General features: G+C 40.6%; 1 protein-coding gene across 2 annotated transcripts; it reads left to right on the forward strand.

Moving 5' to 3' along the window:
• The first annotated feature begins 6,821 nt into the window (after positions 1–6,821).
• On the forward strand, positions 6,822–20,441 carry LOC119733132. Of its 2 annotated transcripts, XM_038206708.1 has the most exons (7): positions 6,822–7,228; positions 10,695–10,809; positions 10,998–11,139; positions 12,746–12,935; positions 14,403–18,573; positions 19,262–19,351; positions 19,663–20,441. In XM_038206708.1, exons 2-7 carry the CDS (start codon positions 10,701–10,703, stop codon positions 19,911–19,913), a joined length of 4,953 nt encoding a protein of 1,650 aa, XP_038062636.1. In that variant the 5' UTR covers positions 6,822–7,228; positions 10,695–10,700; the 3' UTR covers positions 19,914–20,441. The 2 variants fall into 2 exon arrangements, with proteins under 2 accessions (XP_038062636.1, XP_038062637.1); XM_038206709.1 differs by lacking the exon at positions 6,822–7,228 and having other exon boundaries at positions 9,824–10,809.
• Positions 20,442–72,089: the final 51,648 nt, after the last annotated feature.

Consider the following 72,089-nt stretch of genomic DNA (forward strand, 5'->3'; position numbering starts at 1 on the left):
TCAAAAAATCGATTATTTTTTTTATACTTTGTGGGATGAAAGGACTTTGGGAACAAGTAACCAAAATAAACGTTTCAATCAGATGTTTTTCCCGTTGCTATGGTTACGGGCCATTGTCTGTTTTGGCCATTTTGGGGCAATTTTTAGGCCGCAAACATTATTTTTTGTGCGTTATTTTCAAAGGTCATCAAGCCAAACTGCAAAGTAATGTCAAAAAAGTAACTATATCAAGACAAAGTATCATCCTTACCCTTACAAGAAAAACATTAAAACACTTCTGAAAAATCTTCTTTATATTATTTTTAGGGCCTATAATACAGCATGTTTTTACAACTAGCAAAAACTGCATTTTTTACCCCATTTTTATCCCTCCAAAATGGCACTTGCCAGGGTACTCAGAATAATTTCCCTCCGGCTATAGTTAGTTCAAACATTGGTCTTTTCATATCTGGCGAGAAAATTTTGGGTTATTGTACAGTCTTTGTGCAGTAGCCCTGCAAAAATGATCAATTTCACAAAAACCTTAAAACTGTATATTCAGTGTTTTCCTCTTTTTGGGTAATAAACTTGTATAATTGGTATTGTTTATGAATCTAGCACATTTTCACAAACAGAATCAGACTGTTAATCGTTTTTAGACCATTGGATGAATTGTAGGAAGTGTACTCCCCCCCCCCCCCCCTCCCCTACACACACCTGGCTGGGCCCCGCCCGCTTCCCCTGTGCCACCGAATTTTGAACGTGTATGTTGCATAACAAAACAAATGTAAATAAATAATATGCAAGTGAACACTCTAGACCATTGGATGAATTGTAGGAAGTGTACTCCCCCCCTCCCCTACACACACCAGTGTTGTAGTCGAGACCTGGAAGTCCGAGACCGAGACCGAGACCGAGACCTTGAGGTCCGAGACCGAGACCGAGACCTGAAGGTCCGAGACCGAGACCGAGACATCGAGACCACATGTGTAAATTACATACATGTAATAAAATTAGACACATAGTAATTGAAATGAAAGTCTTTTATTGATGTAAAACAAACTGAGTATGTCTTGTGCTGTTAGATAATTACTGTTAAATCCTTTGTGTACTTGTTTAACAATAATACTGTACTTGATAATACAATAGTTATTAACAAACATTTGTTCTGTCGGATTCTGGAATGTGCCAGAAAAGTGTTTTTTTTTTGTATAGGTACAGGTCCCTTTCACAGAATATCTTCATTGCACTTCAGAAACATCAACATGGACAGCATCTCTGCTGACAAACGTGCACGATGTGGGCGCATGATGATCCCTCCCCTGCTGGAGATTCTCTCCACAGGGGCAGATGATGCTGACACTGAGAGAACTTTACATGCCAGCTTGTACAGGGTTGGAAGCTTTTTGGCCATGTCCTGCCAAAACTGTAGGGCACTCAGGATAGATTGAGATTCGCTGACCACCTGGAGATACTTCACAAGTTGCCGCCTAGTTGTGTCCTCTTGTGAAGGCCCCCCACTTCTGTGTCTACACAACTTTGGTGGGAATTTAATACATGTTATAATTCAGCCCTATCTTAACATTAGAGACACACTCTCGGAAAAAATGGTTCGGATAACATTGTTAACTTATTTCTTATGATGGGACTGCGGTTTGGCCGAAGTCAATTGAGCGTGATCGGCTGACTGATAAGGTTTACGTACAAAACCCCAAGACAACGAGGGTTTTGTATAGAAAGCTGCTGGACCACATTTTGCGAGAGTGTGTCCGTAATGGGCCTGCCGGTAATGCTGAGCCTGCATACTGCCAAAGTTACCGGTGGCATCCCTACATGATTTTCTCGTGCAAATAGGACCCATTTTGGACCCTAATTTTATCAAATCTGCTATTAGATAATAGCCCAAAAGCTAGGGAGATGATCCTCGGCTATATTCGCACGATTCCACCGATTTTTAAACTAGACGGTCTCGTTTTTTCCAAAAAACTGTGGGGGCACTTTTTATGCAAATTAACGACGCGGACGCGTAGAAATTTTGAAACCCTAATCAGATTTATTGCGCCCGCTGTTGGTCTTATTGCGCCATTCTGATATATCTTCTGTTTAGCCCAGCCCACCCCCCCCCCACAGCCACCCCCCCCACCACCACCACACCGAAAAATAATGGTAATTAAATACTGTTAAAAATGTGCTCGTTTATTCAGAAATTCATGAAGCATATTCAAACTGATTGGATGTTTCCAAAGTGTCTTTCCCATATGCAAAAGTTCTTTTTAAAAGCCCATCAACCATTAGAGACACACTCTCGGAAAAAAATGGTTCGGATAACATTGTTAACTTATTTCTTATGATGGGACTGCGGTTTGGCCGAAGTCAATTGAGCGTGATCGGCTGACTGATAAGGTTTACGTACAAAACCCCAAGACAACGAGGTTTTTGTATAGAAAGCTGCTGGACCACATTTTGCGAGAGTGTGTCCGTAATGAAAGAGTACAGCGCCCCCCTGTTGATATGGATTGCCGCCGGCAAACCTTTAGTAAACGTTAGTTTGCCGGCGTTACCTCCGGCAAAATATCCACTACCTTATTAATAACATAAGTTGACATCATGATTCAGATTTAATAATTGATTGGGTTCAAATTATTTTGATGGTGAATCTGGTCCTTGCTCTATGACTATGGTCATGCATTGTTATTGGGGGTGTTCTTAATCATAATAATGAAAATTTAAATAATGTTAATTTGTGTTACTTACTTGGCTTTATGGGCACTTGTCCCCGATCTCTCCGTGATTCGATTTGTGGTTGAGCAGAAAATGCAAACTGCAGAATATTTCTTGTTACCTGCTTTGGCGTCCATGATCTCTTTATGGTCCTTAAACCAAATCTTATCACAGCAGAATTACTGGACATCTTGCGTAAATTGTAAAAAAAAAACAGCGAAAACTTTATTTTATCGTGCTACTCTAGCGAACTCGTACTGTAGTGAATGCTCCTGTTTGCACCACGCGCCATGCACCTGTTTACCATTCACAACGAGTAGTTCGTGTTTTGGTCGTAGCTAGGAACTCGCTCCCAATTTTTATTGAACTCATGGTGCGCGCATGAAGCCGATGGCACAAGCACACACAAGATCGCTGCGTGCAAGCTCACACAACCAAAAGCGAGGTTTTCTCCACGTACTGCAAGTTTTCTAAAACTATTTGCTATCTGTTTATCGTGATAAATGATCTCGAACGAATACGGTTAATCGAATAAATTTGTGCAATGTATATATTGTACACAATGGGAAATATTTGCCGGTCTCGATGTCGAGACCAGCAAAATATCGAGACCGCCGTGGTCCGAGACCGAGACCGAGACCGAGACCACAGGGTACCGAGACCGAGACCGAGACCGAGACCAGCAAAAAGTGGTCTCGAGACCGGTCTCGAGACCGAGACCGGTCTCGAGACCTACAACACTGACACACACCTGGCTGGGCCCCGCCCGCTTCCCCTGTGCCACCGAATTTTGAACGTGTATGTTGCATAACAAAACAAATGTAAATAAATAATATGCAAGTGAACACTTTAGAAATAACATAGAGTTCCTTTTCACAGCCTCCCCTTCCCCCGCCCCGGGGCATTGCTTGGGGTTGAGGGTTGGGTGTGACCACCAACCAATAACTTAGCATTGTCGGTACAATCATTGTCACATGGGCAAAACTCATGTGATTGCAAGCCGCAATGAATAATGGCCATATCCATTGTCCTCTGATTGAAGTGCACAATTATTCAAATGATGTCTAGTCCTCCCCTACCAGCTAGGCCCCGCCCCTTCCTTTGCCATCAAATTCAGATTTAGATATTTGCATGTATTTGCCTAAATTAAATTGTAAATAATAGATATCAATTTGAAAGTGAACCTTTTACGATTTACACCAACAGCCGTCTCACAGATAGCCCTTTCCCCTGCCACCCCCTCTCTAAAAGCTCAAAGAGAACCACGCCCTCCCCCCAACAAATCAACAATTTTGTTCATCACATACATGCATATGGCCTTGGGGAAAGTCTGAATTATGTAAGGTGGCTTTTTTACAGCACGGGGCAGCTTGAAATATCCAAAAAGCGAGGAGGAGAAGGGGTGTGTAAGTCTCAGGGGTGGGTGGGGGTGGGAAGGGTGATCTGGACACATGCATGTATGCAGTTCACATGTGTTTATATTGCAAGTTACTTTGGAATTACAGTAAAAGGTGTGGTTAATAAAATGTATTTTATTATTTTCAAAACGGAAAAGATAAAAAAAAACGCTTATATGTTTATATTGAAATACACGTACTTTAAAACAACGATCACTCCAGTAAAAGCTCCGAGAGAACACAGCATCAATTTTATTGCATGAATTTCACTCTGACTTAACTTGGCTATATACATGTAGTTTATTGTCTGAAGTATTTTTTTAGTGGAAGTGTCCTCCAAATTTGTATTTGTCTGATCAACATGCAATTGTGTGGCACCAAATACACTTCTGTAGTGTGCTTATTATTACCATGGCAACCGTTGTAAAGACATCGGTGCTCATAAACTTAAGTCAAAAATGCTTCCATTTTCAAAGCTTATCACGGAAGTATTATTCTGTGACTGAATTTTATGGCTTTTTAATTAACAACAATTCATGCTCAGTTTGTAATGTGGCCGCCATTGGTGCGAGAAGCGCATGTAATTTTCACCTTTCAATCTGTACCACGTTTCTGTATACGTTTGTATACGTATCTGTATACGTTTCTGATAGTTATTACATGAATCAATTGCAGAGCATATTTTTCCAAACTCTTGTTCAAGCAATACAATTGCTTGACTGGGATGGATGTTTACACACAAATACAGAAATTATGCCCAAAATGTTATCTAGACAAGAGTTTGGAAAAATATATATAAAACACCTCTAGTGGTAACAGCAATAGAACCAAGAATGTCATATTATAGAGTAATGGTCAACCAATATTTTCCTGCCAAATCGGTTGTAGGAAAATCGGTCAAAGTATATGCAAATCAACATGGGATCACAGTGTGCTGTACCCCTCCCTTTCAGAAAAAAAACAAATACCCGCCAGAAAGGGTTAAAATCTGTAAGCACTTGTGGTTCGGTGGGGAAGTTGATTTTTTTTAATTAACACATTATCAAACATCCCCTGTTTGTATACAAAAAACCCTGTAATTTATAAGCACCAATACATTTAGATTGCTTGCCATGTAACAATGTATGCACCACAGAAGTGTGGCCATGTTGACTGCTGATGACAGTTTGGAAAAGACTCAAAATGTCATGCTGAATACGAAATTACGATTTTGGAGGGCATAGCAGCACCCATAATGGTACTATATTTGACTTTATATGTGCTTGATCTGACCATATTTACACGTTCAATTCAATCAATCAGAATAGAGGCCATTTTGAGTTTTCACTAGAGTGATAGTTGTTTTAAAGTACATATATTTTAATAAAAAAGTATGAGTTATATACTCTCGTAATCGCCATATCACTTCTCTGTATTGAAAATATTAAAATAAATGCAATTTTGATTAAAAAAAATCAGCATTATGTACATGTACCATGTACATGTATCCATATTGCAACCCCCCCTGCGCTTTCCAGATATTCCAAACCACTCCCACTATGACAAAAAAATGCCAAACCTACATAGTGCATGTAAATATGTGGAATTTCCGCAAGGCATTATATAACCTTAACAATAATACATATTCAGTACAATTATTTGGGAGGGGGGGGTATAGTTGCTCATGATGAGCACTTGAGTAGGAGAGGGATGGCAGGGGTTGGGCTGTGAGATAGGTACGCCTGTTGGTGTAGATTATGAAAGCTTCACTTGTAAATTGATATCTATTTACAATAGTAATTTAGGTGAATACATGCAGAAATCAAAATCTGAATTTGGTGGCAAGGGAAGGGGCGCGGCCTAGCTGGGAGGGGAGGACTGGACATCATTGGAATGATGGTGCACTTCAATCAGAGTACAATGGATATGGCCATTATTCATTGCGGCTTGCAAACACATGAGTTTTGCCCATGTGACAATGATTGTACCGACAATGCCAAGTTATTGGTGGGTGGTCACGCCCCACCCTCAACCCCAAGCGATGCCACCGGGGTGGGGGAAGGGGAGGCTGTGAAAAGGAGCTCTATGTTGTTTCTGAAGTGTTCACCTGCATATTATTTATTTACATTTGTTTTGTTATGCAACATACAAGTTCAAAATTCGGTGGCACAGGGGAGTGGGCTGGCTCTTACATATTGGTACTTATGGGGTACCGGGAACAAAGGGTAAAAATAGGGACAATGGTACCTCGCAAGTCTGTCTTTAGAAATTGAAGTACCCCATAGCCGTAACGCTATGTATTTTGCGATTTCTAAGGAGATAAAGGAGAACAAAAGAAGGGGATTAGGGTCAAACAAAAGAGGTACCCCATAAACCCCATATGCTAAGTTTGGGTGGCCTAGCCAGGTGTGTGTGTGTGGGCGTACAGGCATTACATTCACTGTGTGGACTTCCGAACAAAAGATGTCCACATAAACCAGGTAGAGGAGACTCTGTGCGGACTTGGGCAAGTCCACACAGTGTTTCCCCATTTCTGGAAAACAGGTTTAGAGGCATTTTTGGGTTAGGTTTATCCGTAGCAGAATGAAGAGAAACACTAAAGGGAATCATAGAAAAACAATTGGGTTGAAAGAGTTTTCACAGTTTGAGAAAAATGAGTTTTTTTCACTGGTTTTTCTTAACTACACGAAAGCAATGGAAAGTCCACACTTGGTATGTAACGTAAACTTGGGTGTGTGTGTGGGGGTGCGTGTGTAACAGCCTTCAATTGTGGACCCTCACCGGAATTCACACCGTCTACCGTGGACGCATCGCTATCGTGGACGTCCACGGTTGTAAATGATGGATTTTTGGCAAATATACAGTCACAAGAGGGCGCTCTATCAATCTCTTGAATATCCGGCCGTCGTCCACGATTTGATAGTACTGACCGGAATTTATTTGTGTAACAATACACCCCGTATCCTCCGTGTGACAAATTTGTATACGGGGAATGAAGCACAATTCAAGCACGCCCTCTCGTGGCAGCGAATTGCCACTAAGCGCGCGTAAACTGCATGGCTGCCATGTAACGGATCACCGCCGTCCGCGTTTGGTCGACTGAATTCGGATGGAAAACATCGGTGTGGCATCCTAGTTTTCATTTTTTCCAGGTATGAAACTATCCATTTTGTGTTTATGTAATTGCAAACCATTTTTTTGATAATGACCTGTACCATCGAGACAATTTAATAACCTCTGCCAGTACTGACAATGACATGTTAAACCGAATGTAAAAAACGCTCATGTTGTCCGTTCACGCCCTAACGTTAACGTTGCACATGTACATGTACATCATACATGTAGGCCTACTACTTGTACCATGCCTCCATGTTTATACTTAGCACGTGCTTATCTGCTGTCTCCTTTCTATTTCTGTTAAAAGTTTGAAATGGCTGACACTGTAATGTATTGTTATCCCAACTATCGGGAGAAGATACTTGCGCTTGAAAAATCCATACGGAAATTAGTTATTGCTGTTATTGTCCTTTTTATTTTGGTGGCGTTTCTTATTGTGTTTTCAATTCTGGCCGCATTCATGTAAAATTGTAAACGTCAGTCATTCAGTGATCCTGACACAAAGTGACAGTAATTGCGGTGAGTTTTCAGTGAATTCTTTCTGTTCATAAGAACATTATTATTACTCTTGAGCCTTAGTCCGAGTAACTTTGACCCAACTTATCGCCTTTTTTTAACATTTGGACATGGTCTGGCGATAGTGGGGTCCAAGCTAATACCGCGACCTGGACAACACCGTCATGACCATCCCAAAAACCAACATTTTCCAACAAAAAACATCAGATTTCACCTTCAAAATGGCCTCCAAATTACTAGATATGCCACCTGAAGTACAAGTAGACATCGATAATTAAGATGGTTGTACTGAAGTTTACTTACGATCCGGAAAAAAAGTGAAATTTTCCGTTCATTTCGGAGAGCTCCCCTTGCGATCTTGAACACGTTAAATTCCCGATCGTGTTTAATGTTTGAACGACGCGATTTCTTCTACATGCCCAGCGTACATTCGATGGTCCCCGTATCCCGAGTGCGATTCCGTTACCGAGCGCGCGCGATGCATCGATTATGATAATGAGTAGACTGGATCACATTTGTTAACACATGTGCATTTCAAAGGATAATAGGGGGTCGGGAACTAGCACAGCTTTTATGGCGGATACCAGTTCAAGCTGGTTCCCGATTCCCTTTTACAGTTCGAAATGCACATGTATGTGTTTACAAACGTGACTCATTATCATAATCGATGCATCGCGCGCGCTCGGTAACGGAATCGCACTCGGGATACGGGGACCATCGAATGTACGCTGGGCATGTAGAAGAAATCGCGTCGTTCAAACATTAAACACGATCGGGAATTTAACGTGTTCAAGATCGCGAGGGGAGCTCTCCGAAATGAACGGAAAATTTCACTTTTTTTCCGGATCGTAAGTTAACTTCAGTACAACCATCTTAATTATCGATGTCTACTTGTACCTCAGGTGGCATATCTAGTAATTTGGAGGCCGTTTTGAAGGTGAAATCTGATGTTTTTTGTTGGAAAATGTTGGTTTTTGGGACGGTCATGACGGTGTTGTCCAGGTCGCGGTATTAGCGTGGACCCCACTATAGCCAGACCATGTCCAAATGTTAAAAAAAGGCGATAAGTTGGGTCCAAGTTACTCGGACTACTTGAGCCTGAGGTTACTTCAATGATCAATCATAATTTATGTGAATTGTGAATTTATTTGTTCACGTTACCCCCTTCGTCTGGAATTCTATGATTGTTTGGTTCATTAATGTTTATTGTTATGCACATATCAATACTAGTCCCGGCCCTGGGACTTTGTAGCCGGGACATACCCCTAGAACTATGGGTATTAACGTAATACCCATAGATAGGCATATCAAATTTAGCATGCTGTATACGACACGAATTACGCCAGCATGTTGTCCTCTGAGTTTTGGATCGACCGCAGTATATTTGTACCCCAAGACAAGCCCCACTAGTGTGGCCGTCGGTATGTTGCGCTGAACCCAAGGCCACACACCGTGGTCCGCGCACTACTGAGGACGTTTTCATAAAATTTGCAGGGAATTTCTTACATATGGTTTTATTCTACGATGTCCCATCTATCACTTCTGGGATGCTTGGGTGTAATGATGTTCAATTTTCTGAGATATTCTTGAATCCTTCTGGAGCCCATATGCACTCGTGAAACGTCTGGTGATGGCAGCCATTTTGAATGTGACAAGAGATGACCTCAAGCTGTGACGTCACGTTTATGCAAATTGCTTGTCGAGCGAGGGCGCGAGTTGCAAATGCGACGGCTGTTTCCTGTGCCGTAGATCCTGAATAGAGATCAGTGCACGGGGCCCCCCAGACGATAAATGCATGGTACAGGAAACAGCCGTTGCATTTGCAACTCGCGCCCTCGCGCGCTCAACAAGCAATTTGCATAAACGAGACGTCACAGCTTGAGGTCATCTCTTGTCACATTCAAAATGGCTGCCATCACCGGACTTTTCACGAGTGCATATGGGCTCCAGAAAGATTCAAGAATATCTCGGAAAATTGAACATCATTACACCTAAGCATCCCAGAAGTGATAGATGGGACATCGTAGAATACAACCATATGTAAGAAATTCCCTGCAAATTTTATGAAAACGTCCTCAGTAGTGCGCGGACCACGGTGTGTGGCCTTGGGTTCAGCGCAGCATACCGACGGCCACACTAGTGGGGCTACCCCAAGACCTATGCCCAGTTCTTCTTGACATACTCACGTTCAAATCGCTAACAAGTATAAGGGTTGAATCGATCCCGATGGTGCCAAAAATGATGAAAACGGTCCCCGTTCCGATCTGTACCGAAGCTACAGTTTGAGTTTTAACAAACGAATCGTTGTTTACATGTGACGTCAGAATAGTCGGAGTCTGACGCTGCCCTCGATATGCACTGCAGACTGTGGTTCCCAGACTGTGGTTCCCAGACCAAAAGACTCTGACTATTCTGACGTCCCGTGTAAACAACGATTCGTTCGTTAAAACTCAAGCTGTAGCTTCGTTACGGAACGGGGACCGTTTTAAGTAATTACTGCAACCTGACTATTTTTTAATGATAATGTATAACTATAATTTGCTAACTTTTGAGATTTGACTAAGCACTTATGATTACGACTTTGTTTATCCAAGGCTTACTTCATCATGTACATGTAGGGTTCTCCCCGTGCACAAGCTAGCATATCAGACCGATGCGCATGATTTGTTGGCATGCAAATTTAGGCTGAAATGCACAAATTTGGGGCCGGAAAAAAGAAAAGTCAAGAATTTCTTTAAAATCATGCATTAAAACAATTTAAAATGCTCTGGATTGCAAAAGAGCTTTGAAATCCAAACATAAACATCAAGTAAGGAATATCAGATGCTGTTGTTTAAATTTAGTGTGCTTCACCTTAACTTGCAAAGTTTGGGTTTAGAATGTTCCACAGGTTTGCAAAGTTCTGGGGAGAACCCCGACTTAAGGCGTTGATTCCTGCTCCGAAGAAATTTGGTGGTTTAAAACTTACGCTATTCTCTATTACAGAATAATATGCCTTTTCTGAGGAAAAGAATATCGCCGCTCGCTGAAGCAAAACAGTTCTGTGGTTCAGGTACTGATAAAAGGAGTTTCCAACAACGATACATCAATGACATTATAGGTAAGCTAAAGAGAGTCACTACATGTACCTCAGAAAAGATTATATTAAAAAGAAAATCTATTTTGGGCTTGCCGCTACATACTGATGTAGGTTTTGTAGCTGACGGTACGTAAGTATTTTTGATGTGAAATTGCCCAGTAAATAATAATAACAATACATTTCTTCTGACTTGTAATTGTTTTTTTCAGGGTATGGGCTTTTCACAACAACCCCATTTCAACAAGGGGATTTCCTATTGGAATATAGGGGACAAGTCAGTCAGGTTGTTGACAACGATGAGGCGAGCAACATGTATGAGTTTATATATCAACACAATGGTGTGGACTACAGGTAAGTGCATTTATGCATGTTGTTCCAGGGTCATTCCATGCCAACTCAACAAATGGTGCACACCATCACCTCTTGGAGTTTTTTCTTTTTGGTGTACTGAAAGATACTTAGAAGAAAAGCAAATTCTGAAAATTTTGGGTCTCTACAACTTTTCGTTCTTGCACAACAGCATTTTGAAATTTGAGGTGGGCGGGGCCGGGCCAGGGCGAAAAGTGCGTCGCGTCACGAAATTCAATGTTTAAAGGGCCATATATTTAAAGCTATACCCCCAGACAATTCAAACTTGGTAATCTGGGCTATGTTTTGCTGTAGATTTAAAATATTTAAACAGAAAGAAAGTAGCTTGTTTCATTTTTAAGTTGGAGGGGCCCCGTAAGATTTTACATGAAAGTAGTTTTAATTGGGGGCTATTACAGGAAAAACATTTGGTGAAAAAAATATTTCCAATTTTTGACTTACACCCCCCCCCCCCCCCCCCCCCCCCCCCCCCTGAACATTGGTCAAGATGAGTTTTGGGCCATTTTGGGGCCCCTCTAACTTAAAAATGAAACAAGCTACTTTCTTTCTGTTTAAATATTTTAAATCTACTGCAAAACATAGCCCAGATTACCAAGTTTGAAATGTCTGGGGGGTATACAATGTAGTTTTAAATATATGGCCCTTTAAACATTGAAATTCGTGACGCGATGCACTTTTCGCCCTGGCCCGGCCCCGCCCACCTCAAATTTCAAAATGCTGTTGCGCAAGAACGAAAAGTCGTAGAGACCCCAAATTTTCAGAATTTGCTTTTCTTCTAAGTATCTTTCAGTACACCAAAAAGAAAAAAATCCAAGAGGTGATGGTGTGCACCATTTGTTGAGTTGGCATGGAATGACCCTCCAGACAATTCTTTGCCATACTCCTGGTGAATTTGCATTTTGTGCTATGTACCATCATATGTGTTTCACTTTACTTATACCCACCATGCAGACATGTAGATTTCAATGTCATTCAGGTTCAGAGTACTGTTATTTTTTATCACTAGTGTAGCTATATCGTTAAAATTGACTTTGGCACGAATTCTCCGTACAGCAGCTTCACCCCTAACTTAACATGACTTTATCATAAGGCCTCACATTCTCTCATGTGGGCAGGTCAATTGTCCAGGTTTTTTGGGGGCACATTTAATTACAAGGTCTGGAAATTAGTGCTGGGCACTCTTTACTTACAGTTAAGATGTTGTTCAGTATTTGATGACCATTCCCAATTTGTTTAGTTTTCTCCCTTTGTTTATTCCCTTTTAAAAGGTGCCACAAATTTGTTTGATATTGTAGGGAAAAGCCTGGTTTCCATGAATACTGGGAATGTGTACGAGTCATATTAGTAGCTTTTTCGTGCCAGAACTTTGATAACTTATCTCTACTGAACTGAAAAAGTCAGTTAGCCAGAATGTCGGATTCATTGGTTTAGAATGATTAAATACAAGTATCACTAATGGTCAATCCCCTCCCTCTCCCCAATAAAAACAGAAAATCAAACCATCTTGCACATATGCAGTTCCTCTTAAATAAATGATGATTTCCCTTTCACTGCAAATCAAATTTTAATTTTTTTTCCCCTCTAACAGGGTTGATGCATCACATCCAGATTCTTGTCAAGCCCGTTACATCAATGATGAGCCAAAGCAACCGAACTGTAAAATGAAAAAGATTGTGATTGACAATAGCCCGCATCTCTGCCTATTTGCGCTTCATCATATCGATGCCGGCCAAGAGCTTCGGTATGATTACGGACCAGATGATTTTCCATGGCGAGAGGTATGAACCAATTTGTTTTCAACCATTTGGAGGGGGGGGGGGTGTTAGTCAATACAGATCACTGAAGCAGTTTTTCGGCTCGAGGGGTATTGTCATCGCCTAGGGCGTCCGTCCATCCGTATGTAAGTGCGTTCTGACCATACCACCCTTGTGGGGTGATGTTCCTTTCAGGACACATCACCCCACTTTTTTCACCCCAGAAGGGAATCTTTAGAAAAAGGGATAATGGGAACACAATGCTATCACCCCACAATTCCGTCTGGCTGGAACGTCCGTCTGTCCGTCCGTCCGTCCGGGTAGCTTAGTTTCCGGATGATAACTTGAGTTAGAAATGTTGTTTGGGATTGTAACTTCCGTAGGGGGTTGCCCTTGGGAGTAGACAAGTTGGGATTGGTTTTGAGGTCAAAAGGTCCAAGGTCAAGGTCAGTGTAGTGATTAAAAGGTAAATGGTTTCCGGATGATAACTTCAGTTAGAAATCAGATTTTAATGTCTAACGTAGGTAGGGGGTTGCCCTTGGAAGTAGGCAAGTTGGGATTTGTTTTGGGGTCAAAAGGTCAAAGGTCAAGGTCAGCCTGGTGAGTTAAAGGCAAATGGTTTCAGGATGATAGCTTCAGTTAGAAATCAGATTTTGGTGTCAAACTTTGGTAGGGGGTTGCCCTTGGAAGTAGGCAAGTTGGGGTTAGTTTTGGGGTCAAAGGTCAAGGTCAGCCTGGTGAGTTAAAGGTAAATGGTTTCAGGATGATAGCTTCAATTAGAAATCAGATTTTGGTGTCAAACTTTGGTAGGGGGTTGCCCTTGGGAGTAGGCAAGTTGGGGTTAGTTTTGGGGTCAAAGGTCAAAGGTCAAGGTCAGTGTGGTAAGTTAAAGGTAAATGGTTTCTGGATGAAAATTCAGTTAGAAATCAGATTTTAATGTCTAACTTAGCTAGGGGCTTGCCCTTGGGTACAGGCAAGTTGGGATTGGTTTTGGGGTCAAAAGGTCAAAGGTCAAGGTCACCGTGGTGAGTTAATGGTTTCTGCATGATAACTTCAGTTAGATATGATATTTGGGTTTGGAATGTAAGTTTGCGGTAATTTTGGTAATTCAATGGGCTACAATAACAAACTCAAGCTGAGGGGTTTCAACAGCAACGCTGTTTTTTTTTTTATTCTTGTGGCAGTTAAAACAAAGGAGAAAAAAGAAAGAAACTTGATACATCATGTACACTGGCCCAAGCCCATCCTCTTAATAAGTTCCCCTTTTATTGCTTCAAAGTACATGTTCTTTTGATTATGGAGTAATTAGTACTTTGAAACCTCATGAAAAAATACTAACGAGTTGAATTCAATGGAATACCAAAAGTAACCCTATCATTAGCCTTTAATACTTGGCTAGGTTATTTGAATGTGTACACAAGCCCATTTCACACATTTCAAAATGTTCAAATATATCAATTGTCATGTTTTTCTTCATTCTTTATTTTTTAGGCCAACCATGGTTTGGATTCAAAGAAACTTTGCACTAAGGATAGCTTCACTGCAGATTCAACAAGTGGAGAAGACAATGCATCAAGTGCCACTCTGATCCCTTTGAAGTGCAACCAAGGTTTCCAGACTACTCAATTAAATGTCCATGCAGTTGCCAGCAACACCTGCCCAACTCCATCAGATGTTACACTTTGTGATCCTGCTACAAGCTGTATTACAGAATCACCAAGCAGAGCAGACAGTGCTGTAGGCCTAACTTTAGTCCAAAACCAAAGCACAAGTCTTCAGAGCTTGCCTTACTCAGATCATTCCAGTCCCCATGTAGATGCCAGCAACACCTGCCAAACTCCATCAGATGTTACACTTTGTGATCCTGCTACAAGCTGTATTACAGAATCACCAAGCAGAGCAGACAGTGCTGTAGGCCCAACTTTAATCCAAGACCAAAGCACAAGTCTTCAGAGCTTGCCTTACTTAGATCATTCCAGTTCCCATGTAGATGCCAGCAACACCTGCCCAACTCCATCAGATGTTACACTTTGTGATCCTGCTACAAGCTGTATTACAGAATCACCAAGCAGAGCAGACAGTGCTGTAGGCCCAACTTTAATCCCAGACCAAAGCACAAGTCTTCAGAGCCTGCCTTACTCAGATCATTCCAGTCCCCATGTAGATGCCATCAACACCTGCCAAACTCCATCAGATGTTACACTTTGTGATCCTGCTACAAGCTGTATTACAGAATCACCAAGCAGAGCAGACAGTGCTGTAGGCCCAACTTTAATCCAAGACCAAAGCACAAGTCTTCAGAGCTTGCCTTACTCAGATCATTCCAGTCCCCATGTAGATGCCAGCAACACCTGCCAAACTCCATCAGATGTTACACTTTGTGATTCTGCTACAAGCTGTATTACAGAATCACCAAGCAGAGCAGACAGTGCTGTAGGCCCAACTTTAATCCAAGACCAAAGCACAAGTCTTCAGAGCTTGCCTTACTCAGATCATTCCAGTCCCCATGTAGATGCTAGCAACACCTGCCAAACTCCATCAGATGTTACACTTTGTGATCCTGCTACAAGCTGTATTACAGAATCACCAAGCAGAGCAGACAGTGCTGTAGGCCCAACTTTAATCCAAGACCAAAGCACAAGTCTTCAGAGCTTGCCTTACTCGGATCATTCCAGTCCCCATGTAGATGCTAGCAACACCTGCCAAACTCCATCAGATGTTACACTTTGTGATTCTGCTACAAGCTGTATTACAGAATCACCAAGCAGAGCAGACAGTGCTGTAGGCCTAACTTTAATCCAAGACCAAAGCACAAGTCTTCAGAGCTTGCCTTACTCGGATCATTCCAGTCCCCATGTAGATGCCAGCAACACCTGCCGAACTCCATCAGATGTTACACTTTGTGATCCTGCTACAAGCTGTATTACAGAATCACCAAGCAGAGCAGACAGTGCTGTAGGCCCATCTATAATCCAAGACCAAATCATATGTTGTCAGAGCTTGCATACATCGGATGATGACTCAAGTCTCAAGGTAAATCCCAGCACCACCTACCAATCAACGATGAATATCCAAATGTGTGATCTTGGTGGAGGCTTTATTGCCGAATCACCAGACAGATCAGACAACACAGTTTTTTCCACTTCAGTCCCTGTATGTAGCAACCGAAGTCTCTGGAACTTGTCAAAGTCAGCTGAATATTTAAGTCCCCATATAGATGCCAGCAATTTCTATGATTCTCCCAGAGTCGTTAATTCGAATGATACTGCTGGTGGCTTTGTGGCACAATCTTCAGGCAGATTTGAAAATTCAGTTTGGGCTACTTGGAATTGTGTCAGTAGCTCAAAGTCAGATGATCATCCTATGTCTACACAAAAGAGCAGTGGTTTTGTCCAACCCCACAAAGATACTTACCTTTTAGATTCTGACAGCTATGTTCCAGAATCATCAGATGAAGAACATGAAGATGACCCTATTCCGCTTGCAGGGAAAAGAAGGAATGCTGTACAGCGCAACACTCAGAATATTTGGCCAGGTAATCATCAAACACCCCATCAAGATTCTTTCCATGGTCCTGATGTTAGTGATGCTGATTGTGATGACACTGACGGCTCTGACTCGGATTATCTTCCTGAATCCACTGATGAAAGTGTTGATGAAAATGCATATTCTGCTTGCTCACCTCTGATTCCAGTCACTAGGGGAAGGAAACAAGTCATAAGCTCAAACAACTCTGAACATCAGAGTAACCATCTGCATGAAAAGGAATCCGATATGCTGAATGGGAATGAGGACCTCCCTGAGAGTAGCTTTAAAAATGAAGCTTCAGGCAAATGGAGAGTGGTGAACAATGTCAAAGTTGATAAGACTACATGTTCAGGTTCAACTGACCATCAAGATTCTGCGGTCTCGAGCTCATCTTCATCTAATACATGTACATCAGACATTGAAGTACTGACCACTTCAAATGATGGTGGTGCACGTAGATGGGATAAGCCCCAGTTCTGTCCATTTTGTATGACTCCACAGAAGAAGTTGCCGCGCCATTTGGCTACTGATGTGCACAAAGACGAACCACAAGTTCAACAGTGGCTCGCCACAGAAGACCCCAAGGAACGGGCTAAGCACTTGACGCTGATGAGAAACTATGGAAACTTCCTTCATAACGCCAAAGTTCTTGAAGAGGGAAAAGGTAGTCTTATCGTAGTATATAGGCCGGCATATACAGTTAGTTCTATGGACTATTTGCCGTGTACCAACTGCTTTGGCTATTTTGCGCAAAGTGACTTATGGAAACATAAATGCAGCCAGGCAGCAGATGACGAAGAACCAACTAAAAAGAAAAGAAAAACTGGACTACGAACAGCTAGTAGAATGTTGTTGCCAAGCATACCTGGGGTTAGTAAGCGTACTCATGAGATCTTGTCCAGCATGAAAAGTGACGCAATAGGAAGACTTGTGCGATCAGACCAACTGATTGGAAAGTTTGCAGAGAAACTGACCAAAAAACATGGCCATTCAAAAGATCAAGAAGGATACATCAGACAGCGGCTGCGTGAGGTGGCAAGAATGGTGTTAGAGTACCGAATATTAACCGAGCATTCGGAAGCCCAGTTAGCGGATCTTATTTGTCCGGAGAAGTTTACCAAAGTCCTAGAGGCAACGAGACGAACAGCAGGATTCCAAGAAGATACAAATCTTTATACAACTCCCAGCCTGGCTCTTAAAATAGGGCATAGCCTTAAGTCTTGTGCAGAAATTCTGCGAGGAGATGCCCTGTTGTCCGGGGACAAAGCTCTTGAGAAGAATTGCAAAGCTGTAGTACAGTTGTATAACTTGAATTGGGAGGGTGAAGTTAGCCATCATGCGCTGAGAACCTTGCAAGAAGCCAGGAGAAACAACCCAAAGCTACTGCCCTTAACTGAGGATGTTGTTCAGTTATCAAAATACATCAAGAATCATGTTGCAGTGAGACATAGAGAGCTGCAGAAGGCTGTAAACAAAGATGTTCCTAAAGCTTGGACAGAATTAGCAGAACTTCTTCTGACTCAGATCATCGTTTTCAACCGGAAACGCCCTGGAGAGGTGTCAAAAATGACTTTGAGTGATTACAGCAAGTGTGCCAGTGGCACAACATGTGTTGTTGATGGGGCCTTATCAGCACTTGAGAAGGCATTGTGTAAAGCGCTCTGGAGAGTTGAGATTGTTGGAAAGCGTTTGCGTACCGTTGTAGTGCTGTTCACTGCCGAGATTAAGACAGCCCTTGACACACTGATGAACCGAAGACATGAAGCAGGAATAGATGACAGCAATGCGTACCTGTTCAGTAATCAGCGAGGACTGGGACACATAAGGGGAACTGACACTCTTAGAGAACATGCTTCAAAGTGCAAAGCTAAGAATCCTGAGTTCCTTCGTGCAACAAGACTTCGCAAACACATTGCTACAGTATCACAAGTAATGAATCTTCAGGAAAACGAGCTCGACCTGCTGGCGAGCTTCTTAGGTCATGATGTCAGAACCCATCGTGAGTTCTACCGCATGCCAGAGTCAACACTTCAAGTTGCCAAACTGTCAAAGGTCCTTCTCAAGATGGACAAAGGTGATGTGCAGGGACTAGCTGGAAAAAGACTGAAGGATGTTGAACTGGACCCTAGTGAAGGTATGATTTTTATATCACTACATGTACTAAAAAATTACAAGAGTTGATTCGATCCACTAGCAGGTATGACATTCTTCCAACTTAAGTTATATGTCAAATTTTTGCTGAGAGAAAACAGTTCTGATGGTGGAAACAAAATAAAAATTATAAATGTGTGTAAAATTAAAAAACACACATTTATTTTTATTGTAATAATTTTTTGTTAGTACATGTGTATTTGTATTCAAATCAGAAAAAATTTAAATAAATAAAAAAGAGGGCCCACACCATAGAAAGTCATACCAATTAGTTAGTACTTTGAACACCATAACATTTTTCAATTTTCTATTAACAATGCTGTTTTATTACTAATTGAAATGTTGGCAGCTTTCAGTGTTTAGTTATTACTTTGAACACCATAACATTTTCAATTTGTTTTATACCATGCCTGCTTTAACTGAACACAAACCAAGCTGGATTGCACCTCAAACTTACCTCTAAAAATTTGTGTGTATAGATTTTAATGTTTGAATTATGTTTAAATGATTAAATTACAAAATTGGTCAGCAAAAAAATGAATAAAATATAAAGGAAACACAATAAAGGAAATTGTATGGAATGTGAAGGTTATCAAGACCAAGGTACAATATATACATGTTATTATACATACATATTTAAGGTTTTTTGTTTATGTGTTTGTTTTTCTTAGAATACGATACAGATGCGATGTCGGAATCGTCAGGTGATGAGGGAGATGATGAGCCTGAGGAACCCATGAGTCTGAATGAGGAAGCAAAAGGTTCGTACATTGGAATTTAGAATAAATCGGAAAGAGTTTCTCACTAGTTGGAGCCGCCATAATGTATGACACTTTTACAGCCGCTTTGCAAAACCTGTATTTAACAAGCTGTCAAGTATGGGACACTAAATATTGAAGACGGCATAATGTAGTCAAGTAATGTAGTATTTGACCACACCAAAGTCATTGGTACAACCAACAAGTACCTGAGACATGGTTTGTCAGTGCAGCAAATGTCTTATGCAAACATCTTGATGGGTGAGGGTAGAGAAAGAAAAAACTTTTAAAAACTTTTAAAAACTTCATTACAGATGCAGATGGGACAAAGCTTGTTGTACAGCAGCAAACAAAGAGGCCATGGACTTGTGCTGAAAAAAAAGCAGTTGTGAAACACTTGGGCATGTTCCTGAGGATGCGGAAGGTACCCGGGAAGGGACCCATCACTGCATTGATGAATGCCGAACCCCAGCTGTTCAAGAATCGTACTTGGAGAAACGTAAAAGACTTTGTGAGGAACCAGGTCCGAAAACAAGATCCAATGAGCTTTCTGCAGATCCGGTAAAATAAGAAAAATACAAAGACTTAAAGACAGAAGGCCCTTTGTTCTAATATTGCACAGATTTGTCAACAAGAGATTACACATTTTCTTTGCATGTAATTTTTTTTAAGCAAACAAAAGTTGTAAAAGATTTATTTATTTGTTTATTTTAACAAAAGTAGTGATCATATAGAAGTTGAAAGGAAGTTAACATCAATTTCTGACGTCTTCTTCGGACCTGGTTCCTCACATCAATTTCTGACATCTACAGAAAAAGTACAAAAGAAGAATGTTTTGACATGTAAAGCTTACATGTTCGTTAGCATTAACACGCGTACTAGTCTTTCCAATGCCATTCTGCACAATTTTGCCGCACATGCCAATCATACGCACACGCATGTCTGACTTGATTGCGCAATCATGGCTGTGATTTGTCAAATGGGTGAACGCGCAAAGTTTAATTGATAGGCCGGATCGGTCCATTATAGCGACTTGCTTGCCATTAAGTAGAAATCTGAAATTTAATTTGTTGTTGAAACTAAAGTTTAATTTCCATATTATATATGCATGTAAGAGTTGAAAGGAAGTTAACATCAATTTCTGACATCTACAACAACAAAAAGTACGAAAGAAGAATGTTTGACATGTTTGACACTGCGTACACAAATTTAATTTGTAGTTGATACTTAAGTTTAAATTTTCATTTTATTTATTTATTTTAACAAAAGTAGTGATCATAAAGAAGTTGAAAGGAAGTTAACTTCAATTTCTGACATCTAAAGAAAAAAAAGTACAAAAGAAGAATGTTTTGACATGTAAAGCTTACATGTTCGTTAGCATTAACACGCGTACTAGTCTTTCCAATGCCATTCTGCACAATTTTGCCGCACATGCCAATCATACGCACACGCATGTCTGACTTGATTGCGCAATCATGGCTGTGATTTGTCAAATGGGTGAACGCGCAAAGTTTAATTGATAGGCCGGATCGGTCCATTATAGCGACTTGCTTGCCATTAAGTAGAAATCTGAAATTTAATTTGTTGTTGAAACTAAAGTTTAATTTCCATATTATATATGCATGTAAGAGTTGAAAGGAAGTTAACATCAATTTCTGACATCTACAACAACAAAAAGTACGAAAGAAGAATGTTTGACATGTTTGACACTGCGTACACAAATTTAATTTGTAGTTGATACTTAAGTTTAAATTTTCATTTTATTTATTTATTTTAACAAAAGTAGTGATCATAAAGAAGTTGAAAGGAAGTTAACTTCAATTTCTGACATCTAAAGAAAAAAAGGTACGAAAGAAGAATGTTTGACACGTAAAGCTTAGATTTTTCTTTTATTTGTTTATTCAAACAAAATGAGTAATCTTTTAGAAATTCATAGTCAATTCTTAAGAGATGACATACATTCAGGAAGAGTGTAGATTGGTCCCAATCGTCACAGTACAATTTTGTAACTGGTGGGGGGGGGGGGGCACAGCTTGCCAAAGCACATATCTAGTAGTTCTTGTCTTGGGCATTTTGCCACATAATAACTTATCACAGAAAACTGTACATGTACTTAAGTAAAGTATTTTTGACTGTTATTTTCTAGTGTTCACTCATTACATATAACATTTGCATTGTGTAATCAATAGAACACATGGTTTATAAGAAGTGTATACTTAAGACTCGTGTACTATACAATGGACCATTCCAGCTTTCCACTAAGCTACGCCCACTGCGTAAAGGTTTGTGAGGATAACAGGCGTACTAGCCTTTCCAATGCCATTCTGCACAATTTTGCCGCGCGTGCCAAATATACGCACATGCATGTCAAACTTTTGTCCAACTTTTGATTGCGCAATCATGGCTGTGATTTGTCAAATGGAGTGAACGCGCAAAAATTGATTGATAGGCCGGATCGGTCCATTATAGCGACTTGCTTGCCATTAAGTTGAAATCTGAAATTTAATTTGTAGTTGAAACTTAAGTTTAAATTTTCATTTTATTCTTTTTTTTTTACCAAAAGTAGTGGTTTATATATACATGTAGAAGTTGAAAGGAAGTTAACATCAATTTCTGACATCTACAACAACAAAAAGTATGAAAGAAGAATGTTTGACACTGTGTACACAAATTTAATTTGTAGTTGATACTTAAGTTTAAAGTTTCATTTTATTTATTTATTTTAACAAAAGTAGTGATCATAAAGAGGTTGAAAGGAAGTTAACTTCAATTTCTGACATCTAAAGAAAAAAAGGTACGAAAGAAGAATGTTTGACACGTAAAGCTTAGATTTTTCTTTTATTTGTTTATTCAAACAAAATGAGTAATCTTTTAGAAATTCATAGTCAATTCTTAAGAGATGACATACATTCAGGAAGAGTGTAGATTGGTCCCAATCGTCACAGTACAATTTTGTAACTGGGGGGGGGGGGGGGGGGGGCACAGCTTGCCAAAGCACATATCTAGTAGTTCTTGTCTTGGGCATTTTGCCACATAATAACTTATCACAGAAAACTGTACATGTACTTAAGTAAAGTATTTTTGACTTATTTTCTAATGTTCACTCATTACATATAATATTTGCATTGTGTAATCAATAGAACACATGGTTTATAAGAAGTGTATACTTAAGACTCGTGTACTATACAATGGACCATTCCAGCTTTCCACTAAGCTACGCCCACTGCGTAAAGGTTTGTGAGGATAACACGCGTACTAGCCTTTCCAATGCCATTCTGCACAATTTTGCCGCGCGTGCCAAATATACGCAAATGCATGTCCGACTTTTGTCCAACTTTTGATTGCGCAATCATGGCTGTGATTTGTCAAATGGAGTGAACGCGCAAAGTTTGATTGATAGGCCGGATCGGTCCATTAAAGCGCCTTGCTTGCCATTAAGTTGAAATCTGAAATTTAATTTGTAGTTGAAACTTAAGTTTAAATTTTCATTTTATTCTTTTTTTTTACCAAAAGTAGTGGTTTATATAAACATGTAGAAGTTGAAAGGAAGTTAACATCAATTTCTGACATCTACAACAAAAAAAAGTACGAAAGAAGAATGTTTGACACTGCGTACACAAATTTAATTTGTAGTTGATACTTAAGTTTAAAGTTTCATTTTATTTATTTATTTTAACAAAAGTAGTGATCATAAAGAAGTTGAAAGGAAGTTAACTTCAATTTCTGACATCTAAAGAAAAAAAGGTACGAAAGAAGAATGTTTGACACGTAAAGCTTAGAGTTTTCTTTTTTTGTTTATTCAAACAAAATGAGTAATCTTTTAGAAATTCATAGTCAATTCTTAAGAGATGACATACATTCAGGAAGAGTGTAGATTGGTCCCAATCGTCACAGTACAATTTTGTAACTGGTGGTGGGGGGGGGGGGGGGCACAGCTTGCCAAAGCACATATCTAGTAGTTCTTGTCTTGGGCATTTTGCCACATAATAACTTATCACAGAAAACTGTACATGTACTTAAGTAAAGTATTTTTCTACTGTTATTTAAACATTATTAAACATATATTATTTAACAGCGTACATGTACATAGAACTTTAAATCCAACACTTTATATATTTAATAATATATATTGTTTACTCTCCAAACAGATTAAAATATATAAAACGAGCATTATAACTCTGTGTAAATTATGATAGAAATCTTTATATATTGCCTTATGGTTCAGCACTGCGTTCAGGTGATAAGCCGCATCCATGTTGGACATGGCTACGGCTTGTAAGTACAGGTGTCCATGGAAGCGGCTACAGCCACTTCACATAGACAAGTGTGTTACACCCAGCCATAGACAAGCCACAGAAAACTGTACATGTACTTAAGTAAAGTATTTTTGACTGTTATTTTCTAATGTTCACTCATTACATATAATATTTGCATTGTGTAATCAATAGAACACATGGTTTATAAGAAGTGTATACTTAAGACTCGTGTACTATACAATGGACCATTCCAGCTTTCCACTAAGCTACGCCCACTGCGTACAGGTTTGTGAGGATAACAGGCGTACTAGCCTTTCCAATGCCATTCTGCACAATTTTGCTGCGCGTGCCAAATATACGCACATGCATGTCAAACTTTTGTCCAACTTTTGATTGCGCAATCATGGCTGTGATTTGTCAAATGGAGTGAACACGCAAAGTTTGATTGATAGGCCGGATCGGTCCATTATAGCGACTTGCTTGCAATTAAGTTGAAATCTGAAATTTAATTTGTAGTTGGTGGGGGGGGGGGGGGCACAGCTTGCCAAAGCACATATCTAGTAGTTCTTGTCTTGGGCATTTTGCCACATAATAACTTATCACAGAAAACTACTTCTAATAAGTAAAGTATTTTTGACTGTTATTTTCTAGTGTTCACTCATTACCTATAATATTTGCATTGTGTAATCAATAGAACACATGGTTTATAAGAAGTGTATACTTAAGACTCGTGCACTATACAATTATAGCAATTTGCTTGTCATTTAGTTAAAATCTGAAATTTAATTTCTCGTTGAAATTAAAATTTTAATTTCCATTTCATTTATTTACATTAACAATATCAGTGATCATATACATGTAGAAGTTGAAAGGAAGGTTTTTTTTCAATTTCTGAGGCCTACAGAGTTTCCAGTTTTATAATAAAGCTCAATTGTTCCTTTAAGTTGTTTATTCAAACAAGTTATATAATCTTATAGAGGTTGATAGGCAGTTCGCAAGAGATGAAATACATTCAGAAAGTGAAGATTGGTCCCAATTTTAACAGATCATGTTTGCAACTGGTGGGGGGGGGGTCAAATAGTTTGAGGAAAAAAACCCACATACAGTAGGTCTTATCTTGGTCATTTTGCCACCTTATGACTAAACACAGATAACCGTATCACTAATATTGTTCACTTAACTTAAGTAAAGTATGTTCATCTATTAGTTTTCTAGTGTACACTTATTGCATAGAATATATGTAATGATAATCGTTATGCGCACATGATAGAACAACTCCCGGAACAGTAAAATAAATAGTTTTGGCAGAGGTGAACACAAATACAAACTGCAAATGTGGTATTTGAAATTGTTATGTCCTCTTACATACATTTTAAAACTGAAATGTTATCAAAACTTCACAAGAGATTAGAATGTACAAGACTTGTGTATTGCAAGTTTTTCCAAGCCCAGAGAGTGCTAATTGTGACCCCTAGAACAGAAGACTAGAGTTTGGAACTCTGTATTTTTGTCGTTGGTTTTTAATAATTATCTTGTTCCAAGTTGGCATCTATCTTTGATAATTAACATTGTTTGCAGAAATAAATGTTTCAGTTAATTTGTTGAGTTCAATCTATCTATGTGACTTTGTATATACTTTTTCTCTTTTCTTTTCCGTTTCTTTTATGGCTGTGAATGACCTTAGAAAACACCAACAAATGACATTTGGAAAATTTCAAATCTTAATTACAAATCTTATTTACATCTTGTATACCTTATACTAGATGTCTCCTGTAATGGACATGCAAGCGTGGGCCTATTAATTGATTATACCACCGTGGACGTCTTGTGTTCGTTATACTCCTGTCTGTTCCTTGCTCTATGCTGTAATGGACATGCAAGCGTGGACTTATTAATCGACTATAACACCGTGGACGTCTTGTGTTCGTTATACTCATGTAATGGACATGCAAGCGTGGACTTATTAATTGACTATACCACCGTGGACGTCTTGTGTTCGTTATACTCATGTAATGGACATGCAAGCGTGGACCTACTATTAATCGACTATATCACCGTGGACGTCTTGTGTTCGTTATACTCATGTAATGGACATGCAAGCGTGGACTTATTCAATTCAATTCAATAAGACATTTATTCCATACTCTTTTTGGAAAACGCATCGATAATTAAAGAAAATCTGTACACAGGAAAATAACAAAGTAACTATACATGTATTATATTAAATAATAAACAAAAAAAGTGAACGCTTGGAACTAATAATCAAATTAAAGAAAAGGATATATGTACAAGAGAAAAGAAAGAGCATGGGGCTGTTAATAAGCCGAGGCTTGTAATAAACAGCCCATTCAGACAACAACAGCAACAACATCAACAGCTACAAAACGAAACAAGGACGGGACAGACTACACAAAAAAAGACAGGAGAAGAGCTGAAGGCAAAATAATAAAAAGAAAGAATTTAATAACTGATGACGAATAAAAACGTAAATAAATAAGGAGAGGACTAAAGCTATGTTACATAATGGGAGAGGAGGACTCTTTTGTAAGAAGTCTTAAATCGACCCACAGACGACTTCGTTCTTACGTGAACAGGGATGGCATTCCATCAACGGTGACAGTAAAACCGAAGGGTGTTAATAATCGACTATACCACCGTGGACGTCTTGTGTTCGTTATGCTCATGTAATGGACATGCAAGCGTGGACCTATTAATCGACTATACCACCGTGGACGTCTTGTGTTCGTTATACTCATGTAATGGACATGCAAGCGTGGACCTACTATTAATCGACTATATCACCGTGGACGTCTTGTGTTCGTTATACTCATGTAATGGACATGCAAGCGTGGACTTATTCAATTCAATTCAATTCAATAAGACATTTATTCCATACTCTTTTTGGAAAACGAATCGATATTAAAGAAAATCTGTACACAGGAAAATAACAAAGTAACTAAACATGTATTATATTAAATAATAAACAAAAAAAGTGAACGCTTGGAACTAATAATCAAATTAAAGAAAAGGATATATGTACAAGAGAAAAGAAAGAGCATGGGGCTGTTAATAAGCAGAGGCTTATAATAAACAGCCCATTCAGACAACAACAGCAACAACATCAACAGCTACAAAACGAAACAAGGACGGGACAGACTACACAAAAAAAGACAGGAGAAGAGCTGAAGGCAAAATAATAAAAAGAAAGAATTTAATAACTGATGACGAATAAAAACGTAAATAAATAAGGAGAGGACTAAAGCTATGTTACATAATGGGAGAGGAGGACTCTTTTGTAAGAAGTCTTAAATCGGCCCACAGACGACTTCGTTCTTACGTGAACAGGGATGGCATTCCATCAACGGGGACCGTAAAACCGAAGGGTGTTAATAATCGACTATACCACCGTGGACGTCTGGTGATCGTTATACTCATGTAATGGACATGCAAGCGTGAACCTATTAATCGACTATACCACCGTGGACGTCTTGTGCTCGTTATACTCATGTGAGTAATGGACATGCAAGCGTGGACTTATTAATCGACTATACCACCGTGGACGTATTGTGTTCGTTGTACTCCTGCAATGGACATGCAAGCGTGGACCTATTAATCGACAATACCACCGTGGACGTCTTGTGTTCGTTATACTCCTGTAATGGACATGCAAGCGTGGACCTATTAATTGACTATACCAGCGTGGACGTCTTGTGTACGTCCACGGTTTGAATGTGAAAACTTCGTGAAGCCAGAAAGCTTCAGTAACCTGTTACCGCCCATTTTTAAGACGTCCGCGGTTAAAACTTTAATTTTCTGCCAACACAGCGTAAGTAGCCCTTAAAATACTGCAGTCCTCGTTTGTATGGTAACACATGAAAGTCCACGTTTGCAGGTCATTACAAGTATGTGGGGGTGTGTGTGTGTGGGTGTGCTGGAATTTACTACCTTACGGAGACATGAACACAATAGGAAACAAAAGATTGTATACGTCTCCACAAGAATTTCACGAAATAGATATATGAATTTTACTCACAAACTAGGAATTTCCAAGGTAGGTTGATTTGTCGCAAATGGAAGAGTTTTAGAAAAGGGATATTTAGTCCAAATTTCAGCCCAGGAAATTAATTCTGGTTAAAATAACAGCATTTTGAAACTTCAATTTCACACTCGAAAACTTTACTACACGAGAACAAAGAAATGTCTCCACAGGAATACAAATTCCAGAATGGGTGTGGGGGGGGGGGGGGAGAAGTACACGACTTACTATTCATCCAATGGTATAGAAATGATACACAGTCTAATTCTGTTTGTAAATATGTGCTAGATTCATTAACAATACCAATTATACAAGTTATTACTCAAAACAAAGGAAAACACTGAAAATACACTTTTTAAGGTTTTTGTGAAATTCATCTTTTTTTGAGCGCTACTGCACAAAGGCTATACAATAACCAAAATTTTCTCACCAGATATGAAAAGACCAATGTCTGAACTAGCTATAGCCGAAGGGAAATTATCCTGAGTGCCCTGGCAAGTGCCATTTTGGAGAGATAAAAATGGGGTAAAAAATGCAGTTTTTACTAGTTGTAAAAACATGCTGTATAATAGTGCCTAAAATAGTATAAAAGAGATTTTTCAGAAGTGTTTTTGAAGTGAAATCGATTGTTTGAGCGTGGACACTTATATGATGTATTTACACGAAATTACTCTTAAGTGTGTATTTGCCTGCATTCGGGGACCCTCTATTTTCCCTCTTCTGTTTATACTTTAACTTTTTAGGAAGGCCTTCCATACGTTTTTTTTACACGATCGTACATAGGGGACCTTCGGGAAATATTATTGGGGACCCCATTTTTATATATTGTTCAACGTCCTCAATAGAATGCAAAAACAAACTCACACACATGTTTCCATTTCCAATTGTTTCTCAATCCTCATCAACGACTTTTGTCTATACTCTTTTTGCAACAGCTCCCTTTGGTTTTGTACAGTCATGTTTTCTAATCGAGGTCGTCCTCGATTTGACTTAATTACTCGATGATGCTTTACAAGTCATGTGTTTGTCCTCGATGTACACCATAAACATGCACACACACACCAAACACGTTTCTGCTAGTTTCGGGAATATTACCTCAGTTATAATAGTCCATCACAAGTCGACCATAGTCAAAGTCAAACCATTCGAACTGCCGGTGCACAGCATTCAGTTGTTAATGTTTGTCCTCTGATACTTGCGACTGGACTTGTGCAGGGACATTCAAAAAGAAGTGACCAAATTAAAACAAAAGAAAACAAATAAAAAAAACAAAAAATACACATATTACATTGGTCCACGAAGCTGCCCATTTTCTTATCATAGCTATCGAAACAAAAATATATTCCATGTACTTTGACCATCCCACATTTCAAAATCGGTATCACTTTGCAAATACGATAAGCATTGGCGATATTGATTCTGCAGGCCTAAAGTTATGTTTTTCTTTAAATAAAAAGTGGCCACCTTAACTGTGCAAAGTCTAGTTTTTGCTAAAAATACACACCAGGCTGACAACGGGCCTCATGCATGGTAACACATAGTTGAGTTAGGGATATCTAAGCTGTTACATATTATTTACATTCGGTTAAATATTCAGTTTTAAAAGGCCCATTTTTTTCTGAAAGTTTAAATTCTAATAAATGCGTGCCCTATGCTTTTCGAAAAGAACTTTTCCTGTAAACAAATTTCCCCATTGCTATGAAAATGACATTTACAAACTTTGTTTTCGGGGTGAAACTCAAAGTACTACCCGGGAATGCATCGTTAAACATATGCACGATTTAAGGGACAGTCTTTTTATTAATTTCTTTTGTAAAAGAACAATCACAATAGGTGTGCTAAAACCATAAATCCTGAAAAAGAGAAACATAAACAGAAAACAAAGAAAAACAAGACAAACGACCCGAGCCATTAAGTACAATAATACATTTATACATGTTTTTTTTTAAATGGTTGAACATGAAATTCAAAAAAAATCAAGGGGAAAGTAGATGGTTTACTGATCAAGTCTATAGATGTCTTAGCCGAAGGATGATAATTTATTGCATGTTTTGTTTAAAACTAGCGAGGCAATTTTAATATAAATTTTTCATTTTCCAAACTAGCCTCTATAATCTTATTAAAACAGGGAGGATTTAATCAAGCAATGTAATCAGAAATAATATCTTCAATATTATAGATCGCAAGTTTTCAAAGAATTGCTTTTGTTTCATGATTGAGTATTATAATATGTATTTCTATATTGCATTGTGTGGTGTTATGTAGTTAGAATAATCGATTTTAATACAGTTTCCATAGTATACGTATATTTAATGATTTATTTATTGTTTAATTTTCTTCAAGTATTAGTTCTGGGTATTTTTATTTTTTTTCATATTGCATTTAAATTCATGATTAGATTTATATATTTGCAAAGTTCAAACAAATTATAGCTAGCTTGTAGCTAGTTGACACAGTGTAGTAGTCGAGTACTTTTCCACGAGAACGAAAACTTTGCCATTAGTACGAGTACGAGTACGAGTAAATGTCCATGGGTACACATATTCCTCAGTACTTTCCACACATTAAAGAAAAACGAGATAGCTCATGAATGTAACAAAGGTGAATCCTTTATCAAACCCAAACAAATTTACCAAATTGGACAACTTAATTCGATTTAATTAAACCGCGAAGTAAAACTTATTAAGTTGGAGCCATGGAGCACTTTGATATGTTTTACTTTAAGACAAGTATGACTGGAGTCACGCATTTGATAGCAAATATTTCAGGACAAGAGTGCATGGGCGTTGCCAGGATGGATCAAAAGTGGTGCTGTTTCAGTGGGGGTGGGGTGGGGTGGGCAAATGTCCCCCCCCCCCGCCCACCCTCAAAAAACTGATAATTCACCGTTTTGCAGCGATGATATTTTGCGCATTTGCACAAACTAAATGGCACCCACGCATTAGCGTGACAACTCTTTATGGTTGCAAACCAATAAATAAATACTCCAAATAAAAAAATAAGGATAAATGCTGACAACTCTCCAAGTTTTTTATTTTTATAGATTCACCCAAAGTTAAGCTAATGTTATCAATTTTTTTGATTCAAATTTTAAGGGGTAATTTAATGACTTTTGGGATTAATGCCAATTCAAAAAAAAAGATCACCCCTAAAAGAAGTCCCGCATATTAAAATACAAAATAACAATTACGTCATCCCTGGACAAGCAAGGAAGTAGACATTCACCCAGTCACTACTCCATCTTGTCGCAATATATCGATTTTAAAGAAATCGGCAAACTACTCGGCAGGATCAACTCTCACTGTGATTAAAACACATTTCAAATTAAAGCTTAATTTAGGGCCTCCCCTTTTTTCTGTATTTTTTGGAAGGGTGTTGACCCATGATATTTGAAATGTTTCATCCAAAGAGGACCACCCCTATAAGCAGTCCTGAAGCCCGTGGCAATTTTGAATCTTTAATCCTCCACCCCATAGTCTGGTTCCCAGACCAAAAGATTCTGACTATTCCTGATGAATCTTAGGTCAGGTAGCTTCCATTCATACATTGTATTAAAATTTACGTCACGTGACAAAAACGGGAGGAATTCCTCCTTTTTCCGAATACATCCAAAGTTTGCCGAATTCGTTTTGCCGACAATTTGACAGCTCCCGAGTGTTTATGCAGGTTGTATTAAGTGCTAATTGCCCTTTTAAAACTAAAAAAAGCGAGTTGATAATTAATATTCATTGCTTTTATTTAGAAAACTTGAAATTCAACGGCGATTTCGTATAATCAATGTTCGGATTGTATATGAGGGGTGAACTTTTTGCTGCGTCATGTACTATTTTGAATTTGACGACCGTTACCGGGATTTTCCAAAACTCGGCGGGGTCTCCATAATATTCAGCTCTGCCTGCTAACAGTGATATTTGGGTGCATATAAACTTGGAAGATTCCAGGTCAACATTAGTCAATGTTTTCTTACAGAAATATAACTGTATTTTCATAACTTTATGATATTGTTAAGCAAGTGATATTTAATAATTTGATCGGAACATTAAAAGCCATAAGTGATAAACGAATTCGGAAACAAGGCCGAGCTTTGAAAAAGGGCCGTCGATGTCGTCAAGTTTATTTTTAGCCACGGAGGCTGGCTAACCTGCAATTTGGACGTGAGCGTCGGCAATAATTGTTAGGTCCGGGAACCAGACTATCCACGCCATTGCAAAATAGAGCGACTTTTGGGTCCAGTTTTATCCAATTTATTACATAAATGCAAGTACAAAAACCGGTACAGAGCTGGTATCATTCATTTCTTCCAACTCTCAAGAGAAAGGAACCACAAAACTCATTCCTAAGGAAAACAATTGATACTAATTTTGCGAATCGTTATTTGGCCGGCGTAGGCCTTTTTGCCGTTTGTTGGTGCGCTTGAAAAGCATTTCTGTGACGCAGTTAGAAATGTGTGACTTGAACGCTGGCGGCCGCGCCTGGAACTGAGGCCCTTAAGTGTCTGAGACTGCGACTGTGAAGGTTCTAGTCGGACAAGGTACCAGAGAAAAGCATTTCGTAAGTACTATCTTTTTGTATTGGGCGAGTTGGAATAAATCTTTACCAAACAATTGACTTTTTATGCGGGAAAAATACATTAGCATGAAAATGTGAAAACGTGACGACGTTTGGCCACACACCCACTCCCTGCTGGGACCACATGTGAGGGATGAAAAGTACGAAACGAATTATATTAAGGGGGGGGGGGTTTGAAACACGAATCAAAAAACTCTCTTCTGCTCATTCTCGTTCTCACGAATGCCCCATTTCGCTTACTCTTTAATAATGAATACCAAGGATTACCACTGGTAGGAAAATCAACTAATGCTGGCAGTATATTTCTGGCAAAACAATCAATATCCATCGACCCTCTAAAGTTATTATTCCAATGCCAATATACCTATTGGCTAAGCATAGATGATACTTGTGACCCGACTCACTATTATTTTGCATAGCCGTTTCATTCAAACCATGTTATGGTGTGTAATTTTTAACTCATGATTTTTTTCGAATACCCAATTTCACGTTCTGTTCAATCCCAATTACCAAAGATTACCAGTGGTAGATAATCAACTAATGGTAGGGAGTATATTTTCGGCTAAAATAATCAATATGCATGGACCAAGGCTATTCATTGTCGATACCTATTTGCTATGCCTAGATGATGCTTCTGAACGGATACCATATTATTTTCCATAGCCGTCCGATTCAAATCGTAATCTGGTGTGGGAATTTTTATTCGGGATATTTGGAGCTCTATTTTTGTGATAATTGGAAATACCATAATTATTAATGGATATGTTTTAACATGGAACTGTTTTCAGGCGATAAACAAACACGTATTTGTACTTTGTATTGATGCGATAAGACCACAGGTCCAACAAACGCAGTGATTGCACATTAGTTTGAGCCTACATCATTACTATCACGTCACATAGGACGCTATTGTTTAGATTACTTTGGCACTGTTTCACGTACTTTCCATCAATACATATTACATCCGCATGGTAACGATTTATGAGTTAATGACAGCTAAAATATAAACGTTTTACCTCTTTCACCTTTTTATATGATGATTAAGTGCAGTTTAATGGTTCATGGAGGCACGAACACCTCGACATTTTTTTGAGAAGATCCTTTATGTGGTTTTATACGATTACGTCACACGCTGAACGCGTGAATAACTGGCGGTAAATGGTGGAAAGTTCTTCCGTGTACATGTAAATAGCACGCAATAGTTTGGTGTCGCGTCATTCTCGATTCCACCTCTGACCGGAGAAAAGGCAAATGTTTTGCCCATGAAACTTAAGGTGTTTTTACACAAATCTACAACCGTCCTGCTGTATTCAGTAATGTTTTTTTTCCCCTGTGGTTCATCGTGGCTTGGATAGCGCCAAGATTGGTGGAATTTGAGGTGAGGAATTTCCAATAACAGCCCGTATTTTGGGGCTATTTTTTGTTCAGTTCCAATGTGCTGTTTCCGTATTGAATTTACGTTTGCTTCGACCGGGCCGCGCCGCCGCGGCGACCGGCTGGCTAGTTGAAACACGGCACGGCACAAGACTCGTTTTGAACTACGTGCTGACACGAAACTCTGCCCATGGCTGTAGGCCTTTTAAACATTGCTCTTATACAGTTATCGGCCTAATATAATTATTGGTCTATGTTCAGTGTTTTATTTATCATTCATTAAAGGCGATAGACATGTAGGCCTAGCCTGTACGAAACCACAAGCAAAATAACAATCGAATATGCCGACTGAGTAGCGTAGCAGCCTACTCCGAATCACACTTGACATGCATGTTTATTTTGTGTACATGAAGGGCAACAACTAAAGGCCTACGTTTTTGCACTGCATTCACAAATATTTCACAAATGAGACTCATGGGCGTGTCGCTTGGTTCGACTGTATATAATGGCGATAAGTGCGGTTCCACAAAAACAAAACATACAGCGGAGCCCGGGGAGCCCTTTCTGGGTTTTTTTATAAACTGGTTCCAGGTTGATATGCGAAACTCCTTGCCATTAAAGCCCGTTGTGGCTTTGTGCTCCGGTGAAGCTTTTACGCACACTTTTTGACTGATTTTGGTCACTCAGTCTTTTTCTCCATGGTGAGCTTTTTGGGCGTTTTTCCCATCAGGTATCCTTGTGGCTTTCATTGTTTGCAACATCTTGCCATATTACAGTACTGCATTAGTCGGTACTTAATTTGCGCCCTATTTATATTGTGCTCTTATGAACATTTGTATCTTGCTCTTATGAGCATTTGTATTGTGCTCTTTATCAGGAGCATTTTGCTCTTATAATTAGCTTTCAGTGTGCATGTTTGCTTTGGTCATTGGCCATAATTTATTTGACATTTACGTTGAACACTTGTATGCTGTGGATATATCAAAGTCATTGTCATCAGAATATAGCCCAGATGTTCTCTTTTCCTCCTGCCAGTTCATGCATACAGTTGCTATTTTATGAAATTCTTCGACAGCATTTTATAAGGCTGTGATTCTTAGCAACTGTTTTTGACACATGTTTGTGGCAGACCACTGCCTTTAAGATTGTGTTTTATATCCAAAAATGTCATGGTCAACTCGTGACCTTGGCCAAGGAGTCCTTAACTGTGGATATCGTATCTGTGATATCGCAAGCATGAGGTTTTTTGTGTATAAACTTTTCTGTGTTTGTACAGAAATCAAGAATTGCTTATGAATACAGCACGTTACGTTTGTCTTCTGAAATTTCTCATTTTAGTTTCAATAATTACAGCCCATCGTAGGCTTTGAAGTAATGACACATAATGAAGAGTGAACTTGTTTTAAAATGCTTGAATTGCTTAGTCGTTTTATTTTTCATCGTGAATTGAACATTCAGTGCTATAAATTTGCACACTGATCCAGCTGAATTTCCTTGTGATTTTTGAATCAGGCCGGCTGATGACGCCATTTGATTATTTATTTCAGAACCTTTCTAGTTCGCAACAGACAACTGTTGCTTTTAGTGTTTTATCTGTTTGCAGGAACCCAGGATGCCAAGGCAAAACGGTTCGGCAAACTTCATCTGAGGAAGGGAACTTCTAAACGTGATTGCACGAAGGGCAGCCATGGAATTCATTTTAAGGTCTTCAGTTCACAATCTTCATAGGTTGATCAATATACAGGCCAGTGCGTGGTCATGATGGATACAGGTATTGTTCTCCCTCTAAATTGAACTGTGTGGAGAAACGTTTGATGAGCTGGGACGGTCCGGGACACGACCACCACCACCACTTCGGTTACCGGACAGTCACTTCGGCAAAAAGCGGACATGTCACTGTTTTCGTTAACACCGTTATTCTCGGGAATCGGGCAGGGGCCGAATTCTGATTATAATCGGTGGACAACGGTCATCAATAGCTGAAGACAATTGGTGCGTCCAACGACAACTGAACTTCGAAGGAAACATGGAATATAACAAGGTTGCACTTTGTTTTCAGTATCCTTTGTTCTATCGGCCAAATATTTTAATAATAAACAACCCTCCCACTTCAACGTAGTGATTGTTGAATGGTTGCTCAATTCTATATGCAGCCATCCTCCTCTTATATTTGTTTAACAATTGAGAAAATATAAAAATGTTCATATACACTGTACATCATGGCAAATAACGTCATTTGTTTTAAAAACAAGGCCATTGCCCCATTGTGGACGTGACGTAGAAAATAGACCGCTTGCAGACGCGTTCGATAATTGACGCGCTAAGGTGAGCGACGCCATGTTATGGGACAAAATGTGCGTGAATTGATATACGCCTGTCCCACAACATGGCGTCGCGCGCCTTCGCGCGTCGATTATCAAACGCGTCTGCAAGCGGTCTATAGAAATGTATAAATTTAAACGCGCAACGCGCAATACATGGCGGAGATCAAGAGTGCATGACCCCCCCAAAAATAATTTTCAGGCTGCGTTCAATCAAGCACGTACTTAATTACGCGCACGCCAGGCGCGTCCCAGGCGCGTATCCTCACGCCAGGGCGAAACTTTTCATTGGCTTTAAGTATTCTAAGTCTTATTTTCATACGCGTGACCTTTTTTTGCGCGCATTGCGTGACCTCGGTTCTTGACATGCATGCATTTAGCCGCAGTGCTGCGCAATGTTTGTTTACATGCTAGGTGTGCGATTTTTAGAAGAAAGAATATTCAAGCCACTGCTACAATTTGGGGAACAATAATTTGCTGAGTGTAATGTCTTTACCATGCATGGTATGATGGTAAAAGGTGGTAAAGTGGCGGGAATATCGCATGCATTGCATGAAAACAGCTGGCTAATATCGATGATAATCTAGCAATTATCACAAGTTGACCGGCCTGCACCATTGCCAATTTGTTCATAAAAATCAAACGCGCTCCTTGCGATTTTTGATTTTATATTCAAATTATCTGTGGGCTGTAGAGTTGCACAACTGCCGTGGTATTTTTTTTCTTTCTGATTGTAAGTTTACATATTTTATTGCTGCACTGGCAATGTTTTGGCTGCTTTCAATTGTGTATTTAGTATTCGAGAAGGGGGCGAGAACAAAGTGATGAGGCCCACACATCTATTTAGTTCCTTCTAACAATGACACACTATAAAGATTGCTTCTATAGTTTTAAGAAAAACTTGGTCGCCTTGACTAGGGGCCGGAAGGGAAGTTTCCCATTCCCCCCCCCTCACTAATCAGGGTTTTTCGTGGGTTTTTCGCCTTTCCTGTGAGCAGTTACAACGTAAAGAGGGCGTCACTTTCTTGTTGCCCATGATAGTGTCTTTTTTTTTTCAGACGCTTGATTTCGATTAAAATTGTTCTCCCAAATGTAATCTGGGATGTTTATTTCTTGGTGGGCCGCTTGCATTTGTTCTAGCTCCTGGGAAATTTAGGATCCCGGACTACCTGTTTATTGTGAACGAATTAATTAACTGTCATACAACACAACTGTGTGAAGCTGTGGGTCGCCCTAATTTCCCATTTGAAGGCATCTGTATGGCCAAGTTTTTAGCAAGTTCAGCATTGTGACCCAAACTTGTTTTTCTTTGTATTTTATCAATTGTTTCTTTGCTAGTCTAGATTAGGCTGGATATTGCTTTATGGTATTAACACGATTTAATTTCTTTTTATAAAACTTTAATTTAGTAAATAACTGTTAACTCGCATTCACGTCAGTCTGCCGAGCCGAAAGTTGCATGGGCTACACTGTGCTTCAGGTTAAGATATAACTCAGCGAATAATGTACATGAACATGTGTGCCATTGACACAAACATTTCCTTGGCTTATATTATTGTTTTTAAATTATGTTATTATTTTCAACAGGCAATTTGCCAAATGTACTAAGACAAGGAACTATAGGAACTATGAAAAATTCACTAATGTCGCACGACCATTCCCATTTGATTTAAAGTTGAATTTCTGGAACTAAATCCAACAGTTTTCTCGACATGCTCAAAACGTCATTCGTGTGTTTGGTTAGATGGTGTTAATTGCTGTTCTTCCTCGCACATTACGATTATATGTGAAATAATTACAAGAATTACGTTCTTTAAGTACGGCTGATATGGTAGATGTACATTCTATCATGCGTTTACACGTCGTCATATGTAATGATTTATTTCAATTTGAACCATTTATGGTAAACTATTCCGGGTATTCTTTGCTTTGGGTTTTTTTTTTCATTAACCTGTTGGCGTTTTTTCTCCGAGTGTTTTGTGGGGAGCCGTCCTACACAGATGCTCTTTAGCAATCCGATCTGCTTGGACGACTTGTGGCGTGTTTTCCCCACATAAACACTGGTTCTATCTGTCTATTACCGCATTTATCTCAGCTTATTCCTCGAAATGTCATATGATTCTATCAAACAGTTTTATATTGTGTTCTGAATTGTTAACAAGGTTATATTTAAATATGTAATATTAATATTTTGATTTTTCTGGTACTTCAAAGGAATTTTTCTAATTGTTGGTAAAGTAAAAGGAAATTATATGTATGTATCTACTTATATCCCAAACGTTTTGAATCTGAGTGGGAAGTAGTATTACTGGTTAATGTTTTATGGCAACTATACTTTACTTTGAAAAAATGTAATATTGCCATGGAAACAATCTAAAGATTTCAATGAACATTTTCTTGCAGTGTATTTAATAATTTACATAAAACTGCAAATACTAAATTAAATATAAAATATAAACAATATACCATGTGTTAAATTTTAAATAAAATATTAAGGACTCCTGAACCCATCTTGAAAAGCAGAGTGAGTCATAAAGGGTGCAGCACACTAATTCAAGTGAGAATTTCTATGCCAGCTCATTAGCATACACAACTTTTTTTTGAAAAAAAGGACACAGTTTGGCTTAAAAAAAGGTGGGACTGTACATGTATAAATACAGTCGAAAATCAACTCCCTGGTTTTCAGGCTTCAATTGGAGAGCAGATTTCAATTGATAAAATCATGGTGGATTTACCTGAGAAAGTGCATAGATGCCATTTGTAAAATGCCTGGAAGCAGTCTTGGATCAATTTTCGGGAGGTGAGTTTGTTTTGGTGTGAATATTTCAAAAATGTAATTGGCCAATCACCCTAAAATTGAAAAGGAATAGACAGATGAAGGACAAAAGAAACCCCCGTGAGGTCGGCTTGGATGTTATTTGGCACTGAACGTTGTTGATTTTACAGTACTTTCAATGGAGCTTGAATTACTTCAGTGCATCCATAACAAACATGGTGGTGGGCGTGTGTGCAATGAATGAGTTACTCTCGCAAAGTTACTGCGGATTGAACATCTTATAAATGGACGTTCAAATTCTCCGAAAAATCGATCAACATACTAGGTAGGTCACGTCTCGTTGTATTTTGAAGAAGGATTTTATAAAATGTAAAGCCCAAAATCAATGGCCGAACTGATGTTTCTGTGTTTTCTTTAAGCGTAGTATCACCACCCGTCAGGGCCAATATTGTCTATTTTCACTTTTCCATCCGCGACGCTTTTTTGGGCTGAAATTGTACCTGTTTAATAGGTACTTACATTAGCCCCCCCCCCCCCCCCCCAAAAAAAAAAAACGGCTCCGGTTTGTTGTCTGCGCGCGCGTAGCCGTAACCATGAGCGTCGGCAAAATTATTTTTTTCTTTTATATAAGATGATGTCTCAAAACTGCCAAACTCAGTGGTTTGACTGGAATCCTGCTTCTGTTTTTTGATGGGGTTATGATCGAGTATAAGCTTTATGTGGCCTCTATTCCACTGCAGCGTTCGCTAATGGCTTCCCGGTGTTTAAATGGGGTAGCTAATCGAACGCACCCTGTTATCATAATATAATGGTTTAACAGTTTGGGCGTCGCCCCCCCCCCCCCTCCCTCCGGAAAAGCAACAAAAATAATCTCCCAAAAAGGGAACAAAACAAGGAGAAGAAAATGGGGATAAAAGAAAAACAACAGGCGCGAAGTCATATTGCTGTTAATGTAATGGGTGGGGGGGGGGGGGAAATATCCCTGCTCACCCTTGAAAAAAATGATAAATCGAGAATATGCTAAAAAGAAAGTACAGGGATTTCGGGGGGAAAATGTGCTTTGCCCCCTTGTAGAAAAAAATCCTAGTGACGCTCATTGTTAACTGCATAGTGGATGAAAGAACTGGACGACAACATGATAAAACAGTCTGGAAACGTTATTTCTAGTTGGATTATTATGTTATTTCCGTGAGGCTGCACTTGACACTACATGCAGCGTGCAAATAAGCTTGTGACAGACGTACGTGTTTTTTTTCTTCAGGTTTTATATCCGGAAGCATGGAAATTCCCGGCTTTGTTTACACCGATAAGGACATTTTGCGGTAAACAAACAGACGTGGAAACGGGTTGTATAGAGGGGTTTGAGACCAAAGTACGAAACAAAAACTGTCTGAGGCACATCTTTAAAGTTCATTCTGTGGGAAAAAAAAATAAAACATTGGTAAAATGTTCGGATATTCAATAGTGTGAAACATGACCACTTTTTTTTTCTTTTTTGCTCAAATGTACGCTTTCTTAACGCCAGTCTGTAAAGTAAAGTCAATATAAAAATTCAATTGTTCAATTTTTCAAAAAGGCAAGACGCTCAGCATGTTTTTTTTTTATTTTGCCTAATTTATGCATGTCAGGTTGATGCGTCGCCGCGCCGCAGCCAATCAGAGCCCACTTCAGGCTTCAGGGTTCATTTTATTCGATTGTATACAAGATCTTTATGTAAGACTTCTTGCAACACGGCCATAGCTCTTTGTGCACTCGCACTTGTTTACGGTTGAACAGTATTCGTTTTTTCTTTTTTTTAAGATAAAACGATAAACGATTTTTTTTCACGATGACAAATCTGCAAATGCTGCCGTTTTTTACGGGTACCGTTTGCTGTTGCAATTAGATTATATTTGTTGCTCGTGGTCCAAATAGTAAAAAATATCAAAATTCGTGGAAAAGGATAAGGGAAAATTGGGTAAATTGGAAAAACTTTGTGCAGATGTTTATGGGAAAGTCTCCCTATTATTGGTTTCCAGTCAATATTGTTTTGGTGCTAGATATTTTGTTTAATACGAAATATAACTCTTGGGATTTGGGTTCCAGGGTTTTTTTTATCGTGCTGTAATTTAAACATATTATCCAACTTCCTTATTGTTTTCAAGTGAATACCCTATAGTATTGCGCGGCAGAGTATATTGTAATGTTCATAATTATAATGGTTGACATCGACAGGTCGTCTGCAGTGATCAGTCGTGGTTCACGAAGACTAATGCGTGATGTGAACGGACTTTTTGACGGGTAACGGATGCAAAAGAAAACATTGCGCCTTCCAAATAACTGTTAACGTATGTTAACAACTAAACTGTTAATATATTTAACATTGAAGAATAAAGTAAAAACAAAAGGTGGTTGCATCGAAAATTCCCCTGCAAAACCCAATATCCAGCAGCATCTTCAGATATTGGCCAGGGGTTGGGAAAATGAGTGATTGTTTCTGAAGAAAAAAAATGCAAGGTTTTCAACTGTAAATGCCATTTTTAGCAGTTGTGGTGTGGTGTTGCCGGCTGAAAATGTCTGTAATTACAAACAAAAACACACAAAAAAACCAAAAAAAAAAAATACATCATAGTTGTCACCGCATTATGTGCCACCTAACAATTGTTTGCGTTTTGTTGCTAGATTTTACCACAATCGTTTGACCGGGACAAAACACTCTACGAGCCATACCGACATCAGTTTGAGTGAACAATGAACAATAACGGTAAGTATATTTTTTAAAAATTAGATGCATATAACGTTTTCTTCATTTATTTGAACAGTGTCGGTTTTCCCCAAACATTTTTTCAGAAACATGTTTTTTTTTTCGTGGAAAGAAAGCAGTTGCTTCTTTCACTTACTCATATTTTTGCAATTTTGTCACAATAATTTGATCAAACTTTTCAAACCTTTATATTGGAAACAACTACAAATGAAAACAAAATCCATCGATGACAATACTCTTGTACAATCTCTGCCCTCGTATTGTATCAATTGGGTAGCAAATGTGTTTAAGAGTACTAAAGAGTGACGTCTATTCAAAAAGTAGGTTTGCTCAAATCTGCAATTAATGTTACATTAGCAAAAATACAACACGATTCTGATAATTATGTCCAAGATGTACCTACACTCTAAAAAAGCATTAGTCAGATTTGACTAGAAACCAGTCAAATTTGACTAGCCATTCAGGGTCAGCTGGGTGCAACTGAAAATCAGTCAATCTGACTAGATTTTTCCAGTCAGTATTCCTGGCTTTGAAGAAATAGTTATGCAAATAACTGAAATTGGAGTCGAACCCAACTACTTTTTCTAGTCATGGTATGAAATTTTGCATGTTTGACTAAATTCCTAGTCAATTTCCAATAACTAGGAAAACCAGTCAATAATTTGACTAAGTTGTTTTAGAGTGTATATAAACAAATTTAATAATAACGTGAACTGAAGCTGTCAGACGTGATATCCCAAAACATATATTCTGATTTATTTTGTGTGTCTTTGTCTCAATTTGTATCCTCTAAATTTACCATCGAATATGAATGTTTACATTAAAATCATCTCAACATTCTTCTTAATCTGTATTTAACCTCGATGACTAAAATCCATATACAATTATTTAAACCTACAATAATGTAATCACTGTACATGCATTCAATATCGAAGCAAGGACCAATATTACTGTATCTGAGGACTGCATTTTTATCCCCTTGATACAAAATAAACTGGGGAGTGTGTGGCCTAGTGGTTAGGGTTCATGACTCATGATCAGATGGTCCGGGTTCGAATCCAGCCGCTGGTCATATATTGTGTCCTTGGGCAAGGCACATCACCCCCACTTGCCCCTCTCCACCCAGGAGTATAAATGAGTACCGGCATTAGCTGGGGAGTATACTGCGATGGACTAGCATCCCATCCAGGGGGAGTAGAAATATTCTCAGTCGTTTCATGCTACTGAAACCGGAGATAAACGCCGGCCTGATGAGCCACGTTGGCTCGGGACAGACTTACTTTTTACAAAATAAACTGCGATTATTTTTTGTTTAAGTACTAACAGCACTAAACATACTATTCAAAATCAATGGGTCCTTTTAGCAAATTTATTTCAGCAAATTTACTAGTGTTACACCATTGCTTGCTTTAAACGCCCTCTTGAAGAAACTTAAGACAAGAAAGTCCACGCCTATAACGTCACTCCGCTAACTTGAAAATGTTTATCCGCAACAAGGATATTTGGGGGGGGGGGGTCGTTCGTTCCATACTTTCTACTGGGGGTGCTGTTTAAATCCTTTCTTCCCCCCCCCCCAAAAAAAAAGAGGGAAAAGGGGGGAAAAGAAAAAGAGGCTCGTAGTCATATTGCTGTAAATTTAATGGGTTGGGGAATGTCCGTGCCCCCTCTCAAACTGATAAAATGATGGGAAATACAGGCATTTTGGGGAAAAATATGTTTTGTTCCCGTCTAGAAAAAAAAATCCTGGAGACGCCCATGAGTAGTGAAGCCCGTCTAACTAAGAAAATCCGTTGAGTTTTCGGGGCTTCTCGACCAATCAGAACGCCGCATTTACCCCCACGTGACCCTGATTAGCATAAAGTGAGTAACGGGATCTACCCTTGATCATGGGGGTGTTACGAGTGTGAGGGGCTTGCGTCAATGGAAATAAAAAAAGGGGCGTACCATTATTATGTATTTATGGTAAAATACATGTACAAACAATACACGGGACGGTTTCAAATGTAAATAATATGTATAATGTTGTCTTCTATACTTTAGAGTATACGTATGCTCGTATTTTTTTCGTGTAATGATCTTTATTATAATGGGGTATATGAGCATATCAGCGTAGTACGTAAGATAGTTACAGGCCTACATGAAGTAGTAAAAACAATACAATATAAGGTATGCAATACAGATACATACAAAAAGTTACGTAGTACAGTACAGCCCTACATCTGAACTATAAATCGGTTTTAGTTTACAAATTGAAAACGCGTGGACGTCGTCCACATGATCAAGCAAGTTGAAAAAAAAAACCCCGTAAAGGCCTTACGTTCACATGCTATTTCTACATGAAAATATATAGAACAAATTGTGTTAAATACAATAGAAACACTGGACTATATACCATTTTTAACAGACAAAATGATTATCCGTTTCATTGAAGTGGACATCCCGAGTCACAGAACCACATTGACGTATTACTTGGCGTACACTTTAAGCAGTTAATTTATATCCGTAAGGTATGGTGTCGTAATTTTCTAAGGGTACACATTTAAAGTAAACAATCTGGTAATGTTTCTTCGGTTCTTTGGTTTTTAATGTTCATGGTTTTCTTGTTTCGCGATATTTTGTACGGATCTGTCACCTGTACTCTGTTTGGACCCTCATTGCCTACCATTTGGGACACTGTGTCAAAATTAACAAGGAACTGGCTCCTATAATTCAAGGTAATACCTCGCACCTTACAGTGAGTCAGGTAACCGCACTTGTCTGGCTGGGCTAATTTGTAAGCATAATTTTTGGGCCCACCCGATACAAATGAAACAATGTGATTGTCCGATTCTAATTCGTTCGTTAGTTCCCCCAGAAAGTCACCAGTTTCGGGCTCCCATTCGCCATCACGTCTGACGTACATTTGTATATGACACTATCGGTGTCATAATACAATACTCGCTGGTCGAGTTTTTCCAACAGTTCGTACAGTTTATTGACAAAGTTCACTGACAAAGTTCAGGCCCTGTATCTCAAGACCATCGCGTGTCATCATGTCCAAGTATTCGGTGGGGTCCTTCACGTACGTAGTCTTGCTCATGTTGGGCCTCTGACTAAACTTGCCCCAGAAACTAAAACAATGGAGGAGGAAAAAGAAGAAACCATTAGTAAAAACTGGTACAATGTCGAGAAAACAAAAATTCAAAAATATTGCTAAAAGTTCAAATTGATGTGACCACGTGACTTTTGTGTGTTCACAATGATATTCAATATACATGTACAAGGGGTATAAGCCCACTCTAAAAAGTAAAAGTGTTACTCTCATGTGTAGATAATACCTGCCCTTGTTCGTGCGTGGACTGTGTGTTGAACTAATCACAGCGATATATAATCGATTCTGACATTTCTTAATGGTTCAAAAGGGCTTCCGGAAATTTAAAATACTTTCTGAGGTCATAAGATGGACCTTTCTTTGTAAAGAATATTTCCAACGGATAAAAGAGATTTCACGCGTATTTTTTTTTTTATTTTTACTCCAATGTGCATTATGTATTATCTGTTTGATTTGTGTTTTTCCCTTAAATTATTTAACAAAGCAAGTGGAGTTCCAAAAATGGAGATGAGATGCACTTTTGATGGCCGTTCCTGACAAAATAGATAATTGTATGGAAGGTTGAGAAGGGAGCGCTAGCAAAGTGAATATAATTTTCACCGTAAACAAAATAAACATCGTGGTAAAATGTGCATCAGAAAAAAATAATATATGTCTCGTCCACCTGTTGAGCACAGGTTTTGCTATGGCCCTCAGTCCCGGGTTCTTCTTGATCATGTCCCACTCCAGATGAATTCCTTCTTTGTCCAAATACTGTTGAATATACTGGTGCTTTTGTTCGTCGCTCTGATATCAGCTCGGCCAATCGCTGGCTTCTTGCTTTAGCTTTAGAAAGGCGTTGACGTAGCCTGCAAAAAGCCCTCCCTCATTGGTCTCGGAATCGTACACGGCGACTTCAATCCCGGGACATACCGTTATTTCGTTTTACCGTTTTGGATTTCTTCAAAAATAAAAACAGTAAACGAACCATTGACCGTTTTGTCGTTTTACAGTTTTGTAAAACGGTCAAACGGTTTTAAGTCACAAAAAAAAACAATTATCTTTTTATTACTTTTGTAAATTGTAAACAGCAATAAACGGTTAGTTGCTTTATTTTTAGAGTGTTGCCGTACAAAAACATGACAATGTCAAAGCGGTCAATAATCTTATCGACCATTTTTTTTTTTTAAATTCAGGTTTAAGTTGGCAATTATAGCAATGCACCTTGGAATGTTAATGTGACCGTAATGCGTCCTTGGGACGGTCACTGCCTGTGAAATTGCCCTCCTTACATTTATGTCGTTCTAGTTCTCGCAACAGAATTTGAGAATATTAGCTATTGAAGAGCCGCGCTGGACTTCAATTTCCTCCAACCATGGAGCAATAATTGCTCCATGCTCCAACACATCTGCAACTTCTTCATACATCTTACCATGGACCATCCTGTATCCATTGTGAAATGCCCCCCCCCCCCTTAAATTTTTTGTTTGCAACTCTTCAAGCCCCACCAACTGAATTGCAGTAGATGGGGATCAGGGTCACGCCAGGAATCACACACGCACGAATTATGGTAACACTTCTTCGTGGCCGTCATGGTCCCTCTCGATCCCCTTGCCCACCATCAGTACCGCCACAAAATGCACAACCGACTGTTAACTATGACACTGAAGTGAAAGAAAAAACAGTCTGTATTAAATACTAACCGTTTTGCTGTCTTTCGAAGTTATTTGTGTAAAACTGTAAAACAAAAATCATTGATCGTTATGCTGTAATGACATTTATGAATCTGATAAAACGGAATAACTGTATTTATCGTAATACCGTTTGCCGTTTTACAAAACTGTAAAAGGACAACACGGTCATTGGTTCGTTTACTGTTTTTGTTTTTGGGGAAATCCAAAATGGTAAAACGAAAGAACGGTATGTCCCGGGATTTCAATCCCGGGACATACCGTTCTTTCGTTTTACCATTTTGGATTTCCCCAAAAACAAAAACAGTAAACGCACCGTTGACAGTTTTTCGTGTTACAGTTTTGTAAAACGGTCAAACGGTATTAGGTCACAAAAAACAATGAACTGTTTGTTGTTTTTCTTAATTGTTGAAAGCGATAAACGGTTAGTTGCTTCATTTCAGAGTGTTGTTTTACAAGAACATGACAATGAAAAAAACGGTCAATAGTCCTGTCGACCATTTTTTGATTTAGGTTCAGCAATTAAGCAATGCACCTAGAAATGTTAATGCGTCCTCGTGGGATCGAGTCATTGCCTGGGACCCAAATTACCCTCCTCACATTTCGTTCTCACGACATAGTTTTCGAACTGGCTATTGAAGAGCCGCGCCGAACTCCAATTTCCTTCAAATATCTGCAACTTCTTCAAACGTATTACCATCCTGTATCCATTGTAAAAAGTAATGTCCCCCCTTGAAGTTTTCCAGCGCCATTTTTGCTTGCAACTCTTAATAAGCCCCATCAACTGAATCGCGTAAGAAGGGGGTCAGGGTCACGCCAGGAATCACACCACGCATTAATGCCGAGGTAACACTTTTTCATGTAAAGCATGGTCCCCCTCCATCCCCCTTGCCCAGCACCACAAAATGCACCACGGACTGTTCACTATGACACTGAAATAAAAAAAAAAAACAGTCTGTATTCAATACTGACCGTTGTGCTGTTTTTCAAAGTTATTTGTGTAAAACTGTAAAACAAAAATCATTGATCGTTACGCTGTAATGAATTTTATTAAACTTATAAAACAGAGAAACCGTATTTATCTTAATACCGTTTGACCGTTTTACAAAACTGTAAAACGACAAAACGGTCAATGGTTTGTTTACTGTTTTTGTTTTGAGGAAATGCAAAACGGTAAAACGAAATAACGGTATGTCCCGGGATTGATTGACTTCGTCAAAATGCCACCTTCGTATTATTTGCAACAACTTGTAACCCATCTGAAGAGCCTTTTGAAGTTCCATGGTTACCCAAGTGCCAATCAGTGCTCGTTCACTGTGTTGACAGGGATATTGCTGCAATGAGGAGGCACATTTGGCACACAGGGGAAACATCAGCCGTCTTGAGGTCCTGTAGGGGAGAACTGGATGGTACAACCCTCTTGGTGGAAGCACTTTGCATTTAACCAGCCCTTCGTACTCAGTGATGTCTTTAAAGTTTTCGGTGATAATGAGCAGGTGGCCTATTGGATATTTTCCAGGAAGTATAGTCCAGGTACTTTATTTTTTCTCCCGGCCCTACCTCGTAATGAAGTCGGGTAGCGTTGGTACGGCCTCCGCAGAAAGCATCGCGGGGGATGAGAGGCGTGATAATCTCTAAAGAAGGACAAAGGCCTTCAGCTCGGTGTTATGCTTAAGCTCGTCATCAAACTCGCATTCCCACTTTTCCACGTATTTATATCCCTGACTTTCGATGTATCGGCGTGTGTCAATGGTCTTCTGGTACAACTCCTCCATGGTCAAGTTATTGTAGGGGTGCTTGGTATCCCGAGCCATGCAGGTGTGACCATGATGGAGACAGCCCTGGAACTCCAGTACGATTTTGGTCCCATCAGCCTCATGGTAACCGTCCACCTTGTAGTTACCGATGTGTTTTTCACCCTTGTTGGCCGAGTGTTGGATGTAACGGCCGGTCTGATAAGTCAACCATTTCAACCACTGGAGAGCTTTTGCGGACTGCCGGTCATAGGAGGGATAACCGTTGGGTGGAATGATGGCTATAGTGTCTGGATCCAAGTATTTTGTTCGGTACACCAAGTTGCAGGCGGAGGCTATGTTGATGCAATGCCGAAACGGATCGATCCTAGGGCTATTCTAGTCGGCCGTCATCTCCATAAAGAGGGAACGGAAGCTGAGACAGTACCGACAAAGAATGTCTACATCAGATCGACAGTATTTCACAATCTCTTGCTGGAAATCAAAAGTGTTGATTCTGTGCTCCTCGTACCAATTCACAAAGTTTTGTCTGTCTGCAGACTTCATCGAATCGGGATTATAGTAGTGCATCTCTTGAAGGTAAGGCAGTACGCAGCTCTGATTGGCCAAGTGTTGAAAAGGTGAGGGAAGTAACATTTCGCCAATTCTTTCAGACCGAAAGCACCGGGTAGTTTAGGGAGGGCCATGGGTAGAAAGTTGAACGAGTCGATGAACTTTGTGTCATTTGCAGGCACCGTGATTCTCATTACCTTTGCTCTATTGAAGATGACTTCCAGCAAAACAGCATTATCGTAAAGATACCGCAAGACAAAGTAGGAATCGTACCCTTTGAAATTGTGGCATAGGACAATGATCAAGCATTCTCTTCGCTAAAGAGCCACTTGCAAAAGTCATGCCTTGTGTTAGGCCGAGCGAAAACTCGCTCGCTCTGTTTCCATGCATTGGCTACATGATTTGTGTGCGATACATAGATTCGGTTCGTGGATACCCGTTTCTTGTACACATTCAAAATCAAGACGTCCTCGTCATGCATGTTTTCAGCCTCTTTATCTTCCAGTTCTTCGTCCGTCACTTTGCAGTCAGTGGGTTTGTCTTTTCCCTCAACGACCAGTCGCTGCAAACTCTCTGCAAACTTTACAGAATTTGTCTCCACATCTGTGATCTTGAGCTCGGAGACGTCTTCGACTGACGAACTGATCGCAGTCCGGGCATCGAAAGTGGGTTTTGCATACTGAAGTGCCGAGAGTGTTTGGCTTAAGATGATTATCGAAGCACATTGCGCTCTTGAAGTGCCGGTTACATTCGTGGCAGTACACCCAGTCCCCGACCTCATCGCAGTTTGGCTGGAAACAGAGGTAGTACGAACCGCGACATCTGTGGTCTTTGGTATGGTCGTAGGCATCCCAGCCTGGCGATGCAACTCTTCAGCGAGCGTCTGTTGTAAATTGCAGCCTTTGCGAATAGCGTCCCACTTCTCGTGTTTGTCGATTCTAGCCTTAGCCGTGATGATGGCTCGTGCACAACATAGCTCATCTTTATTCCCAATCTGGATAATACATTGCTTTTCCTTCAAGAACCTTTCTATATCTACTTATCTTTTCTTCGTGGCCTTGCTTCGTTGTGGAATAGCGACCTGAGTAACGTGTATCTCGAGGGCTCCATCAATAGTGAACTCTTCGTACGACTGCAGCACCGTCTCCACCCTCGATAGGAACCGTTCAGTCATAAAATTTTGTTTAGGGATGAAAGGCAATGTTATGAGGTAATCCAGCTCGGGAAGTACAACCACTACACAAAACAGATCATAAGGCTCGTCACCCTCGGTCACCATGTCGGTGATGTTTTGGAAAACTCTATGTAGGGTTTCCAATATAGATACGCGGTCCTGGATTTCGATGTCATCTTTGAATTTGACGATATATTCCAGCCCTTTTGTTTTAAACTTGTTCATGTTCACTTCCCTAATCCGAGTGACCTGATACATGTCGCGCAAATCGTCGGACACTATCTGGCGTTTTGATGCTGGTCATCAGGCAGAGGTGCTCCGTAACCTCTCTGTGCAGTGCCCTCCCCAACATGTTGATTGCGAAGATGTCGAAGATAGTTATCTCGTCGCGCAAACACCTCACCACATTCGTTGCATTGTTGTTGGTTGACATCGTTGTGGCGGGCCACGTGACGGTTGTAGTTGCCACACGTGTTGAAACATTTACTGCATACGTTGCAAGTAAACATCTGTAAAGGGAAAAAAGTTCAGGTTAAGGTCGAATAATACTCAAAAATAATGCCGGCTATAGAAGAGAATAAAAGCAGCCTGTCTGATTAAACAATTTTACGGTGCTTTTTCTTGCTGCGAAATCATGTTGCGTACCCCACCCCCATACCCGACACAATTGCGACCAGTTATTCCATTGTATTACATATTTACATGTACACAAACTCATGTGACCAACTCTGCCGATCGGACCAGAACGACTTAGTATCAGAAAGCCAACACAATTTCCATTAAGACATCATCAAAACGTTTAGTCGATATTTATAAAAGGATACCTTTTGTCTTCCTGTTTCCTTATAGTGGAACCGAGCTTTATACGGGTGTTTGTGTGTCGTGTGTCCACACTTGCTCCGATATCTGCACTGGATTACATATACATGTACATGTACATTGAACAGGAGGACGTTTATATGCACATGTAATAAATGTATTCATACATGAAGGAGAGTTGGACTTAGCGATGTTACGACGTTGAGAGTTTAAAACAAACTGATGCCGTGTTTGTAGTTTTGACATATGTATAATTCTATTGCGGCCGTCGTACTTTGTCGTGTAGTTAAGTTTCTCATTCCCTGACTGGCTCATATTCTCTTTCCGCAATCGGATTGGCTGAGAGCTATCCGGTTCGTTAGTAAAAACGTCATACACGCGCCCACACCCCTGAGTACTAGCGCCCATTGGCTGCAAACGCTCGGGCTGCGTTAACTTCCGGTTCCAATCGTGCAGAAAGTGTTGGAGGTGACGTCACACTAACGAGACGGATACATTGTGCCATGGGCAAATGACGTCATCTTTACGGATTTAGCTTTTAAAAAATGGGAATCTTGTCTGGACATGCAAAATAAATAATAACAACACTGAAAGCAATATACAATGTAAAGTCAGAAGAGTTATCCTTTAATCTGATTCGCTGACAGCTACAATTACGTCACGCGATGCCATGCAAATGAGAAACGTGTCTAGACATGTTTGAATGTGTCCGTAGGAAGGCAAGGTGTCCATATAATATAAGTAAATGATGTAGAATTTGTCTTCAGAGTTACCATGCGTGATGTCGGATTAATGAAAAGGCATGTACAATGTACACGTCTCATGATCAGATATGTCTTTTTAAATGACTTTGTGATCCACCGTTTGAAAACAGCCCGCCTCCCCCCCCCAAAAAAAAATACCTATGCATATACAAATATACAAAATGTATATATAGAAATAAACAAATAAATAATAACATAAAAAAATCCACAAATACAAACTATATGCACACATGTGCATACACCTTTTGGCGATTAAAGTGCAGTCGTCGGTTTGAAGTACATGTACTCATGGTACCAAATTACCTGCCCTTTGTTTGTGCTAAGTAATTATCAGATGAGGTAGTGCATAACCGTATTAAAGGGAATATACATCATTTGCTTTTGCTGTAATTTTCAGAAATGGATGGAATTGGGGGGCTGGAAATATATAGCAAATATAGTTACACTGACTTTTTTGAGGTTTTGGGTTCGAAAATGCTATAAAAACCAAGAAAAACGAACATTTTCCTGTAGTCTGGTTCCCTGACTCCATATAAGAAGAAGTTGTAAGGTCAGGGAACCAGTCTAGCTGGCTTGTACCCGTTCATAGGTTTGTAATCGATTGCAAACAAGTGCGATGGTCAATTGGGGCCAGTGTTTGAGAAAAAAAAAGCCAGTTGTTTCCAACGCTGATCGGCCGATCAGCGTTGGAAATTGATACAAAAATACCACTTTTCTTGAAAATGACAGTATACCAGGTGCCATGATTTTACAGGATGCTTTAAACTGTCATTCACTAACAGTCCAGCAAGGTATTTCGAAATGATTTGGTAGTTTTATTTTTTGATGTTTGTAAATGTTGTATTTTCCCTTTAAATTCAAGAATCCTGACCTTTGATAATAATCATCACTCTTACAATTAGATTTTGGACATATCACAAATCATTTATGCTGTAAGTTTATTTTCTTTAATTGACTGTGAATTAAAACAATGACATTACGTAAATGTTAATTTTATATGAAGTATGCTTGCGTTTTCTTTACACATTTAGGGCGTGGTATTTAATTCGTTGGGTTTTTTTTTTAACATGCGTTACCGGTATATCATTTTTTATTTGCAATCTTGGAATTTGAAATCACGAAACAAACATAATTTTTTTTTTACGCTTTGATTTTATTTGTCCAAATCGATCGACAATGAAGATAACATATATATGTAAGAATTGCTAACTATTTTTAAAAAAGCACAGAAATAGCTCACAGATTTCTTTTTTCCTATATTTTAATATTTTATGTTAAAAATAAAAAAGATACAATCAATGGTACAAACTACAAAAGCAATTCAAATTTATGTATTTACAAATGATAATCACAGCTTTTAGAAATATTTAACAATGATTGAATACAAAACGTTTCGATTTGTGTATTTCTTTGTGCGACATTGTGCAACGTTGTAGTTTCTATTTGTTTAGGATTGACATAGTCGTTGGGATTACCGTTTTATATATTTTTAGTCTGTTTGTTGATTTGTACATTGTTCCCCAAATGTTAAGAGATAACACTGTTATATTATACTCGTTTTGGTTTCATGCAGAATACATATTTGACATTTGTTACTTGACATCTTATGAATACTTGTTTTCACTGTTTCTTTTTGACACTTTCATGTTTTACCCGTTTCACATTACTGTATACTTCTTTTTTGCGTCATTTTGCCAAGCACAATTTATTAACGAACCTTTTACTTTTACCTTTTACATTTTTTTCCACTGTTTCCCTTTACTTTTATACTTCACCCGTTTCACTTTGCACATTTTCGTTTTGCATAACATTTTTTGCTTTTGATTTTCGCATCGTTTTGTTTTGCACGCACAATTTATAATTGAAACTTTTACTTCTACATTTTATAGATACACATTTTTTTCTTTCACTGTTTCAGTTTGACAATTTTATATTTCACATGAAAGTTGATTAAACGTTTTTATATTTTTATTTTTTTTAATAACGTTTTTGTACTGGGAATTATTTTGTTTTGTATGTACACATTTTTTAATCAACATTCTAATTGTTATGATTTAATACTCTCACCAAAATGTTTTCTTTAAAAAGCTCTTTTAAACATTTTTTTTTCTAACATGCATTTATAGGCTGCATAGTTTTTACTAATTTGCAATTTACACTCTGATAGGAGACATGTTTTGAAGCGAAGGTCGTGACCCATTGGTGGAACGTGGTGAGATTTAGTGTTTGTTCATAATAAGACCTTCCCGGATACCCCACTAGCTTCAACCGGACGGTTTGAACTGAAGTTGTTTTATAATTTTTTGGTGCGCATTGACCTGTGACGTCAGATTAACACGTACCCCGGTATAAAAACCGCCTTCAAACCAATCATTCACATAGAAATAACAAAACTATCACGATGGTTTTCGTGTACGGTCAACATTAAAAACTCACTTTTCTACATGTTTGTCATTTTGCATTACCTAAAATAAAAGGTGTTAACAACTTTAATCCAAGAAGATTATTTTAATTCCAATTAATACAAGTAACTACATTTGTAACTTTGTATAGCTTTGAAACCAATTTTTGTATTTTTAAGGAAGAGGGTGTTAACAGTGAAGTGATATTTTCTGACGTGTAGTTGTCTCTTTATTTTTGGATTACTGTGCGCATTTTTAAAATGTTACGTTGCACAATACGTTTGTCGGGGGAGGAGGGATGTCAAATTTTTGTCAGAGGGGAAATTTGTTCGTCCAATTGAACAGAACGTCAATGTCAAAATAGTTCTATTTATCGAGACACTTTGTACTGGAATAGTTTAGATGATTCTCTAAAGTAACTACTCTTACTATCTGTCTTTGTCAAAATTTAAAAACTCACTTTCTCGAATCATATTCATAAATTGAAATGTCATTATTTTGTGCATTACTATTTAGGCCTTGTCTCACACACTTGTCCTGTCTGTCTCACGTAGTGTTTTGTTTGTCCCTTATTACAGTGCTTTGGTTGTATGTTTATCCATAGGTAAGGGCACAAAAGCGTTCTGCTTAACCTTATACCTAAATGTTGTCATTTAATTACACACTCTATTATTAATCACTGTGTACATAACTATCAACTATTATACTACTGACAGTTTCTAACGTATATATGATTGTAAATAATTGCAATGAATGGCATCATTGAAATATATGTTACTACTACATTGAATACACACATGCACAAAATGAAATTTACGATACAGGGATATGATAGAAAATTGTTTCACAATTTGAAATTAACATTATATCAATTCATCTTCTACGAGTGTTTTTTTTTTCCCGTATATTGTATCAGTTAAAGTCAATCAACCATTTTATGACCCGAATGCTCTATGGTGAGTTAGGTGAATAACATTGCAGTGTGACTGCACCAAAGTGACATTTATGTCGAGCATTATGCGACCACATCATCTTATATCATGAACAAGTGTACAGTATGTGCATATACATGTACAATGTAAATGGTTACATAACTACTTGTCCAAACCGCCTTAAAAAACCAAATGTTATAACGATGTTGTTTGGGGTTAATATGACCACCTTTCATCTATGCAGCTTACATGTACAATCATGTACATGTACATGTATATCACGCGATACAGTGCACAATGTTTAGTTGGTTTCACATGTTCTGCTATATAGTAGCTCCATGGTTACACAAACACGATCAGTGGTGTCTTTTATTCCGGGGATTATCATGGATTATAAGGAGAGGAGCATAGAGCCAGGAAGATAACGTTATTGAACAGTAGCTATACTGCCTATACTTTGGGTGTAGTTTTGTCACTGCAGTTGCATCAATACATGTACATGTACATATACATGTCTTGATGTACATATTTCAATGGGTCTACAAGAAGACGGCGTGTGCAAATTCCAGCAACACCACAAATAACTCATAAATTGACTTCGTACGCATATAATTGTGCCTGATTTTGAGAAATCTTGTCACGTAATCAGGTTTTCCCTCGCGTATAGATTAAGTGTTATCATTGCGCATGACAAGTGTTTAAAATTCAACTTCATGAATGTGTGATTTTCAATAAAAAAACAGATCAAAGTATGATGATATGTACAAATAGTGACGTTTATTGATCAACTCATAGTATAATGGCCGTCATATGCATCCTGCATGTTTGAGTGTCCATATAGGCCCGGACCATACATTTTTATTCAGTACTCTAATTTACTCTCTTTTTTCGATAAAAAGACCTAACAAGACAGTCATGAAGTACACATAATTATAGTCCCGTACTTTTCGTTTCATTATTCGATAAAAAAGACAATCTCGGCCGTTTTGAGTCGACTCGACTACATAACAGCGCATGTACATAATGTACAATCATGGAGGAATAAAACAACACTACACCTACAAACAAAGAGTGAGCAAATTACAAAACAGTACTTACCTTGTATGGTGTTAGTACTATTACTGATCCAATCCTGGTAAAGAGTCCTCACAATTTTGCTCAAACTTGTTTCACGAGACCTCTTTCCTCAGAATCGATGCACATCCAACGTTCCTATTACGTATTATGCGCTCACAAACTCCGATTAATTTGAAAGCACCGCGAATATCGTATCGGAGACTGGACAAGCCTGGACATGTCTGGTTGTTGTTTGCCGTCCTTCGATGACTCAGCACTGTTACGTCACAGAATTCCCCATTCAGGTTCCATGATAGTGCTGGTACGGGATGCGTGTGCGGCTTGGGAAATCCCTTTAGTTCAGATGTTGGGCTGTACTGTACTACGTAACGTTTTGTATGTATCTGTATTGCATACCTTATATTGAATTGTTTTAACTACTACATGTATAACTATCTTACATACTACGCTGATATGCTCATATACCCCATTATAATAAAGATACATTGCACGAAAAAAATACGTGCATACGTATACTCAAAAGTATAGAAGACAAATTACATTTGAAACCGTCCCGTGTATTGTTTGTACATGTATTTTACCATAAATACATAATAATGGTACGCCCCTTTATTTATTTCCATTGACGCAAGCCCCTCACACTCGTAACACCCCCATGATCAATGGTAGATTCCCGTTCCTCATTTTATGTTAATGAGGGTCACGTGGGGGTAAATGCGGCGTTCTGATTGGTCGAGAAGCCCCAAAAAATCAGCGGATTTTCTTAGTTAAACGGGCTTCACTACTCCCATGTTTTGAAATATAGATATTAAAATCTCCAACAAGACTCTGCGACTACTCTGATCACCATGCAAACTGTTAGATTGAAGCACTAGAAATATCAAAGCCGGCTTATGGGCGTTACATGAGAGTTCAAATGTAGACCCTGGTCGTTTGATCGAAGCCTTCGATGGCAATGCCCAAGACTATTTTAAACTTGCAGATAAACTTGCCAAAAACAGATCTACTGACAGGTCAAATGTAGCAACGTATCTCAGATCTGGCAGACAGAAAAAACCTGCCAAGAGGAGGGGCCAGAAAAACAAAAATGGACCACGATCTGAAGCAGAAAAAAATCAAAGGGTGAAAGAAATGAAAAGACTTGCATCGTCTACTTTCGTTTACTTTTATTTTGAATGCAAAAAGTGCTAAATAGAATGCGCGGAAATGAAAACGAAAACAAGAATCTGATGCAAATAACCCAACACCAAACCGACTGCTAAATTGAATGATCACTAAAATCGAATGACATAACTTCAATTTAGGATGTGTTAAACATGAAAATATCAGGTCTTCAAACGAATTTGAACGCTTGCAATCTAATACGAACCACGGGAATGACAGCAGGACCCTACGTCGCATCCAATTGGCCAATATCAAGATGAATTCGAATGCTATTTTTTGCGAAATTGGCCGGGGAAACCTATATTATTTAATGTATAATAATAGGTTTTTCCGGCTGAATTCGGCAAAAAAACATTCAAATTCATCAACGTGCATTCGTTTTCGAACGATTTTTCTCAGATCGTTGCTCTAATGCTTCATATTCAAACTTTGAGCCTTCAATTTCTTTCGCAGACTTTAAATCCTTTCACGCATTCAATTTAGAACTATCTTCATTCAATTAGACGATGCATACCCGTCATTCAATTTCGCGCCGGGTAAAAAGAAGGAGAATTCCCTCCCAAATGTTACTTCCGTTTTCGTCTACGGGCAATCATTTTTGCGCTTCCAACCTTCAAATTGGAAAAGGAAAGTACAATGTTTATGAGGAAACTGAAAATCGACAATAATTCTCTCAACTATAAAACGGAGTTTACTGAATAATTTGCGATATTTATATGCACCAAACACACACTAATATACTGGAATGTGTATCCTTGTGGAGTCATTTTTTTTGCTTTCGTGTACAACAATTTTAGAGTTTGAAAGTGTAGTTTCAAAATGCTCCTTTTCTTAATCAGAAATAACTTCCTGGACTGGAATTCGGAATTAATATAGGTTTTCCCGGCCAATTTCGCAAAATTCGAATTCGAATTCATTTTGATATTGGCAAATTTGAAGCGAAGTAGCGGCCTGCTGTCATTCTCGTGGATCTTATTAGATTTCAGGCGTCCAAATTCGATTTAAACGACCACGGTAAACAATTGAAATTCTCATGTAACGCCCATTAGCTGGCATATTGATATTTCTAGTGCTTTAATCTAACAGTTTGCATGGTGATCAGTGCAGTGACAGAGTTTTGTAAGGGACAGGTTTTTATATCTATATTTCCAAATTGGAATAATAGCACTCAATCTTATTCTAACAAACGACAGAATGGCATGGACCTATTTCGAATTACTTTGCTTACTTTTCACATGTGCTTGCTTAGTGGTGAATTCAAATGACCAAACTTACACAGCTAGAAGCTCCGGAAAATTTGGATGCTCGTTTGTGCAATTTTATTTTAAAGACCCTATTGTTGAAATTGCATGATTAAAACGTGAAATTGCATGCTTCTAATGTGAAATTGATTGGTGTTTTTAGGTAATTGAATGTCGGCCGCCAAATGTGCTAAAATGGCCGGGAAAACCGATATCATTTAAATTTACATAAAATACTCCAATATGCGACGCATCAACACACCTTTGAAATATTTCCTAGTTTTTGAGTGAAATCCATATATCTATTTCATGATAACCTTGTGACGACCTATTTACCGATAGAAAGTGGACTGTGGAGACGTGTACAATTTGTTGTTCCCTATTATGCACATGTCTCCACATGGTACAGTGTACCAGATCCCACATACACACCAATCTATGTAAACACCGGCAATCGTGGACCCCATATTGTCCGTAATCCTCATTGAGTTGTGGGGCACAACCCGACCATTCTTTGGATCTGTTACGATTAATCTTTCTTTCTTTCTTTCTTTCTTTCTTTCTTTCTTTCTTTCTTTCATACGTACAACGTTCGAGCTCCGGAGTAAGTAGGTGTTTTTGTGTATTTTAGACTTTGTTTGATTATTATTTCTTTACCACTGTGCTTTGTATTGCCGATACATCTTGCAAGACCGTTTCTAGCCTCTCGGGTGTTTTCATTTTATTATATTTTCAGATTCATTTTTCGTTCGTCCCTGTTTAGCTTGATGCACTGTCTGACTGGCCGCCATGGCTAGCCAGGCAGGGCCCGCTATTCAGGGGCAGTCAACCGTAGGGGCGTCCGCTCCTAGCAAGCCCATTGTTCCTGGTGACGAGCCATTCAAGAACGTCACCAGGAACAATGGTGTTACTTTCCGTGCTACAGACACTGTATCCATACAATCCTACATCGATTCGTTCACTAATGTCCACCCTGCCAAAGATATCATCTCTGCTTCTCGTATTTCAAATGGTCGTATTGCTATCTATCTCAGCTCGAGGGAGGCCGTCGTGGACGCTGTTCAACGTGGTCTCGACCATGACGGTTCTTTCCTTGAGCTGACTCCCCTCATCCGTCCTACTACCCGAATCACTTTATCTAATGTATACCCTGAAATCCCTAATTCCATCCTGGTTAATAATCTATCGTCATTCTGTAAAGTCGTATCCCAGATCCGCCCAATTCCCCTGGGCTTCAAAAATAAAGAACTCAGTCACATAATGTCTTTCCGGCGACACGTTCAGGTTCTGATCAATGACAATATTACACCCCCGGATCACATCAACTTCTCCCACAACGGAGTAAATTACCGTGTGTTTCTTTCAACTGAGTCTGTGCGGTGCTTCAACTGTGGAGAGTTCGGCCATATCAGTCGGGCATGCAAAAAGCAACCCTCCAACCCTCAGACCCACCCGGACAACCCTCTCAACCCACCCCCAGTTTTTGTACGTGGTAAATCAGATCCCAAACATCCCCCCAAAAAATCCAAGACATCCTCTTCTCTGACAACAGTCGGGGGCGGCGCTGCTTCTGCGGACCGGGGCTCCGCGGTTCGGCCGGGCCTCAGTGCCTCGGCCGGCCCTGGTGCTCCGTCTGCGGGGGCGGTGGCCTCCGCGGGTGCCTCGGGTGGGGCTCCCGCCTCTGCTCCGGCGTCCGTTGGGGCGGGCGGCGGGGCTCCTCACGCGGCGTCCGCGGGGCCTCCGGCGGGGGCGTCCGGCGCGGCTGCCCCGGGGTCTGTTGCGGGGACCGATCCGTCGCCACCGGCGTCTGCTGGAGGCGTCGGGTCGGACTCTGCGGCCTCGGGCGCGTCGTCGTCGGGTGCCTCGGCCGGAGCTGCCTCCAAGAAAAAAACCGTATACATCTGGGGAACACCACCAGCCCCTTCCCGCCTCTTCTCGGAAATAACCAAACGCAAAAAATCTCCCCCCTCCAATCCTGTTGACGAGACCCCCCGCCTCGTCCCCCTCAAATCCCCCTCTCCCGTTCGCAAAATTGCCAGGAAAGTCATCTCTCCTATGCAAGTCACGTCTCCCACTGTATCCCAGGCCCTAGATGCCGTTTCTCCCACCCCCTCCACGCCCGCCCCCTCCACGCCCGCCTCCACGGCTGACGGCACTGACACGGACTCCACGCTGTGGGAGGACTCGCAGGCCGACGATGATCCCTTCGGCTCTGCGGGTCTTCCCACTTGCAAAGGACCTCTCAAACCTGACGAACTCCTGGCTTTTCTCAAAGCGGTCAAATCCAGCAAAAAACCTGAACTTGTCGCGCGGAAATTCACCTCAAACATCCCAGGTCTTGCTGCTCAACTAAAACCCCTGAAAAATAGCCCTCTGCTTAAACGAAACTTGCAACAGAGGATCTACAAACTCATCAAAAATCTAGATGTCTGATTTATTTCCCTCTATTTCACTATGGTTTCTGCTCAACTCACTCATTTTATTTTTGTAATGACACTGTCACTGATGACTTTAAACGCGAGGGGCTGTTCCTCCTCGGTCAAACACGCCTCTCTTCACACATATGTTGATACGCTTTGTAATAAACCGGACATCATTTTTCTCCAGGAAACTTGCAATTTAAACGATCATTTTTCTTCCTGGAGTTCCTGGCCTAGTTATACTCCGCTTTGTAATCCCAGCCCCTCGCGCGGATCCGGGGTCACTACCCTCGTTAGAAATAACATATCCATTCTTGAATCTTCCTCCATTTACGATTGTTATGCTACTTATACTAAAATCTCGCATAATGACGTCATTTTTTATCTCTACAATATTCTTATCCCTCAATCTGATAGTGAAGCCTTAAAAGTCATCGACTGCATTTACAAGCACAGTGACCCCCTCAGTGACGGTGTCATTATAGTCGGAGGTGACTTTAATTGTACTTTTGATCCCGAGATGGATCGTTTAAATATGCCGACCGAGCGTCGTCCCAGAATTTCCGTGGCTCTCAAAAACATTCTGAACAAACTCTCTTTGTACGACGTCTGGCGCAGACGGAACCCAGAGGAAAAAAAGTACACCTGGTACAGAGCTAACCCCTCCAGCCAGTATGGCGTTTCAAAAGCCAGACTGGACCGCTTTTATCTCCCCACTGCTCTTTTGTCCTCCGTCTCATTGTGCAAAATTCTTCCCTGTTCTTTGTCTGACCATTCGGCTGTGACCGTCACTATTAAGCTTCCCTCCTCTAACTGTAAAGGAAGCGCCTATTGGCATTTTAATAACTCTCTCTTAGACGATCAGGCCTACAGAGAACTGATTGCAGATTTCTGGACTGGCTGGAGGGAGAGACAAAACGAATTCCCCGACATTTGCGCGTGGTGGGATTTTGGCAAGATCCAAATAAAAACCCTCACCCAAATGTACGGGTCGAAAATCGCCAAAGAAAAACGTGACACCCTGCTCAGGATTAACAAAACTATTGAAAACCTTCTGTCTGCGCCAGACTTTAACGAAGATACTAAACGCATTCTTGATGAACAAAGAGATGAATTGAATAAAATTCTTAACAATGAAGCTCGGGGTGCCCTCGTCAGGGCCCGTTTTCAACATGTCAATGAGGTCGACACATGTTCGTCCTACTTCTTCAGTCTTGAAAAGTCTCGTTCTCAGTCTAAATCTTTTTCCAGTATTCGCCTTGCTTCCGGCGATCTCACGGACGATCCTGCACAGATTAAAAAACACGTCCGTGATTTTTATCAAAACTTGTACAGCCGACCTCAGACTGACGAGGGCGCCCTAGAGCACATTTTAAATGATGTGCCTAGACTCGATTCAGTCGACTCGGAGGATCTTGATGTTCCTCCCAGTCTGGAAGAACTCGATGCTGCGGTTAAGCAACTTGGCAAAAATAAAACTCCCGGCCTAGACGGTCTCACCTCTGAATTTTTTCAAGCCTTCTGGCCTCTCTTCAAAGACGATTTATTCTCCGTTTTTTTCTCACGCCTGTAGTACCGGAATTCTTCCGCATTCTTTCCGTCGAGCTGTCATCACGCTCATTCCAAAAAAGGGAGATCTTTCCGACATAGCCAATTGGCGTCCGGTTTCCCTCCTGAACACCGACTACAAAATCTTTGCCAAGTTGCTTGCCAATCGTTTAAAACAATTTATTGGCAATGTAGTCCACCAAGACCAGTGTTACTGCGCTCCTGGTCGGACAATTTATGACAATATTTCTCTCATTAGAGATATCATCAATTTCTGTAATTTCAATGATGTTCCTTTGGCCGTGGTCAACTTGGATCAAAAGAAAGCTTTTGACAGCGTTGACCACGGTTATCTGTTTAATACTATGAGAGCCATGGGTTTTGGAGATGCTTTTATATCATATATTAATCTCTTGTATAATGGTGCCGAGAGCCTGGTGAAGGTGTGCGGCTCTTTAACTGCACCCTTCACCTTCGACAAGGGCATCCGTCAAGGATGCCCGCTCTCGGGCCTTCTCTACTCCATTGCCATAGAGCCTTTTCTTAACAAACTCCGTAATAATCTGAATCAACATAGTTTTCTTCTTCCTGGCACCGACAAATACGTTTCGGTCTCGGCGTATGCCGATGATATCTCTCTCTTTGTCACTTCCGACAACGGTTTTAAAATAATTGAGCAAACCTATGCTATTTTCAGTAGAGCCTCCGCTGCAAGTTTAAATACTCAAAAATCCCAGGGGCTGTGGGTCGGTTCGTGGACCGGACGAGTCGACCGGCCCCTGAATTTTCAGTGGAACAGTCAAGGTCTTACCTTTCTTGGAGTTCGCTTGGGAAACACCCACGATTTCCTTAAACAAAACTGGGCCATCTGCAAAGAAAAACTTCACAAAACTCTGTCTCAGTGGAAACGTCTCTCTTCGACCCTATCCTTTAAAGGTAAAATTCTCGTGGCCAATCAACTCGCTGCTTCTAAACTCTTTCATATCTTGGCCGTTCTTTCCCCACCCGAAAATGTCCTGAGCGAACTCCAGGAACTGCTGGTCGACTTCGTCTGGTCCGGGAAGAGACATTATCTCAAAAAACAAATTCTCTATCAGAGACCCGACAGAGGCGGACTCGGTCTTGCATGCCTCCAAGCACGCACGCTCGCTTACAGAATGTCCACTATCCAACGCTTTCTCGGTCTGTGTCCTCATCCTGCCTACACCATGGTTAGCTACTTTCTCCGTCGTTACAAAAAACTCGACTTTGATTTCCAACTCTTTCAACTTGATCTCGATCCCAAATTCTATATCAGCATTCCTCCACTCTACGGCGAGCTTCTGCGTGCTTGGAAGGCATCCGGAGCTCGAATCGAAATACCATCGGATCAGATCAGTCATGTTATCAACATCCCTATCAATAGCACTCTCCTCGAACACGCGGCTGACGATGGGAACACCTGTTCTCGACTCCTCTCGTGCGGGATCAGGATCGTTCGTCATCTTCTTCATCCCTTCACCGGTCGCTGGCTGGAAGCCGAAGATCTACCCTTCGCCCCGTCCATTTTCCGTCGTCCCTCCCTCCGCCTCATTGACAGATTGCTTCGCCGCCTGCGTCTCGCCCTCCGCTCGTCTTTTCCGTCTCTCATCGGCTCCTGTGGTCTGCTATCTCCTCCGACTCCTCTCCGCACCGTCCCCTGCTTTCCGGATAATCCGATCCCCTTTTTCATCGCTCCCGACCTCAACGGACTCTCGCTATCCTCCAAGACCCTTTACGATATCTTCAACGTTTCCGTCAACTGCCACCCTCCCACTACAATCACTCACTGGCATCGCATCGGTTTCTTCAATAACTCTGACTTCTCCATCCCCTGGACTCAAATCTACAAGCTTCCCACTTCCAAGAAAGAAGGCGACGTCCAGTTTCGACTTCTTCATAACTTCCTGCCTTCTCTCCCTGTTCTTCATCACCTCAACCCGGATATCTCCCCGTCCTGCGGATGGTGTGGAGAGGAAGGAACTGTCGTCCACCTCTTCATCCTGTGCTCTGCCATCCAACCCGCCCTCAACCTTCTACACGCCTTGCTGTCCCGTCTTCTTCCGGATCTCCGCCTCAACTTTGACCTCTACTGGATCCTGATCCCAAACGCCAGGAGTCGAGACCGGGACGCGGTCAAACTCGCTAATTTCCTCATCGTCAGCCTAAAAAATGTAATCTACTGGTCCTATCGCTCTACTACCTTTTCCGATCCTCTTCTCGTCTGGTCTCATCGTCTAAAATCTAAAATCCTCATCGAATATCACTACCACCGGTTAAACTCATCCCTTGATCTTTTTCTCAAAAAATGGTACATTAACGATTCTCTCTTTACTGTAGCCGACAATAAGATAACGTGGCTGATCTGATCACTATTCTCTTTGCTTCCCCTTCCTTTGTAAATACATCCCCTCCCCTTCCCAGGGTCGCCGTTGCGTGGGTTGTCCCGCCGACCCAAAAGCGGGACGTTGTGCTTTTTGCACAGCCCACCTCGACGACCCTATTTTTCCCACCCGGGGCTTACCGGTAGTGGGCGTGTAACATGCCCACACCAGAGATGCCGGTGACCCCACTCCTTTCTCCCCTCCCTCTCCTTACCCTCCCCCTCCTTACCCCCCCCCCCCTTGAATACTGTTTTAGTTTCACAGATGCTTCTATGCATTTCGTTGCGTACTATTTTTCTGTTCATTTGTTTTCTATTGTATAATTGATATTGTCTTATTCCTCTATATAGTTCTGTCATTTTTGCAAGATTCTTATTTGCACTTGTTCGTTTATAATTTACTTTTGGGTGAAAATTACTTCAGTTTATTGATCATGTATTTTCTTGTTCTGTTCTCGTTTACATTTTGTTGTTTGCATCTGATATAATGATCTTTTGGATATAATGATCTTTTTCTGTGCGTTAATTTCTGTCTTTGATTGTTCGTATATATTTTGTACAATTTGTTTTTGTTGATCCCATCTTCCAACTAAATTACTTCTAAAGAATTTTCTGTTTTGTTTTTTTGGTTGTCTTTAATAGTTTTTGTTTACAAGAAGACGGGAGAGATTGAGTAGCCGGCGGGCGGAGTGGCGGGGTTGGTGTGCGGGCTCGGGCGGGGTGCTGGTGCTTGTGTTTCGTCGCCGCGGTTTGCCGGTTTGGCAGTAGTACACAGCCAATAGGTGTGCCGCGGCGGCGTCACGTGGTGCCGGCGCTTCGCTTGGGCTTGTGTTTCGGCCTGTTGTTTGCGCTGCTCGCTGGTTGCTTGGATTTTCCCGATTTTCTTGCCTGTTCCCTTCATAATGATAATGATAATTTCTTTTAGTTTTCAATTACTTTTTCGTGTTTACTTTACAAAGAGAATTGTTCGTCTTTAAAATAATTGTGTTTTGGATAATTTTGTTACTGTTTATTATTTACTTTAGTATACAAATCTTTTATTTGTAATTGTTTTAGTTGCTTTGTATATAGTTGTTTTGGATATGTTTTCAATTGAAATAAAGTTTTCATTTGAAAAGTCAAAAAAGTCTTTCTTTCTTTCTTTCTTTCTTTCATACGTACAACGTTCGAGCTCCGGAGTAAGTAGGTGTTTTTGTGTATTTTAGACTTTGTTTGATTATTATTTCTTTACCACTGTGCTTTGTATTGCCGATACATCTTGCAAGACCGTTTCTAGCCTCTCGGGTGTTTTCATTTTATTATATTTTCAGATTCATTTTTCGTTCGTCCCTGTTTAGCTTGATGCACTGTCTGACTGGCCGCCATGGCTAGCCAGGCAGGGCCCGCTATTCATGGGCAGTCAACCGTAGGGGCGTCCGCTCCTAGCAAGCCCATTGTTCCTGGTGACGAGCCATTCAAGAACGTCACCAGGAACAATGGTGTTACTTTCCGTGCTACAGACACTGTATCCATACAATCCTACATCGATTCGTTCACTAATGTCCACCCTGCCAAAGATATCATCTCTGCTTCTCGTATTTCAAATGGTCGTATTGCTATCTATCTCAGCTCGAGGGAGGCCGTCGTGGAAGCTGTTCAACGTGGTCTCGACCATGACGGTTCTTTCTTTTAGCTGACTCCCCTCATCCGTCCTACTACCCGAATCACTTTATCTAATGTATACCCTGAAATCCCTAATTCCATCCTGGTAAATAATCTCTCGTCATTCTGTAAAGTCGTATCCCAGATCCGCCCCATTCCCCTGGGCTTCAAAAATAAAGAACTCAGTCACATAATGTCTTTCCGGCGACACGTTCAGGTTCTGATCAATGACAATATTACACCCCCGGATCACATCAACTTCTCCCACAACGGAGTAAATTACCGTGTGTTTCTTTCAACTGAGTCCGTGCGGTGCTTTAACTGTGGAGAGTTCGGCCATATCAGTCGGGCATGCAAAAAGCAACCCTCCAACCATCAGACCCACCCGGACAACCCTCTCAACCCACCCCCGGTTTTTGTACGTGGTAAATCAGATCCCAAGCATCCCCCCAAAAAATCCAAGACATCCTCTTCTCTGACAACAGTCGGGAGCGGCGCTACTTCTGCGGACCGGGGCTCCGCGGTTCGGCCGGGCCTCAGTGCCTCGGCCGGCCCTGGTGCTCCGTCTGCGGGGGCGGTGGCCTCCGCGGGTGTCTCGGGTGGGGCTCCTGCCTCTGCTCCGGCGTCTGTTGGGGCGGGCGGCGGGGCTCCGCACGCGGCGTCCGCGGGGCCTCCGGCGGGAGCGTCCGGCACGGCTGCCCCGGGGTCTGTTGCGGGGACCGATCCGTCGCCACCGGCGTCTGCTGGAGGCGTCGGGTCGGACTCTGCGACCTCGGGCGCGTCGTCGTCGGGTGCCTCGGCCGGAGCTGCCTCCAAGAAAAAAACCGTATACATCTGGGGAACACCACCGGCCCCTTCCCGCCTCTTCTCGGAAATAACCAAACGCAAAAAATCTCCCCCCTCCAATCCTGTTGACGAGACCCCCCCCCGCCTCGTCCCCCTCAAATCCCCCTCTCCCGTTCGCAAAATTGCCAGGAAAGTCATCTCTCCGATGCAAGTCTCGTCTCCCACTGTATCCCAGGCCCTAGATGCCGTTTCTCCCACCCCCTCCACGCCCGCCCCCTCCACGCCCGCCTCCACGGCTGACGGCACTGACACGGACTCCACGCTGTGGGAGGACTCGCAGGCCGACGATGATCCTTTCGGCTCTGCGGGTCTTCCCACTTGCAAAGGACCTCTCAAACCTGATGAACTCCTGGCATTTCTCAAAGCGGTTAAATCCAGCAAAAACCTGAACTTGTCGCGCGGAAATTCACCTCAAACATCCCAGGTCTTGCTGCTCAACTAAAACCCCTGAAAAATAGCCCTCTGCTTAAACGAAACTTGCAACAGAGGATCTACTAACTCATCAAAAATCTAGATGTCTGATTTATTTCCCTCTATTTCACTATGGTTTCTGCTCAACTCACTCATTTTATTTTTGTAATGACACTGTCACTGATGACTTTAAACGCGAGGGGCTGTTCCTCCTCGGTCAAACACGCCTCTCTTCACACATATGTTGATACGCTTTGTAATAAACCGGACATCATTTTTCTCCAGGAAACTTGCAATTTAAACGATCATTTTTCTTCCTGGAGTTCCTGGCCTAGTTATACTCCGCTTTGTAATCCCAGCCCCTCGCGCGGATCCGGGGTCACTACTCTCGTTAGAAATAACATTTCCATTCTTGAATCTTCCTCCATTTACGATTGTTATGCTACTTATACTAAAATCTCGCATAACGACGTCATTTTTTATCTCTACAATATTCTTATCCCTCAATCTGATAGTGAAGCCTTAAAAGTCATCGACTGCATTTACAAGCACAGTGACCCCCTCAGTGACGGTGTCATTATAGTCGGAGGTGACTTTAATTGTACTTTTGATCCCGAGTTGGATCGTTTAAATATGCCGACCGAGCGTCGTCCCAGAATTTCCGTGGCTCTCAAAAACATTCTGAACAAACTCTCTTTGTACGACGTCTGGCGCAGACGGAACCCCGAGGAAAAAAAGTACACCTGGTACAGAGCTAACCCCTCCAGCCAGTATGGCGTTTCAAAAGCCAGACTTGACCGCTTTTATCTCCCCACTGCTCTTTTGTCCTCCGTCTCATTGTGTAAAATTCTTCCCTGTTCTTTGTCTGACCATTCGGCTGTGACCGTCACTATTAAGCTTCCCTCCTCTAACTGTAAAGGAAGCGCCTATTGGCATTTTAATAACTCTCTCTTAGACGATCAGGCCTACAGAGAACTGATTGCAGATTTCTGGACTGGCTGGAGGGAGAGACAAAACGAATTCCCCGACATTTGCGCGTGGTGGGATTTTGGCAAGATCCAAATAAAAACCCTCACCCAAATGTACGGGTCGAAAATCGCCAAAGAAAAACGTGACGCCCTGCTCAGGATTAACAAAACTATTGAAAACCTTCTGTCTGCGCCAGACTTTAACGAAGATACTAAACGCATTCTTGATGAACAAAGAGATGAATTGAATAAAATTCTTAACAATGAAGCTCGGGGTGCCCTCGTCAGGGCCCGTTTTCAACATGTCAATGAGGTCGACACATGTTCGTCCTACTTCTTCAATCTTGAAAAGTCTCGTTCTCAGTCTAAATCTTTTTCCAGTATTCGCCTTTCTTCCGGCGATCTCACGGACGATCCTGCACAGATTAAAAAAAACGTCCGTGATTTTTATCAAAACTTGTACAGCCGACCTCAGACTGACGAGGGCGCCCAAGAGCACATTTTAAATGATGTGCCTAGACTCGAATCAGTCGACTCGGAGGATCTTGATGTTCCTCCCAGTCTGAAAGAACTCGATGCTGCGGTTAAGCAACTTGGCAAAAATAAAACTCCCGGCCTAGACGGTCTCACCTCTGAATTTTTTCAAGCCTTCTGGCCTCTCTTCAAAGACGATTTATTCTCCGTTTTTTCTCACGCCTGTAGTACCGGAATTCTTCCGCATTCTTTCCGTCGAGCTGTCATCACGCTCATTCCAAAAAAGGGAGATCTTTCCGACATAGCCAATTGGCGTCCGGTTTCCCTCCTGAACACCGACTACAAAATCTTTGCCAAGTTGCTTGCCAATCGTTTAAAACAATTTATTGGCAATGTAGTCCACCAAGACCAGTGTTACTGCGCTCCTGGTCGGACAATTTATGACAATATTTCTCTCATTAGAGATATCATAAATTTCTGTAATTTCAATGATGTTCCTTTGGCCGTGGTCAACTTGGATCAAAAGAAAGCTTTTGACAGCGTTGACCACGGTTATCTGTTTAATACTATGAGAGCCATGGGTTTTGGAGACGCTTTTATATCATATATTAATCTCTTGTATAATGGTGCCGAGAGCCTGGTGAAGGTGTGCGGCTCTTTAACTGCACCCTTCACCTTCGACAAGGGCATCCGTCAAGGGTGCCCGCTCTCGGGCCTTCTCTACTCCATTGCCATAGAGCCTTTTCTTAACAAACTCCGTAATAATCTGAATCAACATAGTTTTCTTCTTCCCGGCACCGATAAATACGTTTCGGTCTCGGCATATGCCGATGATATCTCTCTCTGTGTCACCTCCGACAACGGTTTTAAAATAATTGAGCAAACCTATGCTATTTTCAGTAGAGCCTCTGCTGCAAGTTTAAATACTCAAAAATCCCAGGGGCTGTGGGTCGGTTCGTGGACCGGACGAGTCGACCGGCCCCTGAATTTTCAGTGGAACAGTCAAGGTCTTACCTTTCTTGGAGTTCGCTTGGGAAACACCCACGATTTCCTTAAACAAAACTGGGCCATCTGCAAAGAAAAACTTTACAAAACTCTGACCCAGTGGAAACGTCTCTCTTCGACCCTATCCTTTAAAGGTAAAATTCTCGTGGCCAATCAACTCGCTGCTTCTAAACTCTTTCATATCTTGGCCGTTCTTTCCCCACCCGAAAATGTCCTGAGCGAACTCCAGGGACTGCTGGTCGACTTCGTCTGGTCCGGGAAGAGACATTATCTCAAAAAACAAATTCTCTATCAGAGACCCGACAGAGGCGGACTCGGTCTTGCATGCCTCCAAGCACGCACGCTCGCTTACAGAATGTCCACTATCCAACGCTTTCTCGGTCTGTGTCCTCATCCTGCCTACACCATGGTTAGCTACTTTCTCCGTCGTTACAAAAAACTCGACTTTGATTTCCAACTCTTTCAACTTGATCTCGATCCCAAATTCTATATCAGCATTCCTCCACTCTACGGCGAGCTTCTGCGTGCTTGGAAGGAATCCGGAGCTCGAATCGAAATACCATCGGATCAGATCAGTCATGTTATCAACATCCCTATCAATAGCACTCTCCTCGAACACGCGGCTGACGATGGGAACACCTGTTCTCGACTCCTCTCGTGCGGGATCAGGATCGTCCGTCATCTTCTTCATCCCTCCACCGGTCGCTGGCTGGAAGCCGAAGATCTACCCTTCGCCCCGTCCAGTTTCCGTCGTCCCTCCCTCCGCCTCATCGACAGATTGCTTCGCCGCCTGCGTCTCGCCCTCCGCTCGTCTTTTCCGTCTCTCATCGGCTCCTGTGGTCTGCTAGCTCCTCCGACTCCTCTCCGCACCGTCCCCTGCTTTCCGGATAATCCGATCCCCTTTTTCATCGCTCCCGACCTCAACGGACTCTCGCTATCCTCCAAGACCCTTTACGATATCTTCAACGTTTCCGTCAACTGCCACCCTCCCACTACAATCACTCACTGGCAGCGCATCGGTTTCTTCAATAACTCTGACTTCTCCATCCCCTGGACTCAAATCTACAAGCTTCCCACTTCCAAGAAAGAAGGCGACGTTCAGTTTCGACTTCTTCATAACTTCCTGCCTTCTCTCCCTGTTCTTCATCACCTCAACCCGGATATCTCCCCGTCCTGCGGATGGTGTGGAGAGGAAGGAACTGTCGTCCACCTCTTCATCCTGTGCTCTGCCATCCAACCCGCCCTCAACCTTCTACACGCCTTGCTGTCCCGTCTTCTTCCGGATCTCCGTCTCAACTTTGACCTCTACTGGATCCTGATCCCAAACGCCAGGAGTCGGGACCGGGACGCGGTCAAACTCGCTAATTTCCTCATCGTCAGCCTTAAAAATGTAATCTACTGGTCCTATCGCTCTACTACCTTTTCCGATCCTCTTCTCGTGTGGTCTCATCGTCTAAAATCTAAAATCCTCATCGAATATCACTACCACCGGTTAAACTCATCCCTTGATCTTTTTCTCAAAAAATGGTACATTAACGATTCTCTCTTTACTGTAGCCGACAATAAGATAACGTGGCTGATCTGATCACTATTCTCTTTGCTTCCCCTTCCTTTGTAAATACATCCCCTCCCCTTCCCAGGGTCGCCGTTGCGTGGGTTGTCCCGCCGACCCAAAAGCGGGACGTTGTGCTTTTTGCACAGCCCACCTCGACGACCCTATTTTTCCCACCCGGGGCTTACCGGTAGTGGGCGTGTAACATGCCCACACCAGAGATGCCGGTGACCCCACTCCTTTCTCCCCTCCCTCTCCTTACCCTCCCCCTCCTTACCCCCCCCCCCCTTGAATACTGTTTTAGTTTCACAGATGCTTCTATGCATTTCGTTGCGTACTATTTTTCTGTTCATTTGTTTTCTATTGTATAATTGATATTGTCTTATTCCTCTATATAGTTCTGTCATTTTTGCAAGATTCTTATTTGCACTTGTTCGTTTATAATTTACTTTTGGGTGAAAATTACTTCAGTTTATTGATCATGTATTTTCTTGTTCTGTTCTCGTTTACATTTTGTTGTTTGCATCTGATATAATGATCTTTTGGATATAATGATCTTTTTCTGTGCGTTAATTTCTGTCTTTGATTGTTCGTATATATTTTGTACAATTTGTTTTTGTTGATCCCATCTTCCAACTTAATTACTTCTAAAGAATTTTCTGTTTTTTTTTTTTTTGGTTGTCTCTAATAGATTTTGTTTACAAGAAGACGGGAGAGATTGAGTAGCCGGCGGGCGGAGTGGCGGGGTTGGTGTGCGGGC

This window comes from Patiria miniata, unplaced genomic scaffold (assembly GCF_015706575.1).
Source record: "Patiria miniata isolate m_02_andy unplaced genomic scaffold, ASM1570657v1 HiC_scaffold_25, whole genome shotgun sequence".
Taxonomy (NCBI): Eukaryota; Metazoa; Echinodermata; class Asteroidea; order Valvatida; family Asterinidae; genus Patiria; species Patiria miniata.

What these genes read in the sequence shown, in the direction of transcription:
- LOC119733132 (XM_038206708.1), top strand. Translation starts at nt 10,701, where the DNA reads ATGCCTTTTCTGAGGAAAAGAATATCGCCGCTCGCTGAAGCAAAACAG. An exon ending in ATACATCAATGACATTATAG is followed by an intron (nt 10,810 to 10,997) that starts GTAAGCTAAAGA and finishes TGTTTTTTTCAG; the next exon opens with GGTATGGGCTTTTCACAACA. An exon ending in TCTGAATGAGGAAGCAAAAG is followed by an intron (nt 19,352 to 19,662) that starts GTTCGTACATTG and finishes ACTTCATTACAG; the next exon opens with ATGCAGATGGGACAAAGCTT.